We start from the raw sequence: 72,089 nt of genomic DNA on the forward strand, positions 1-72,089 counted from the left end.
CACTTTAGGTATTTTGGTGAATTCATTGAGCAGAAATATATTGAAACCATTTCAGTGAGCACTTTAAGGGCTGGTATGGTGTGGTTTGTTATCGACTTTAATGGGCATATTTATGTGGTTGCTGACTCGTAAGGAAGGACGGGTGTTTCAAGAGTGCCCCATAACATTGCTAGGCTAACAGCAGCATTCTCGACAGTGAAGCCCAGATCAGAGCGGTCTATGGCTCTGGTCCAGATACCATGGATGGCAAAACTGAGTCCTAAAGTTCTAAAATTGAACTTATGGATCTTTGACTATGACTATCTTTGACTGATTCGACAAATTGATCATGTTTGATGTGGTTATCACGGTTTAGGTGTTTTCTACTATGTTGTCCTACTAAACCAGTCCAGTGTGTAGGGGCCACTGCAGCATGTCATTATTAGACACAGTTATTTTGTATTGGTGTAGTTCATTTCTTGTCAATACAGCTGTGTCTGATAGCTGACTGGCATGAGGAGGTTTAATGCAATATGCAAAGTTAATGCACAGACATTTTTTTTTGTAGATTTCATTCAACTGTTTTTTTGTTCTTGTTATTTAAGGTCTTGCAACTATGAACACTCCAGTATTTTCATTATTGCTATGCCTAATGATCTATAAATGTGTCACACTGGATTGGATTAGGTTATTTTGTATGCAAAGACCTGCCCTAGGTTTAAAATTACTGTGCTTGTAAGATACAGTAGTTTGTTGTGGTTGAATAGAAACACATATCTTACAGATTCCTATTTCCCTGTCTTGTAGGTACTTGGAGTACAAAGCAGGATCTGCAACATCAATGATAGCGGTCAATCCCACACAGCCTCAATTATCATTGTTTGCTCCAAGCATCCACTTATTTTCCCCTCCAGGACCTTATAGTTGGATGCTCTCTCCCCCTGTCTATCGTTGAGAATCCACATTTTAGACACTTCCTGAATGTCCTGGATAGCAAATACACTCCTGTGTCTAGGACCACCTTGACAGAGAAGCTGATACATCACCTTGTCACCAAAGTGAAGGGTGACATAATCAAAGCCCTGGAAATCCAGCTAAATGTAGCAATAACAACAGACCTCTGGTGTGACTGGAGGCTTCGGTCTTTTCTGGGAGTTACCGCTCATGTTGCCTGCAAGAAGAAGGACTCTTACAGTTTACAATCATTTTTGCTTGACTGTAGACTGTAGGGTGAGAAGTTCGGCCATCCGGGAGGGGCTCAGAGTAGAGCCGCTGCTCCTCCACATCAAAAGGAGCCAGCTGAGGTGGTTCGGGCATCTGACAAGGATGCCTCCTGGGCGCCTCCTGGGTGAGGTGTTCCGGGCATGTCCCACCGGGAGGAGGCCCCGGGGCAGACCCAGGACACGCTGGAGAGATTATGTCTCTCGGCTGGCCTGGGAACACCTTGGTGTTCCCCCAGATAAGCTGGAGGAGGTGGCTGGGGAGAGGGAGGCCTGGGCATCTCTGCTTGGGCTGCTGGCCCCGCGACCCGGCCCCGGATAAAGTGGATGAAGATGGATGGACGGATGTAGGCGTTTCACAGGGAAGAACGAATCGCCTCAGCATTTGACAACATAGTGGAGGAGTATGGCATTGGCCATAAAATAAGCTACATTCTGACGGATAATGCATCCAATATGAAGCAGGCCTTTAAAGTCAGGATGCCAGAAGTAGAGCACCCTGAAGGTGACAGCAGTGATAACCTCGATGATGAAACAAAGCAGAAGATTCTGATCCATGGTCAACGGGTGAACGTCTTTCTTGCTTCGCCCACTCGCTGCAGCTCATAATCAATGATGGGATGATATAGGTAAAGGCAATAGCTAGAGCCATTGCCAAACCCAGTTAGTTTACAACCCTGCTGCACAGCAGTAGTAACCACAAAGACTTGTGTGAGTCACACTTTGGCTCCAATAAGTCCATCCCAGCAGCAAACAACACCCGCTGGAATAGCACCTACAGACAGTTAAAGGCTCTGATCACACTAGACCACAGGGCCATCCCTGAAATGTGCAGCGATACAGAGAATTTAGTGTTTTCAACCCGAGAGTGGGCTCAGCTGAAAGACCTTTGTGATTTGCTTGAGCCTTTTTCTGAGGCAACAGACCTTACAGAAGGTGATCATCAGGTGACTATTAGCACGGTGGTCCCCACTGTTCTGGACTTGAAGAATCATCTTATAAAGATGGTAGTGCAATGCCCCAGGTCGTAACTATAGTCAGGGCACTGAAAAGATCCTTAGAGAAACGGTTCTCTGGAATTTTCTGGCAGATTTGCACAGACAAAAAGGATCCAGAAGAGCCGTTTAGCCATCAGATCTACTTCCTTGCCACCGTGCTCGACCCCCAGTTAGGACTGACCTGGGTAGATTTAGATGTCCAAAATGGTGAAACCGGACCAGCACTGAGGAGGTTCAGAGATGACCTTAAAAAGTGATTAATAGGTGGCTGTATGATAATAATTATCTATTGTTATTGTTGTTGCACTTATTATCACAATTTTATAGCATTATTGTGTGTTTGTGTGCATCCTTTTCCAGACCTTTTGATCACAGATGGAGATGCACCTGCAGCACCAACAGAAGAATGGTAAGTATTTGTATAGCGCTTTACTTGGTCCTAAGGACCCCAAAAGCGCTTTACACTATACACAATCATCCACCCATTCACACACTGGTGATGGCAAGCTACATTGTAGCCACAGCCGCCCTGGGGCGCACTGACAGAGGCGAGGCTGCCGGACACTGGCCCCACCAGGCCCTCTGACCACCACCAGTAGGCCACGGGTGAAGTGTCTTGCCCAAGGACACAACGGCCAAGACTGTCGGAGCCGGGGCTCGAACCGGCAACCTTCCGATTACAAGACAAACGCCCAACTCCTGAGCCACGATCTTAGATAATTCTAAGACAGAATTATCGCCCCGTGACATGTTGGCCAGTCACAGGAGCACACTCAGTGAGACACTGAGATTACCCAAAGGCACCACTGAACCACACAGGAAATCACTCCTGCCTGTGGATATGTCACTGCACAATTCGTCCCTCTAATACACAGTACAAACTGCAGTAGTTGTACACAGTTAATATCTGCACATCCACTACAGAGAAATAACAAAGTTTTACAGTTTGATAAGAGAGCTGCCTCAATTTCAACCATACAGATTTAATTTGTGTTATATACTGGGATATTTATAACTGTGCTATTTGTATATATTATAGAGATTTTGTTATATTTTGTAACTTTGCAACAAGAAGACAGCCGCATGTAGCTATGATGATGTTTGCTAGTTCACCTTACATGCATTAATGTAATAACGTGGTTAGCCTACTCAACGTAAATTACACACGAACAACATGAAGCTACTCACGCAGAGAAGAACGGCTGCTGCTGCATCATCATCCTCATCATTTCTGCTACACTGGCAGGGCTAGGGGCCAGGACTCTCCTCTTCGGGTTCTTGGGGGATGTTGCTAACTCCGGGTCCGATAACAGGCACCACACCAGCAGTAGATGCGCTTGGTGTGAGGTCTCGCAGCAAGCTATCAAATACGGCGCATTTCTCGGCTTTTAAAAAAACGCTATGCGTCGCCAGGTGTTTCATCGGATTCGAGGTGTTACCTCCTTTGCACAATATCACAGTATCAGCTTAAAGCACTTGTTGCTGCTGAGTTTGCATCTTTTGCTGTGAAGTACAGCCAGACTTTGACCTCTAGCTCTGCTCTAAAAGAACGTACGTACCTGGACCCGCCTACTATCCTCGGAAACGTAAAATGATTGGCTAGAATCTAAAGTGTATCACAGCTCAGGAAAAAACAAAAGCACCGAAATAAAGCACCGAAATGTGCGCTGCTTTTCGGTCTGGTCACTACCGTTTATGACAGAACCGATACCGGTACCCATCCCTAGCGGTGACGCAGATCTGAAGGTTAGACCGTCCCATTTCACAGCCTCGCACTTCCGGCCTTCTCGGTCTTCGAAGGACCCGGCCCACGTAGACCGCGAATGCCGGGTCCTCTGAAGGATGAAGCCTACGTTTTGGGACACAGCTCATATTAGGACACATAGAAGCAATGGTCATGTGACTTCCTCATTTTCAGTCCTCTTTCTGGCAGGACTCTGTGAGTTTTTAAAAGGTTACAACATGAAACCATCTGGCAGGTTCAATAGGTCATGTGTTAACAGTTTATAGGCATTTGTTTTTGTTGTTCTTTCCACAGAAAAATGAATCCTTGTAGGATTATCTGTATGAGAAAGTGTGGCTTCATTCACTAAATGACCTGGTTATGATTTTTGACTAAACTGTCTCCCAGGTGAATCAAACAATAACAAAACTCACTTAAGGAACAAAGAAAAGACAAACTTGCATCACTGATTTTGATTTCCACCAGAGGAGTCGGGGTCTAGATTTAGTGCTTGAGCATGTTATGTTTAGTTGAAACTGTTGCACTGTTTTCAGTAGGAGGTTAACTCTTTTAAGATCTCATATTCACTAAATTAGAAAATTGTAATGGCCAGAGTTGGCAGTTACTGTACTTAGGTAGACTTTTCAGCTATCTATACATTACTCGAGTATTTGTTTAACACCCTTTTACTTTTACTTCCTAAATTATTAAACACATATCTGTAGTTTTACTACTTACATTTTCAAAACATTACCAAAAATATTACTTTTGGTTTAAGACATTTGAGGGGAGTTGTTTGTCGCCACTGTGTGCCTTCAAACATCAAACGATAGAAGTCAAAACAGTAACACATGAAAAACAATCCTACTGGCATATCACCAGGTTATTGCATACAAAGAGATGAAAAAGGCAAAAACATGTAATTTATGCAGAATTTATAGTGTCATGGTCAGCGGCACATTTACACTAAAGCACTGTTGGGCTGGCGTCATGGTCAGTTTTCAATTGTGTTTCGATAAGAAACAGTTGTGTTTGTGGTGTGATGTTCACGTAGTAACTGTTTGGTTGTGCTTGGAAAAAAAGAAATGATTTTATTGCCTAAAATAGCAGTGATGGCGTTTTGCAAACATCTACTTTGCCAGCTGATTGCGTGCCTTGGTACACCTGGCCTGTCGAGGAAATAGTTAGCATCTAAATGAATTACAGGAGGCTTGGGATAGTGTGTTGTAGTCAGATGTAGCCACATGATGTCATAAAGCGATGTAAAGTGGGCAGGATAGAGGACCCAAAACACAGACTGTCAAAAAAAACTAAAGTGTTACAAAAAACCAAACTAGGAAAAAGTGGAACTAAACAAACAGGCAGCGCACACAGCTGGGAAATGAGGGAGATCACGACAAAGAACTGAGGAAAATAAAGGGCTGAAATACACACAAGATCATCAGGACACAGCTGGGGAAAACAAGGCACAGGTGAGCAAAATCAACTAATGAGCAAGAGGGGAGCTAAACGGAACACGACACACACTGAGACACAGACCTGCAAAACCCAGGGATCAGAGGGACAGAGAGGGCGAGAGACATGATGGGCTGGGAGAGAACACACATGGCAGACAGGGGAGACGAGGGAAGCATGGACACAACTAAAGGAGACAAGACACGCAGCTGGCCAGCAAACACGGCATAACACATAAACTCAACGACATATAAATAAAGCAAAGAATCAAAAATCACAAAGTAAACTCAAAAGCTGGGTGAAAGACCCACAACCATGACACATGAGGCATGTCCACGTAACATAACTGCATTCATACACAAACAAATCACACACAATTTAATATAATATAAAGGAAAAAGGCCTCCACCTGTAAAACCAGTCCAGTTTTGGTGTTGCCTCGTTGTTGCCCCTCTATTGCACCTGCTGGTAATTCCATTATTATCAGAGCGGCTGAAACTGATGAACAAACCTCCAAGTATCCGAGAGGTTTAACTGACTTGATGCTGTACTTAAAACTATTCCTTTAATTGACCTGTGTATAAGGAGTGGGTTGCTTTGAACATCTTCAAAATGGCACTGTACTTCTATTTGAATCTACATTTTTGTTGTAGCCACAGGGTTCCACATGTTGCTCTTGTACATCTATCCATCTAGATCTACATTTCAAATCTACTGCATTTATAAAAGAAAGAGGAAGACAAGAATTATCATGTCATGAAATCAAATTAAATTGAACCTTTTCCAGTTATTTATTTCTTGCATTTAATCTCCATTTATGGGTGAGTTTTATTTTAGGCAGAATACTAGTCCTAGTAATAACAATAGTGATATTTTTTGTGACCCAGAAAAGATATGTTGCTGTTGTAACTGTCCCCGTTCAATTCAGTCTTATTTATACAGCACCAAATCACAGCAAAAGTCTCCTCCTGGCCTGTATGATTAATTCAACTGTCAGAAGTCCCTGGGTGTTACGTCTCCTGCATGTAATGTCTGCACACACCCTGGTCATGGCTCTTACGGCCCTGGTACATTATTTATTGGACAGCATATGTTCTAATATATGCCATTAAGGCACAGACTCTCAGCAGACACCTTGCCATATGTGTGCTGACACACAAGCACAACATCGTTTTTTGTTTTTTGTAACAGTCCATCTCTATTTCTGTCTTGTTTAATCAGCTCGGGAGATGTACACACAAAATGCCAATTAAAAAAAGAAACTGTTTATTTTAATTAAAAAGAAAGCAAAAGAGGAATTCAAACAGGCCATGGGCTGTGCAGGTCAGTACACTCAGCAGTGTAGATGAGTGCAGAAATGAAATGCAATGTTGTTTGCATACCCAAGCCAAAATCCAAGAAGGGCATCTCAGGGAGGAGAGGCACATGACAGACGAGCTCTGAGGTCTTTTATATATTATATGATATAATTATATTATATATTTCTAATATAAATATTTATATAAACAGGCTGGAAGGGAAACCACGTGGAGTGGGTCATCACAAATGTCTAATTGCACATCTCTGCTGATTCTTTTTTTCTATAGAAGAAAACACCTTGGCTCAGCCAACCTTAGGCTCCTTAAGGACATGGAGATTTTTTTAAAATTATGAGGCAGCCTCTGTGTCTTTTTTGGCAAGTTAGCAAATGTAATAAAAATAAATTTTATACCGTATTTTCCGCACTATAAGGCGCACTTAAAATCCTTTAATTTTCTCAAAAATCGTCAGTGCGCCTTATGTATGAATTCTGGTTGTGCTTACTGACCTCAACCAATTTTATGTCGTACACGGCGCTCAGAAATCTGTCAAAAATGTTTTAGTACGACTTTGGTGAGTTACGAAGCTGCACCGCTTGATGGATTGTCAGAGCATTATCCCTGAGAGTTAAAAACTGTCTAAATTCTTTCACCTGTAATAAAATGATCAGCGTTGCTGCTTTACCAGGTGTAACAATTAAGTTTAACATCCAGGCATCCATGAAAACAGGATTTATTAAATTTAACGGAGTTGGAAGTTAGCAGGAAGTTAGCTCGCTAGCTTCCACCTAAACATGGCATAGCATGTTCTGACAGAGATTTCTGAAACAAATTCAAACGTACAGCTCTGCTATCACTTCCAACATAAATAAAGACAGAAAACTTAACAGCAGTAAAGTTTGTAGGGTTACTGAAGTTGGGCTAGCTGGTATATAATGATGTGCTACGTGATCGCTAGCAATACAGCTATGTTAGCATAACATAAACACAGTGAAGCTGGAGGCAGGATGCTAATCCATCCACAATACAATACACATTAATATACTGCAACAACATATCTGACTGTTTTGTTTTGCTTATTGTGCTTTATTATCCGATGCGCCTTATGTACGAAAACTGAAACGTCATTGACCAAAAAAATACGGCAGTATAATTCTGCTATGGATCTGGTGCTCAGAGCTTGTCCTTGCATGATAGATTCTTCTCTTTGCTCCTCTTTCTTCTCAGGTTTCTTCTGCATGAGGTACTCACTAAGTCAGTCAGTTGTATCCATCCTTCTGTTTGTTGTATAGTCCTGCACAGCAGACTGTACAACTGACACTCTGACACTTACTAGTCCTCGGCCTCCTTCCATTTGCTTAGCGTACAATCTCAGGATGCTGTATTTGGCTTGAAGTCCTCCATCCTTCTTTGTCTTGATATCAGTGGCTGCTATCTCCTCCTTTGGCCAGCTGATTATCCCAGCAGCGTAACTGATCACTGATCAGGTAAAGGGGTAAATCAACACCTATGCCTTGATCACGCAGGGTATAGAGGTCGATTGCCAAAATCTTGTTCTTCCTATTCAGCTAACTCATCAGGACTTGCCTTACTCTCTGCAGGTGGCTGTAGCTCATGGTCCCATTTGCCTGTGGGATTCCCAGATACTAGATGTCTTTGATGACTGTAATGTTGCCTTCTGGTAGTACAATACACTCAGTTCTGATTACCTTCCCTCTCTTTGTTACCATCCGACTATACTTCCCCAGTCTGAATGAGATTCTGTTGTCGCTGTAGATTCTATTGGTGTGGATCAGTGAATCGATTCCTTGTTCACTCCTGGCATACAGCTTGATGTCACCCATATAGTGGAAGTAGCTGATGATCCACTGTGTAGTCGGTAACCGTAGCCAGTCTTGTCAATGATCTCACTGAGGGGATTCATGCCTGTGCAGAACAGTAGGAGGACCAGGCATTTCCTTGGTAGATACCGCACTTGATGGTGACTTTTGCTATTGGCTTGATCTTGGCCTCTAGTCTCTTTTTCCATGGAGAGTACTGCTCCTTGTGGCTGTTCATCTTGTAGCCAAGCATCTCCTGATCACTGCTGGTGTAGTGTAGCTCAACTGATTAGCCTCTGCGATGGTCGCAGAAGGAATTGTCTGTAATGCTGCATTCACATCTCCCAGGAACCCTTCAGAGAGTACTTCACATACTCATGTTAATTGGCCACGGAGGGTCCAGGTTTCCAACTTTGCCATGATTACATCTTTCAAGTCATTTCACTCAATGCTCCTTCAATTGTACTTGGGGCTTGGTACCCAATCTTGAGTTCCCTGTGATGATGTCTTCCCCCTGACCTAACGTCCTGGCTCCCCCTTGTTGTAGCATTTGTACTGTACCTCATCAATCTCCAGTTGTGATAGCAGTTGTTCTTCCAAATGTTGGAACACTGAGTTTCAGTTTCAATTTTATTTCTATAGCACATTTAAAAGACCAAGGTACATCAAAGTGCTTCACACAAGAACCAAATTTGCAGGGTTACAACAATAGAAAAAAAAAAAGAAAATACAGTTATTATTACTGGAAAGTTTCAGATAAGTGGCATGGCACAAGTTAAAATATAATTTGTTAAAAGGCTAGCTTAAACAGGTGGCTTTTTAAACGTGATTTGAAGGATTGAATGGGTTCCGATGCACGGACATCAATCGGCAGGCTATTCCAAAGTTTAGGTGCGGCAAATGCATGATCCCCCCTAGTCTTCCGTCGGGACATTGGTTGCACTAAGAGCCACTGAGTGCTCTCTTTGGGGGTGTATAGGTCAAGGAGCTACTACTTTTTTCACTGTCAGTCCGATGTTGGGTATCACATCCCACATTCTCTTCATGTAGCCACTTCCTGTGGGGTTACATGCGCAGTAGCATTCTAAAAGCGCCCCTGTTCTCATCCCTTGCCCACTTATGCCTTCTTATTCCAGTAGCCCACTTCTCATTAGTATGAGACAAGGTCCTGACATGGACCTTGTTAATCCTGGTGAGGCGGTATGGTTTCACTGATGTCTCTCTCGCTCATATCCGAGGTAGGTTTGGTTAGAATGGGGGATGCAACCTTGGGACCCTTACTGATAAAGAAGCCTTGATTGGGAGTCGAACCCCTGACCTTAAGTTCGGAGGTAGGGGAGGGGCCAGTTGTGTCAACAGAATTGATAGTAATACCAATGGACAGCTGTCTGTGCTTGTAGGGTCGGTTCACAGCGGCCCTTCAAGCTAACCTGTAGCCCAAATAAGTGACCAAAAATAACAACAATCAAAAATTCTATTTAACTAAATTCTATTTACTCATTGGCTCAAGTGGATCGGCCTACAGGGCAAATACCAGTATGCCAGATTACCAGCCCAACCCTGTTAATGTACCTTGTTTTTAATGTAATGATTTTAATGTTAATCTAAAGCCCTTTGAGTTGACTTAAATAAATCTGCCTTGCCTTGCAGTCGGATGGAGGACCGTACACTATCTGGGGTACCACTTGGGAGGTGGGCATGTGCGCCCCCAGATAAGCAGAATATGGTCGTGCCAGATTTCCTCTCCCACTCAAGGCAGGCCAGATGTTCCACGGCCTAAGTCGGTTGGTGGAGATATGTGGCGGTTGTGGGCTGTACCCTCAGGTGCAGGGGTGGTGCAGTGGGTTCAGGCAGAGGCCACATAATAGGGACAAAAGTGATGACAAATCTAAGGGCCCATGACTGACAGGTGCCCTAGAAAACAGTCAAACAATCAATTAGTCGGATTCTGTGATTTTATTTTTTAAATTACCCTGTCACCATAAATTAATACTTGCTTCACAAGGTACTTATACCTAACCCTTACTGTTTGGTTTGCACCAGGTGCAAATGTGGCGGTGTGAAAGAGGAAAACCAATAAAGGTAACTAAATTGTACTGACCACGCCACCTAGAAGTGGATCTAACCCCATGAAATATTACATTAACCAGTGCAAAGGTTTTAACAGCTACAAAGGCATGAAGGTTCATTATTAACAAAGCAGAGGTATGGCCAATCAAGTTAATAAAAAAAGTTTATTAAACAACTGCAAATCCTACAGAGCTGCAGAAACAAAACTGGCAAATTAAGTGGCAGGACTTGTAACACCAAACCTTTAATGTAGCTAAAGACCGGCCACCTGTGAAGGCAACCTGCAGGGAGGAGTGCCCAGGGGTGCCACCACCACTCACCTGTGATGTCTCACTGCAGTCCTCACAGCCACTCTCACTGCAGCTTAAAGGGAGCTTTATACTTGTTTCCCAGTCTTTACACTCACATGCATAAGAAAGAATCCCACCAAATCCCAACACCAAAATAGAACTCCAGTTAAAAGCACCATCAGGCACACCCAAGCTGGACACCAACAAAGTGAGGTGTAGCAGAGACGCGCACACAAATGGTACACAGCATGATTAAAATATAATATAAAGTTAACACAAAACACCACAAAACACAAAGAATAACCAAACAACACAAGTCAACAAGACAAGAAGACAGCCGCAGGGTAGGCCTGCAACAAAAGAGAGAAAAACAGTTATCTGGGGTTCACCCTACTATAAAGCAAATTGCAGACCTCCTGTGGGGATCCTACCACCCTTCAAGAGTCAGGGAGTAGGCCACAGCTGCTCCCTATAACCAGCCTCTGATGAGAGAGCTAGGGGAGGGGTGAATGTTCATGCTGTGTTCACAGACACCATGCAGGAACAGAACATCTCCTACAAAATCTAACCCACTACACAAGCACTGCTGGGGAGCTGGGGTGTGATTCTGCAGCACAGTGTTACAGAGGCATGCCAACCAAGCCACTCCTACAAAATCCAGAGCCTTTAAGAACACAAGTCAAGCCTAGTCCACCTGAGGGGCCTGGCCACCAAGGAGTTGTTTAAATACCTGAGTGACCTGAGTTCATCCCATTGTTTCCAGACTCTGCTTCCTCTACAGAACATGTGTCAGTGGGATTAAGGAGTATTCCTTCCACTGCCAGACTATATCCTCAGTTGAGAACAACAGCACCCAACCCACGATATATACCGTATGTGTAGATCGGGGCAGCTGCAGCTACTTGCAGCAGCCTCAGCAATGAAAGTGCAGAGCATGGCCCATTAGGATTCAATATACCCAGCCTCCTTCAGAATGGTGTCAAAACCCTGCAGGAGTTGGGAGCTGAAGATCTTCTGGACTGGAGCTTTTGAGTTGAGCTGAATCCGACTAATAAGACCGCCAGGACTGCCGCCCCTGACCATCACCTGACACACATTACACCCGACCTCTATGGCAGGCCTCTCCTGGCTGCTCCAGGCTAAGGCTCCTCGAGCTCCCTCCCTTGGTCTGGCTCCAGGGTGGGGCTCTATTCTGGGCAGAGTAGACTTTTTCCTTTGGGTTAGTTCCTAGGTTCGTAGGGGTTGGCTGAATGGCCTTTCGAGTATGACAAAATAGCCCCTGGAATCACTGGGACACACAAACCCCTCCACAATGATAAGGTGGCAATTTGTGTGTGTGTGTGTGTGTGTGTGTGGGGGGGGGGGGGGGGGGGGTATCATAATTTATTATTATTATTATTATTGTTATTATTATGATATATTGTTTTATCCAAATATGACCTGCAGTCTCAAGTAGTCCTTGTAAGACCTCACTTTCCAAACACCTCTTTAAATGCACACATATAAAGTTAAGACTCCACTGACGCTCAAACTTTACTCTTCTCCTGTTGAAACACCTGCTGGACTGTATGGGAGGTTTTGACATTTCCAGATGTGTGGTTAAAAAATTGATCTCTGTTTATCAAATGGATCCTCATATTGTACAAAGTGGACTTAGGAGATAAAACACTGCATTCCTCCAGTGATGCCACAGACTTTAATCCCTTCAGCGTCTGGATCCAAGCTGCTATTTCATGTTGTTGGGAGCAAAGGACGAGCTGTGTTTCCTTCTTTGGACTTAGTCTCCAGAGACAGTGTTTGCACATGATTGTATGTGTTGAGCATTTGTCTGCACATGTCTCAAGCTAATGGATAAGGAATTTACTGGCAGGCTCAGGCATGCTTTCTATGTCCAACAAGGTAGTTTGGTTTGGTTTGCTTTTACTATTTTATATTATCTTCACATGTTTTTGGTCATTAGCATCCACATAACTTGAAAACTTAAAAATAAGTTTTATTTGTTGTCGTCTATCATTCACCCAGGCCTCACCCCGAGTTTCTGATTTTTCAGACTCTTTATCTATTTTCGTGATCAGCTCTAGATGGATGGATGCTAAAAATGACAGCCTCAACATGGCATTTAATCTGTTATTAGACTCAATTGGTTTCTGTCAAAATGTAAAAGAACCCACCCACCACTTTAATCACACTCTAGATCTTGTTTTAACATATGGCATAGAAACTGAACATTTAACAGTGTTTCCTGAAAACCCTCTCCTGTCTGATCATTTCCTGATAACATTTACATTTACAATAATTGATTACACAGCAGTGGAGAGTAGACTTTATCACAGTAGATGTCTTTCTGAAAGCGCTGTAACTAAGTTTAAGAATATAATCCACCCACTGTTATCATCTTCAATGCCCTGTACCAACATAGAGCAGAGCAGCTATCTGAACGCTGCTCCAACAGAGGTCGATCATCTTGTTAATAATTTCACCTCCTCACTACGTACGACTCTGGATACTGTAGCTCCTGTGAAAACTAAGGTCTCTAATCAGAAGTACCTGACTCGATTAGAACATGCTGTAGGTATTACAGGTGCTGTGCTGCAGTGGTTTGTATCATATCTATCTAATAGACTCCAATTTGTGCATGTAAATGGAGAGTCCTCTTCACACACTGAGGTTAATTATGGAGTTCCACAGGGTTCAAAAGCTTACTCCAAGGTTCCTCACAGCGTTACTGGAGGCCAAGGTAATGCCATCCAGTAACACTGTGAGGAACCTTGGAGTCATGTTTGACCAGGACATGTCCTTCAACGCACATATTAAACAAATATGTAAGACTGCGTTCTTCCATTTGTGCAACATCTCTAAAGTTAGAAATATCCTGTCTCAGAGTGACGCTGAAAAACTAGTTCATGCATTTATTACTTCCAGGCTGGACGACTGTAATTCATTATTATCAGGAAGTCCTAAAAACTCGCTGAAAAGCCTTCAGCTGATCCAAAATGCTGCAGCAAGAGTCCTGACAGGGACTAGAAAGAGAGAGCAGATTTCTCCTGTTTTGGCTTCCTGTTAAATCCAGAATTCAAAATCCTGCTCCTCACATACAAGGTCTTAAATAATCAGGCCCCATCTTGTCTTAATGACCTTGTAGTACCATATCACCCTATTAGAGCACTTCGCTCTCGCTCTGCAGGCCTACTTGTTGTTCCTAGAGTATTTAAAAGTAGAATGGGAGGCAGAGCCTTCAGTTTTCAGGCCCCTCTTCTGTGGAACCAGCTTCCAGTTTGGATTCAGGAGACAGACACTATCTCTACTTTCAAGATTAGGCTTCAAACTTTCCTTTTTGCTAAAGCATATAGTTAGGGCTGGACCAGGTGACCCTGAATCCTCCCTTAGTTATGCTGCAATAGACGTAGGCTGCCGGGGATTCCCATGATGCACTGGGGGTTTCTTCTTAAGTCACTTTTTTCCCTCACTATGTATTTATATAGCACTCTGCATTTAATGGTTAATTATTAATCTCTGGCTCTCTTCCACAGCATGTCTTTATCCTGTCTTCCTTCTATTACCCCAAACTGGTTGCGGCTGATGGCCCCGCCCCTCCCTGAGCCTGGTCCTGTTGGAGGTTTCTTCCTGTTAAAATGAAGATTTTCCTTCCCACTGTCCCCAAAGCACTGGGTCATATGATTGTTGGGATTTTCTCTGGTTTCTTTGTATTATTGTACAGTACAATATAAAGCGCCTTGAGGCGACTGTTGTTGTGATTTGGGACAATATAAATAAAACTGAATTGAATCGTAATCTGAGCACTGATATGTATTATAGTGAAAATGAGGGCTAAAGATAACAATAACCAACTTTCTTAAATTTTGAAATATTTATAAATCTAATGTAGAATCTAATCTATGGACCTGAAAAACACATATGTGCCGATGCTGTTCATAGACTAGCTCCGCCTTCAACACCATCATACCATCCAGACTCGCCATGAAACTCCGTGACCTGAACATTGGCTCCTCCCTGTGCAGCTGGATCCTGAACGTCCTGACAGACATCACCTCATCCACACTTCCACTCAGCACAGGTGCCCCCCCAGGGATGTGTGCTCAGCCCCCTGCTGTACACCCTATTCACCCACGACTGTACAGCAACACACAGCTCTAACACCATCATCAAATTTGCAGATGACACCGCCATCATCGGCTGCATTTCTGATGGAGATGAGACGGCATACAGGGCAGAGGTGAAAGCCCTGACATCACGGTGCCGCGACAACAACCTGCTGCTCAACGTCAGCAAAACCAAGGAGCTCTGTGTGGATTACAGGAGGAGGCCACACCCCCATCCACTTCGAAGGAGCAGAGGTGGAGAGAGTCAGGCGCTTCAGATTCTTCTTCCTGCGGCGCCTGAGAAGATTCAGCATGAACCCCAGAATACTTACAAACTTCTATCAATGCACCATTGAAAGTATTCTGACTGGCTGCATCACCACCTGGTACGGCAGCTGTAACGCTCTGGACTGCAAAGCTCTGCAGAGGGAGTTGAGATCAGCGCATCACCAGGACTGAACTGGCAGCCATGCAGCATCTCTACAGACAGCGCCGCATGAGGAAGACGCAGCGGATCCTCTCTGATCCCAGCCACAGACTTTTCTCACTCCTGCCGTCCAGCAGGCGGTTCAGGAGCATCCAGACCTGCACTACCAGACACAGGGACAGTTTTTACCCACAAGCCATCAGACCTTTGAACTGCTGACATCCCATACACACCGCTACACACTCACTACAGTTACAGGACTCTGCACACTGTCACTTCAACAAATGCCACTTAAATGCTCGTTGCACAAACTTGTAAATACCAACTCGTCTTCAATTCTCTAATGTTTAATACTTTATTTCTCTCCTTTTCATTATTATTATTATTATTATTATTATTATTATTCTACAGCTAAATTCTGTTATTTTCCTCTTAATATAACTGCACACTCTCTACATGCTCATGTAAAGCTGAGGAGCACGGGCCAAAGAATTTAATTATGGATGAATGTGGATGCACGGTTTATCTGTACATGACAATAAAACATGAAACTAGGTGACCTGCTCTACCTCCTGATTACATCCTTTGTTACGTGGTGACACCAACAGGCTGAATACATGATTAGGAACACTGGCTCTGTGATTGGCTGCAAACCAGAAACTTGGAGGAAGTCAGTGAACACTGAAGTCACTTGTTCTTCATGGTGAGTAATCCTAACCACCCTCTACACCACTCACTCGCAGCACAGCACTTTGCCTAACTGACCGATTTGACACCAGTGTTAAAAGAATAGAGTCATGTGCTCTTTCATTTGATCTTATTTTATTACACATTTGTAATAGTCAGAAAATAGATATTATATTTATGGAAATGATGAAACTACAAGCAGCGTCTGTGTGTATCATCTAATCTGGGTGCCATTCTGTCTGAAGTCCAGCGAATGCACAGCAGTGGCCAAGGCTGCATACAGGTGGGAGCTGTTGAACCTCAGGCAGTACACCGGGCTGCTCACAGGGTCCGAGCTCAACTGGAAAAACTGCAGAAAAGACAAAACTCCAGATGTAAGGAACAGCATCGAGTGCCACGACATTTATAATCCATCACATCAGATCCTGGACATGTTGCTGTGTGGAGGTTTTTCTGTGGCCTGAGGATTGAGATGCATTTGTTAGATAATTCCTCAATCATCTGACAAAGAGGTCCTCCACATGACTGTGTAGAATTAATGGATCCTCACCACCACCTCCTCCAGCACATATTGGACACGCAGCTGAAAACTTTCTGTGCCACTGGCATCACATAGCGCTACACCTACATGAATTTGAACCTTTTTATTGTATAATATTTAGATTTATTGAACAAAAAACTCACTTTTCTTTAAACTTTGTTGGTTGCTGTAACATATAATTGCCCAACTTTTGGGATGAATAGTTTTGTGTTCTTTTAGGCGTGTCAGACGCTGTGTTTGGTATATTTCAGTTCAGTCCTGTTTCTGTCCTTACCTGCAGACATTCAGTCTGCCGTTTGTCCCAAAGACGTACAACACCGTAATATGAGGAACCGCTGGCTATCATGTGGTTTCCATCTGTCTGGATGCAGTACAGCGCGCTATCATGAGGCTCCTCCCACTCCATTGCACACTTCCTGTAAGAAAGGATGACTTAATGCATGCTGATATGAAAGAAAGATTATTATTATTAAATTTGTAAATATAATAATTTGTATGACTTGTAAATATATGTTTGTAAGCTGGATTTATAAAAGCATAATTGTAGTTTACTCTTCATGTCAGATTCTCTGCTTGTCCCAAAATATGGCAAAAACATGTCAAACCTTTCGACAAGCTTACTGAGGTGTTAGTGCCCACAGCGTTTAAATCATATGTACCATTTTTCAAAAATGATATACTGTTGGATTTCTTGTACTAAGCCAACTTCAAAGCACCCTATGATGAGCCAGCCAATAAAATTCAGTGATTATGCAGCAGACTAACACTTAGGACCATATCTTAACAACCTCACGTCAAAACTGTTGTTTGGGCTTTGTCCCAACTTGTTCGTTATCCAAAAACAATCATTTAACTACAATAACGTCGCAGTGAGCAAGCGTGACACGGTTCGAGTCATAGTCTTCCCTTCTTCATCTTTGCCAACATCTGACAACTTAGGATGAAGTTAAACAACACAGTCGAACATGGTGGGCGTCTAAAATTTATGGCACATCACAGTCCTTGTGGAACTAATTGTTTCTTTCCATTTCCATTAAATTCATGTGTTCAAGTGTATTTCTCAAGTTACACAGACATAGACCTGTTAGCACAGCTCATATATTTAATGCCAGGATATAATAAACATGAATTTGTGGTTATGGTGAATTTGTCAACATTAAATTCGTAATTTAATATCCTGAAATTAAGAATGCAAGTCGGGATAATGTCCTCACACGTGATGTAAACACAATTGGACACACAAGTGTGTCAAAGGTGTGTTCTTGGGTTGTTAAGCAGCAGAGTGATTCTTACATGCTGTGGGGATACGATTTTTCTGTCAATAGACATCAATCCTCCATTAGTGCAGCCTCATCAATAAGTGATGGAGCGACACCGGGACAGACATTGGTGTAAGGAAGTGTGCATGCACACACACAGAGCTAACCTCTACGGGGAGCTGACCTGCTAGACTCTGAAAGTGAGACACATAAACAATGGAAACCACAATCAGAAAGACTTTATTAACCCCAAAGGAAATGATTTGGTCACAATGGCTCCATCACCAGCTGCTAATATTATCTACAGGTACTACAGCCTGTTTCAGCTGAAGCATGGTTTTCAATAAACTGCATGCTCAAAATGACGTTTGGTCCCGTTTCTTCTTTTTTACATGTTGAAGCTCGAGTTGGAAACTTGTGAAGATTCAACCATGCAAAATATGATTTTTTGCAATTTTTCAAGCAGTCTTAAACTTTTGATCAGGACTGTATTAAGTTTTGTCACAGTCTGCCAGTCCTCACCGGTCGACCTGGCCGTTGTTTCCGTGTGTTGTGTTTTTGTCTCGCCTCCTCTCCCAGTCTCCTATTTTCCTGTTTGTGTGTTTCAATTCAATTCAATTTTATTTATATAGCGCCAAATCACAACACCAGTCGCCTCAAGGCGTGTTTCTGTGTGATGATGTGTGTGTGTTTCCAAAAGTCCGGTTTCACGTGTCATCTGACCTGGAAGTGTTCCTGTGCTGAAGTCGGCCACACCTGCTGCTCATCGTCCTTCGCAAGCTGCAGCTGATTGTCATCGTCAGCAGCCTCCCTACTTAATTGTGCGGCTGAGCTTCAGTCGACGCTGCATCGTTGAGTTTACTCGTCAGCACAGCGGTTGATAGCTTATGAAAACTTTGCGTGTGTTTGGATTGCCTAGTTGACAAATGTGTGTTTCTTCACCAGGAGTTGGGATCGGAGTTTGTCATGGAAGCGGGGCGAATGCTGAAGTGGGCACAAGTGGTACTGAGAACGCACCCTGAAATCACATGTAATGACTTTTTGGCTAAATTGTTGCTGTTTTTGACGAGGTTTCCCACCAAAAATGTGAATTACACGTGTAAACAGTGTCCTTCCAGGGTTTCATAGTGGAAAAGGGGCAGCTTTGGCTTGAAGTGGCCCAAGCCGAAGAATCAGAAATACAGTGGGATGCAAAAGTTTGGGCAACCTTGTTAATAGTCATTATTTTCCTGTATAAATTGTTGGTTGTTACAATAAAAATTGTCAGTTAAATATATCATATAGGAGACACACACAGTGATATTTGAGAAGTGAAATGAAGTTTATTGGATTTACAGAAAGTGTGCAATGATTATTTAAACAAAATCAGGCAGGTGCATAAATTTGGGCACCACAAAGAAATGAAATCAATATTTAGTAGATCCGCCTTCTGCAGAAATGACAGCCTCTAAACGCTACCTGTCGGTTCCAATGAGAGTCTGGATTGTGGTTGAAGGCATTTTGGATCCTTCCTCTACAAAACATCTCTCGTTCCTTCAGGTTTGATGGCTTCCGAGCATCAACAGCTCTCTTTAACTCACAGCACAGATGTTCAATAATATTCAGGTCTGGACTGAGATGAACGTTCCAGAACGTTGTACTTGTTCCTCTGCATGAAAGCTTTAGTGGATTTTCAGCAGTGTTTCGGGTCGTTGTCTTGTTGAAAGATCCAGCCCCGGCGCAGCTTCAGCTTTGTCACTGATTCTCCAGAGTCTGCTGATACTGAGTGGAATCCATGTGTCCCTCAACTTTGACAGGATTCCCAGTCCCTGCACTGGCCACACAGCCCCACAGCGTGATGGAACCACCACCATATATAACTGGAGGCAGCAGGTGTGTTTCTTGGACTGCTGTGTTCTTTTTCCTCCATGCATTACGCTCCTTGTTATGCCCAAATAACTCAATTTTAGTTTCATCAGTCCACAGCAGCTTATTCCAGAATGAAGCTGGCTTGTCCAAATGTGCTTTAGCGGCTCTGTTTGTGCTGTGGGCGGAGCAAAGGCTTCTGCATCACTCTCACATGCAGCAACTCCTTGTGTAAAGTGAACCGAAAGGTTGAACGACGCACAGCGACTCCATCTGCTGCAACATGATGTTGTAGGTCTTTGGTGCTGGTCTGTGGGTCGACTCTGACTGTTCTCACCGTCGCTTCTGTCTATCCGAGATTTTTTTCGGTCTGACACTTCAAGCCTTAACTTGAACTGAGCCTGTGGTCTTCCATTGTCTCAATATGTTCCTAACTGTGACAACAAACGGCTTTAATCTCTGAGACAGCTTTCTGTGTCCTTCCCACCATGATGGTGAACAATCTTTGTCTTCAGGTCATCTGAGAGTTGTTTTGAGACCCCCAATTCTTCAGATAAAATTAAAAGAGGAGGGAGACTTACAATTGACCCCCTTAAATACTCTTTCTCATTATTGGATTCACCTGTGTATGTAGGTCAGGGGTCACTGAGCTTACCGAGCCAATTTGAGTTCCAACAATTAGTTCTGAAGGTTTTGGAATCATTAAAATGACAACAGATTTATGCACCTGCCTGATTTTGTTTAAACAATTCTTGCACACTTCCTGTAAATCCAATGAACTTCATTTCACTTCTCAAATATCACTGTGTGTGTCTCCTGTATGATATATTTAACTGACATTTTTTATTGTAACAACCAACAATTTATACAGGAAAATAATGACTATCAACAAGGCTGCCCAAACTTTTGCATCCCACTGTAGTTGCAGATGTTGAGAGATTCACAAACTTTTACAGGCGGTTTATCAGGGACTTCGACACAGTGGTAACATCCCTCACACAACTTGACCACTGAAGTGTCGTTTCAGTGGTCTCCCTCTGCTCAACAGGCTTTCGACCAGATTAAGAAGCTGTTCTTCTCCACTTCTATCCTGGTTCAAGGGGACCTCAACAAACTCTTCATGGTGGAAGTGGACGCTTCTCACCCAGGTCAGAATCACACGTCAGTTTCTTCAGCATCTGTTTTGTTGGCCTTCTTTAGTGAGAGACACACATGAATATGTGACGACCTGCTTGGTTTGCGCACAAAACAAGGTGCCAAATACTCGTCCCGCTGGCCTGATTCGACCTCTGCCTACTCCAAAGAGGCCGTGGTCTCACATTGCCTTGGACTTTGTCACTGGCCTCCCGCCTTCATCAGGTAACACAACCATCCTTACCATAATTGACCGTTTTTCCAGGTTGGTGCACTTTGGGCTCCTCTCCGTGAGCCCAATTAAATATTTGTAACCTACAATTTGTAGGTTGGAAGAAAATTGTCTTTTTTAATCACGACACATCCTTATCACACTGAACTATGTTGAAAAGGTTGATGGAACCCACTGGAATAAATGAAGGCTGAAAAATAGATTTCAGCTTTGAGATACAGGTAGTGCTGCAAAGGTTCAGCACCCATTCTTAAAAATGTTAATAGGACAATAGAAAAGTAGACTGCACACAAATGGGGAAATTCCTCTTTAAAAAATACGATTTCTCAATGAAGTGTGGAGTTCTAGCGAGGCACAAACATCAACCTATGGAACCAGTTCTACGCTGCACTTGACAGACACGACCACGACTTGTGACCCCATACAGACAGAAGGCAGCACACACTAGGAAGATATCGGAGGCACTGTGAAGTATCCTGAAAGTTTATGATCTTCAGGTGAATAATTATAAAGATAAATTTGAGGTGATTGGAATTCTTGTCAAATGAGTAAAAAACAGGCTCTTTTTTTATTTTACATGTCTTGCTTGTCAAATTTCCTCACAGCAACTTTACTTATTGATACTGTGTCTATTCTAGGTTGCCCTTAAGTGGTTATGGGGACCATCAAGCATAGGCATGAACCCCCTCAATGAGATTATTGTCAAGACTGGCTACGGATACCGAATACGGGGATTCCCAGGTACTTGTAGATGTCTTCGATATCTGCAATGTTGCCTTCTGGTAGCTCGGTCCCCTCGGTTCTGACTACCTTCCCTTTCTTCGTTACAATCCGACTACACTTCTCCAATCCAATGGCATTCCTTGCTGTAGATCCTGGTGGTGTGGATCAGTGAATCGATGTCTCGTTCACTCCTGGCACACAGCTTGATGTCATCCACGTAGAGGAGGTGACTGAGGATTGTCCGTAATGCTGCATTCACATCTTCTAGGAGACCTTCAGAGGGGACTTCCTGTATTTTAAATGTCTTCATCCCAGCAATATTCATCCTGTTTGCAAAATCCACACCATCTGTCCTTCTGTGTCTCTCTCCTTAACACCATTCCTACCCAATACCTCCTCTTCACCTACTTGACTATTAACGTCTGCTCCATTCACCACTCACTCTCTACCACTTGAACCAACTTGAACCAGCTCACTGCAGTTTCTTTCTTTTCTGACATCCAACACTGACAACCTTCAACATCACAACTTTGACTTTCAGATTCAAATGAATGATCCTGTTTAACACTCCCTTCATCTACACAACACATGCTCTTCCAGGTCTGCTCAACCTGGTCTTGGGCACACACAATGTTACTTCTCTCCTCATATCAACCAGCTCCCTCCCTTACTAGTCATGGTCCATAAACCAATATGATGTAGGGGTGGCTGGAGCATAGGAGAAGAGGTAAAGCAGGTCATCTACTAATCGGAAGGTTGGTGGTTCAATCCTTGGCTGCTCCAGTCTGTATGCCAAATATTCTTGGGCAAGATAACTCCAAGTTATTCCCAAAGGCATCCATCGGAGTGTGAATGTATATGAATGTTAGATACAAACACCAATGCATAGGATGCTTCTATGAATGAGGCATGTTGTGCATGTGCTTTGAGTGCTCAGATAGAACAGAAAAGCCCTACATAAGAACCGTGGTACATAATATTAATATGGCCAAGTCTGGAGTCTGTAGGTCACTCCAAACCTCCCTGTTCACCCCGGCTTTGGACTGACATTAGGAGTGATAATAATGATTATAGTTATTGTAAATTTTCTTAAAACGACCAGACCTTCATTTGTTGGCACACATGGTCAGCATGATTTATGCAGACGTGTGAGTGTATGCACTGTTAGTAACTGAGGGTACTGATTCCACACTGGACCGTATAAGCACCATGGCATCATGTAAAATGTGTATTAGTTTTGTTCTTTTGTTTTATTTCTTGAGTGATCACAGTGCATTTTCTGCTGAACCTCTGACAAAGTGCAGCTTCAGCATGGTCACAGAAGTCTTTTAAGTCTTGTTAGGTTTGTGCATATGAATTATTGATATCTAAAGAGGGACCCCCTCCTGTGCCAGCCATTCTCCAAACCCAACTCCTTTCATAGTCCCTAGAGAGATCAGCCAATCAGATCAGATTTGTCTTACTTGACTGATCCCTGAGAAACAGAGACTGAAACTCCTTGTAACCCTTTTGATCCAAAATAATGTCGTTATATAGAGAATTGCTGGTTAGCTGCCTGCACTGGTCATAGAATAATGGTGTTCTGTCAGGACAAGCAAGGCAAGCAGTGTTTGCCTTTTAAAAGCTAAAAATTGATATAAAATGTTCCAAATTAAGTTATCTCTCTCTTTTCATCTAAGACAGCGCTGTCATAAAGCCCCTCGCATGTCAATGTGTGCATCCAGCTTTTACACTACTGCCATCTTGTGGCCACAGTCGTCTATTGTCGCTGAAACCTGCGCTTATTTCATCTCGTAGCAAAGTCTGGTCTGTCTCTGAGGGCATGTTCATCTCCCATTGACAATGACTGCAGCTGAGGAAGCTGAGAGGCCAGCAGCTTGTATCTCGTGATTTATGAGGACACACTCTGGACGAAGCGCTGTTCTGTGACTTTACACTGATCGGAGAGAATTGGTGTGAGGCGTGTTTGCCTTTCTGTAAGAGCATCCCCTGCTTCAAAGAAATTGTGCCAACTTCATGCAAGCATTCCAACTTTGATGGCAGTTTGTAATGCACATACTGCAAGAACCTGTTTTCTTCTGCTTATCCACTTCAAGGTTGTGGGAGGAGGGGGTGGGGTGGGGTGGAGCCTGCTGTCATAGAGGCAGAGTACATTCTGGACAGGTCGCCAGTGTATCTCAGGGCTAACACGTAGAGACTGACAACCATCACACTCACATCTACAGCATCATTCATGTCTTTGGAGTGTGGAAGGAGCCATGCAGACTCAGAGCCCAGGCAGACTCGGAGCCCAGGCAGACTCAGAGCCCTGGCAGACTCAGAGCCCTGGCAGACTCAGAGCCCTGGCAGACTCAGAGCCCTGGCAGACTCGGAGCCCTGGCAGACTCGGAGCCCTGGCAGACTCGGAGCAAAAAAAAACAACAGAAACAAAACACCAAGAAGAACAATTTGCAGCTGAATTAGGTTTCGTTTTGGTAACATGACTGGGTATAAAAAAGACCGTCTATATGAGCCAGCTTTTCTCAAAAGTAAAGATAGGCAGAGGTTTGTCAAATTTGTTTGTCAATTGCAAAAACTTTGAATATTTCATCATCTACAATATGCATGAATCAGGCTTACATTATGACCACCTGCCTGATATTGTGTTGAGCCCCCTTTTCCAGTCAAAACAGCATTGACCCATCGGGGATTGGACTCCACTAGACGTCAGTAGCAGTGCTGTAGTATCTTGCAAGATGTTAGCAATAATTCCTGTAAGTTGTGAGATGGGGCCTCCATGAATCAAAATAGTTTCCCCAGCATATCCCACAGATCGTTGAGGGGATTGAGATCTTGGGAATTTGAAGGCCAAGTCAACACCCAAACCTTATTGTACTCTTCAAACTGATCCTGAAACAGTTTTACGTTACGGCAAGATGAAATGTCCTGATGAAAGCCATAAAAGATAACTGTTTCAATGAAACTGTGTGCATCATCTGCACGACTGCTTGCTTGTACGAGTCAAGCAGGACCTAAGGTTTCCCAACAGAAGCCCAAAGCATCACTCTGCCTTAGCACAGTTGCTCTCTTCTCAAAGGGCATCCTGATTCCAGGTGATCCCCAGGAAAGTCTCACACACATGTACCCGGCCATCCACGTGACATAAAAGAAAATGTGATTCCTCAGACTACGTCATCTTCTTCCATTGCTGCAGTTTTGATGCTCACATGCCCATTGTTGGTGCTTTTGACGGTGAAGAGGGGTCAGCATGTGCACCCTGTAATCTGTAGTTATGCAGTCCATACACAACAAACTGTACTGCACTGTGTATTCTGACGCGTTCCATTCAAAACCAGCTTGAACTTTTTCTGCAATTTGAGCTTCAGGAGCTTGTCCGTTAGATCAGATGACAAGGGCCAATCTTTGGTCCCCATATGCATCAATATGCCTTGGTGGTCAATGCCTCGAAGAGATTCTGGCAAACCGTCAGACGTCTCAGGAGGGGAAAGCGGTGCTCTACCTGCACTGTGTATAGTGCTGGTGGAGCGCTGCTGACGTCGACTGAGAAAATTGTCAGGCGGTGGAAGGAATACTTCGAGGACCTCCTCAATCCCACTGACACGTCTTCCGAGGAGGAAGCAGAGTCTGGGGATGAGGGGAATGACCCGCCAATTTCCGGGGGCGAGGTCACTGAGGCAGTTAAACAACTCCTTGGTGGCAGAGCCCCTGGTGTTGATGAGGTCCGCCCCGAGTTCCTGAAGGCTCTGGACGTTGTAGGGCTGTCCTGGTTGACACGCCTCTGCAATGTTGCGTGGAGATCAGGGGCAGTACCTGTGGACTGGCAGACCGGGGTGGTGGTCCCCATCTTTAAGAAGGGGGACCGGAGGGTGTGTTCCAACTACAGGGGGGTCACACTCCTCAGCCTCCCTGGGAAAGTCTATGCCAGGGTGCTGGAAAGGAGAGTTCGTCCGCTAGTCGAACCTCGGATACAGGAGGAACAATGCGGTTTTTGTCCTGGTCGCGGAACACTGGACCAGCTCTTTATCCTCTCCAGGATACTTGAGGGTGCATGGGAGTTTGCCCAACCAGTCTACATGTGTTTTGTGGACTTGGAGAAGGCATTCGACCGTGTCCCTCGGGGTGTCCTGTGGGAGGTGTTGCGGGAATATGGGGTGTCTGGCCCATTGCTACGGGCCATTCGATCCCTATATAACCGTTGCAAGAGCTTGGTTCGCATTGCCGGCAATAAGTCGGACTCGTTCCCGGTGGGTGATGGGCTCCGCCTTTGTCTCCGGTTCTGTTCATAATTTTTATGGACAGGATTTCTAGGCGCAGCCAAGTGGCGGAGGGCTTTCGCTTTGGTGGCCTCAGAATCTCATCTCTGATTTTTGCAGATGATGTGGTTCTGTTGGCTTCATCGGGTGAGGGCCTCCAGCTCGCACTGGAACGGTTCACAGCAGAGTCTGAAGCAGCGGGAATGAGGATCAGCACCTCCAAATCTGAGGCCATGGTTCTCAGCCGGAAAAGGGTGGAGTGCCCACTCCGGGTCGGGGATGAGTTCCTGCCCCAAGTGGAGGAGTTCAAGTATCTCGGGGTCTTGTTCGCGAGTGATGGGAGAAGGGAGCCGGAGATCGACAGATGGATTGGGGCTGCAGCTGCAGTAATGCGGATGCTGCACCGGTCCGTCGTGGTGAAGAGGGAGCTGAGTGTAAAAGCGAAGCTCTCAATTTACCGGTCGATCTACGTCCCTACCCTCACCTATGGCCACGAGCTGTGGGTAGTGACCGAAAGAACGAGATCGCGGATACAAGCGGCAGAAATGAGCTTCCTCCGAAGGGTGGCTGGCCTTTCCCTTAGAGATAGGGTGAGAAGTTCGGCCATCCGGGAGGGGCTCAGAGTAGAGCAGCTGCTGCTCCACATCGAAAGGAGCCAGCTGAGGTGGTTCGGGCATCTGACAAGGATGCCCCCTGGGCGCCTCCTGGGTGAGGTGTTCCAGGCATGTCCCACCGGGAGGAGGCCCCGGGGCAGACCCAGGACACGCTGGAGAGATTATATTTCTCGGCTGGCCTGGGAACGCCTTGGTGTTCCCCCAGATAAGCTGGAGGAGGTGGCTGGGGAGAGGGAGGTCTGGGCCTCTTTGCTTAGGCTGCTGCCCCCGCGACCCGGCCCCGGATAAAGCGGATGAAGATGGATGGATGGATGGATGGGTCAATGACCCTGTTGCTGGTTCACTACTGTTTGTTCCTTGGACCAGTTCTGATAGATGCACACCACGGCAGGACAGAATTACTACACAAGAACGGCAGTTTTGGCTTTGACCCAGTCGAACTGGCATTTTTAACATTGTTGAAGCGCCATCAAAGATGAAGCTTTGCTAGCGGGACTCCGTGTTTGACTTGTGTCTCTGTGTCTCTAACTGGAATCAAACCAGTTCAACCAATTTATGATTCACTGAATTCAGTGTTTATTTACATTCATACAGCAACACAACTTTTAAGGAAACAAACTCCAGAGAAACACTGACTTTAAAACCAAACCTGGCAAGAGGAAAATGGTGGCATACCTTGGGCAGAGTCGAAGGTCCCACAGTCGAATAAAGGTATCATAACCACAGGTGAAGAGCTGGAACGGAGACTCAAACCTGATATCCAGCACACCGGCACCACGACGAAAGTCTGAGCCCAGAGTGCCTAAGGATATCGATCTAGTGAAGACAGGAGTGGTAAATGTATTTATTGAGTTTTTTTATTCCACATATGAAATTAAACAGAGTTTAAAAACTGAAAAAAAGAAACTGAAAGTTATTTTTTTGTGGTTTTGTGTTTTGTTCGCCAGCATGACATTGCTGAGTCATTCCTATGCTAATATGCACAGTAGGTTGAATAATTAGACAAATTAATGCTTAACTAGTGGTGCTCTAAGGGGCTATTGGAGAGCTTTATAATAATATGAATACAGTATAGGGCGATACACAACTGTTATTTAATACATGTTAGTCACAGTTTCAGTATTTACGAATAAAAGCTACGTCTCACTCAACATCTGTCATTGCTTTAATAAAGGCAAGAGCCAGAGTGTCAAGCCACAGTATTCTGCCAGCCCCAAGCATGGATGAGTGCAGAGGACTGCATCGGGAAAGGGAACCAACATAAAATCTTTGCCAGATTAAACATGAAGATCATCAACAAAACGTCCGTACTGGAATGGGCGTGGCCCAGGTTAACAACGACTGCCACCGGTGCTGTTGGCCAGGATGGTGCCGGTGGAAACGGTGCTACTGTTGGCTGAAGACGGAGGCGTTGAAAGAAGAGGAGGAGAACGCATGTTTTGAGGCCGTGAGAGAGAAAGAAGATTATGAGTGTATATGTGAGGGTAAAAATTTGAAACACAGGGGCATAAGAGGGAATTCAAACTATTCTACCATAGTGAAGATAGGAAGAGGAATAGAATATATGAAAAGTGTTGTGCAGATGAAGAGGATGTTGAGTTTGAAGCTGGGAATCAACGGACTAATACTGAATGTTGTCAATTTAATGTTAGAAGTGAAAGAGTTATTCTGGAGTAAGTTGGATGAAGTGGTAGAAAGCATGCCCAGATAAGAGGTGACGAGAATGGACTTCAGTGGAGGTGACGGGAAGAGAAGGGAGGAATAAAGCAGTAGAGGAACATGCCGTGGACTATCTTTAGACGCTGCAACCCAACATGTGGTGTCAGGGGAGAATGTTGCTAGGCAGTGTTAGATGGTTGGATGGAGGGTGACTAAAAGTCAAGAAAAAGAAGCAAGACCCAAAGATTACTTTGTGGAAGTTTAAGAAGAAAGAATGTTGGTACTTTCAGCTGCTCCCATATTTCCTGAGCAATCACTCAGGATCATGTCTGAATCATGTTTTGATTTAGCACAGCTTTAATAATAATAATAATAATAATAATAATGGATACTTTATTGATCCCCATGGGGAAATTACTTGTTTTTCTCTGCATTTGACCCATTCACTCTGTGAAGCAGTGGGCAGCCCACTAAGCAGGCGCCCGGGGAGCAGTGTGTAGGGACGGTACCTTGCTCAGGGGTACCTCAGGGTAGCCGTTAAGTGGATTCGAACCGCCGACCTTCCGATCATGGGGCGACCACTTTACCTACTGAGCTATCCCTGCCCCAAATGCCGAAAGCCCTTCCTGATTTAACCCTCCCCATTTATCCAGGCATGGGACCAGCACTGGGACTAACTGGTAAATGGACTGGTTCTTATATAGCACTTTTCTACACTACTGGAGTAAGCGCTTTATACGACTTACCTCTTTCACCCATTCATACAAGCACCTCTTTTCCTATGCCTATGTGCTTTTCTATCTAACATTCACACTGCAGTTAATGTATTGTAGATCAACCATGGATTCAGTATCTTGCCCAACAGCCAAGCTTCCAACCTACAGATAAGTAGATGACCAGCTTGTGACCACCTGAGGCTGGGTTAGTGGCTCTTACTCTTGAACTAATGGTCTTTTGTATTGGTGCAACGGATCACGGTTGATCCGTAATCCGAACCGATCCCACTCCACGGTTCGGCACGCACAAAGATTCAAAAAAGAAGGAAAAAAAGTATGCATGGTGAGTCTGTCAAGTGATAGTTATGGCCAGCGCTAGCGGTCCAAGTGCAGGAGCAGAGGAGTTTGCTGCCCAGTCCGACCGGGCTAAAGCTATTACAGAAGCTGTTGGGGTGTTTAGCTGCAGACGGGAGGCCGTATTCTGTTGTGCAAAACAAGGGGTTTAAACTACGATGAACGTGCTTCAGCCACGCTACGATATCTCGTTGCGCGTCCACTTTAGTGGCAAGATCGTTCCAAGCATGTCTGAGCAGCAAAGGATTTAAGTTGTGGCTGAACTGTCCCAGGCATCTTCTGTTGCCCCAGCTACAAATGGGTGGAGCTCCAGGGCAACGGAAAGCTTCGTGACCGTGACAGCTCATTATGTCGCAGCGGAGTGCGATATAATGAGCCTTGAGGCGACTGTTGTTGTGATTTGGTGCTGTGTAAATAAAACTGAATTGAATTGAGTGGTAGATACAAAGACTGTACTGCCCTATATTGAACCATAATTTTTTTTAATAATTGAGTCTTGAGTTGAATGTTTTTAACAGGCAAAAAATACTTCAATAAGTGAAGTAGTAAATGTTACATTTTTTTGTCTTTTTTCCTTTTTTGCTGATCGGAAGATTGATCCGATCCAAACCGTGAGAGTTTTGATCCGTTGCACCACGAGTCTTTTGCATGTAGAGTAAATGTGCTAACATCACAGCATGGAGCCAAATGACTGGGATTTTACTGTCAAGGTATCAAACAGAGTTTCACAGCAACCTCGTGTTCTCTGAGGTAACTTTAATGTTCTCTGTTTTGTGGTTAACAGAATCTGCGTTTGAAGACAGAAAGTTAAAAGCTCTGATAAAATATCAGAAGGTGAGTGTAACGCATTCTGCCACAAATCTTTGTAAGGGCAGACTACACGAGCAGGTGCTTAAGTTTCCATACCTGTGGGACTAAAAACACCTGGATTCAGAGATTAAGAGGTGTGGACTGATACCTTGTCCCTCCAGTGTCTCTCTGAGCGTGGGGGCAGCGAGACAGCTAAATTATCAGAATGAGCGACTGAAAAATAAAGTTTGTGTTTCCGAGCAGATGTAGTGTGTCCCTGCAGTCTACCTCGGTGCACCACGCTCTTATGATCACAGCTCCATTCCACTTGCTCCTCAGCTCTTGATTACTGAAGAATAACTTGCACTCAGCAGGACGGATTATTAGAGAATAACTGTCTCATTGTTGCCATTTAATACCCTCCATGACCGTGACTGTGTGCGACTCTCGCATGTTTGATACCTGTCTCGTAGCAACCATTTAAAGGAGACTGCCGGCCATAGCAACCGAGCAGCCCTACGCCTCAGCTAATGTCCCCCTCCCTAAACCTGGAGCTCTATCCATAGCCTTGGGATGGTAATCCCCTAGCCTTACCTCAGGGAACCTTTTTATTGGGCCAGGGCTTTCCCTACAGGGTGCCTTATTGGGTGAGAGCTTTCTCATTGCTCGGGTCTCATGACTAAGAGTTTGTGTCTCTGTGAGGTGGTTGTGAGGTAGTGACCCCTCATTTTCCCCTTACCACCAAAACCAAGGAGCTTAGCATATGCCACAAAAGGAAACTCATTTAAGCCAAAGGGATACAAGCCTGTCTATTCATAACTAAATAATGATGTCTCCATCACAGCACTACCACTAACTAAAAAGAGATCAACAATTCATAACCCCAGCTATTGAAATCCTGTTGACACGATGTTATTCCTAAAAACGAGCTAATAAAACACAAAGCATCCAAATGTGAGAGGAAAAGAAAAACAACTTTCATCAAAGAGCTGATATTTGTGCAGCGATCTTAAAGGCAGTAACAGCACCATGAAATGAACTGAAGCACAGCAAGAAACAGCAGGAAATCTCAAACTGGCAGGCCACTGGCTTTTACTGGTGTGTGTTCACAGAACAGAGGCAGAACCATGCAATCTGTCAAAATCTGCTCTCATGTGACCAGCAGAATCTTCTGTTATTACTTACCAAGATCTCAATAACCTAAACTGTTATACAGATGCCACCAAAGAAACCGAGACATATCCACACACATCCCTGAAAAAGAAAAGACAGATGTGCGCTAAACTTATCGCACCAACCACGGCTTCTGCTCAGCCGTCTCCGATTTGTGTAACGTTTATAATGATTGCTGTGAAATGTAACTTCATATATCAAATACTTTTCAAGATCATTAAAAGAGGTCGGTCAACCCACTTATAGGCTGGAGGATTTAACATGAACAGAATATTAAAGACAAAAGCTTGAACTTTGTCACCATTAAATGATTCAGAATCGGTCATTTGCCACAGATACGTCCACAATAGTGTCGGTAAGTTAAAACATGAAACAAAACCCTGCAAAGTCCCAAACAAGCAAACTGCAAAATCACTAAATAGTGGTGATTTCTGAAATTCACAATGCTGTAAAATAAAGCACGTAGAAAACTTTCTAACATGAAATTAGCCACAAAAATCAGGAAAGAGCCATTTTCATTCAGCGTTCATGTTGAACTGAAAGTCTGTCCTGAGTGGAAGGAAATTCTGGAGTTTCCAGATCATACGCTAATGATAACCGAGGAAATCATTTTGTTAAATAAGTGAATATTTTTTATTTTCTAGACCTACTATTTTGAGACCTATTGACCCGGAAGACTTAAAATATACTGAGAGGCAAAACGTGCATATAGTTAACAGAACTTTCTACTGATATTTTTGTTTTTGTGATACTTTTGTTTGCTCGATCCAGCATTAAAGTTGAATGAAAATCACATTTTGTTCATTTTGTTACTAACAAATTCTAGTTGTAAAGTATTCGGGCTAGTTTTGAATTATTGTGAAATCCGGTTGTTCAGTCTGATGTCACTAGTCGTGTCTGGGCCTAAACTCCGCTGCAGGTCCATATATCAAACGATCACTGTGGCATTACTGAGAGTTGAAAAACTGTCTAAAGTCTTTCATCTTTAATAAAATGATCAGCGTTCTGCTCTACCAGGTGTAACAACTGAGTTTAACATCCAGGCATCCATGAAAACGGAATTTATGACATTTAACGGAGTTAGAAGTTAGCAGGGAGTTAGCTCGCTAGCTTCTATCTAAATACAATATAGCATGTCCTGACTGCGGGGTTTTGGAAACAAATTCAAACGTACAGCTCTGTTATCACTTCCAACATAAATGAAGACCAAAAACTAAACAGCAGTGACGTTTGTAGGGTTACTGAAGTTGGGCTAGCTGGTATATAATGATGTGCTAGCGACCGCTAGCGACACAGCTATGTTAGCATAATATAAACGAGCTAACTTTTTTTCCACTCGATAAAAGTTACCGTGAGTGTTCTCGGTGGTCAGGAACAAATGTAATCGCATGGCAGGATGCTGTAAAAGGACCAAACTTCAGCCAGGAGAACAACTGAGATAATCCATCCACAATACGAGGTTAGTCATTCATATACTGCTGCATGGGCTGGGCTGTAGTTACATCCTAAGGTTTTAAAAACTGAGCTTAAATAAATGATTAGTGGTAATAAAAGCCGAGGGAGGTCAACAGTGATCACTGACTGTTTTAGGAGCTTTTTGAGATAGAAGAAAATATAAAACATTAAACATGTTAACAACACAAAAGCCATATTAAACACAGACTACTTTAGACCCGGAAGTAGGATTCGTCACGTCATCACTGAACAACCGGATATATTTATATACAGTTCAGAAACTGGCACTACTTGTCTTTTTTATATTGGTGTGCTCCCTAATATGCGAGTTTATGAGACAGCTTGAATACATTTGTTATTTCTTCATGTTTTACGCAGCGTGCACTCACTCTGCGCGTCCAGATTACAGACTCTGGTTTATTTTGATGGTTTGACAGACCAGTGAAAATATCAGGTTTTTTGACGTATCCATGTTCAAACATTGACCGAAAAGTGATTTTCTATATGAAAATTTCACAGCACTAAATATGTTCAAACTTTGCAGTTTTATCAGACTTGGTTGATCAGGACATGAAACTGGCTGATGCTAAAGATTCACACGTAAATGCAACTTTGTTGGAAAAATAATCCATTTCTTCAGATGAAGCGATCCGAGCTGCACTTGGGAAGTTATTTTATGAGATGGGCAGCCTGGTGCCCTGGCTGGGTGTGGGGTGGGTATGTGGGGGGGGGGGGGGGGGGGGGGGGGGGGGGCTACAGGCTTAGTATTTGTTATGAAGAGACTTCTGGCTGCGTGACACACAGCGTCTGTCTTGATTTAAGCCTGTCTGGCCTTATTGTAGGAGTCAGGTTGGCTTTAGTGGGCCACACACAAGCAAGCAGTGAAAGGACTTACTAATGAATTGACAATGTTGAAAAAAACACTAAGAAAGGCTGATTATCCTTCAGTATGTGGCAGCTGTAGAATAGTAGTGTGTGTATATTTGTGTGTTTTGGTGACAGGAGGGGTTGAAGGCTCCAAAACTGGATCCTGGGGATGTGCTGGGAAACAGGCCTCCTGTCAAAAGCAATCACACAGGTAGAGAAAAGGAGCCACGCTGAGGTTTTTAGCCACTAAAACAAACAGAGGGGAGCCGTGCATCCACCCAATTTACCCACACCTCTGCGCTCGCTGCTCCACAACTGCACGTCTCCTGGCAGAGTCAGCGGAGGTGGGTGTTGGGACCACATCAATGTCACATACACATGTGCGTCTGCCATTTGTATAACAGAGCTTCTGCTCCGATTCAGTCATTTCACCGCGCTCCTTTCAGATTCAGGAATGTGAGGAATCCCAGCCCGACCGTTTGATTGTTAAAAGGAGCGCCTCCTTTGGGAAGGAGCCGAGGGTAACGTTGGGTGTTGGGAGCGATGGTCGGGGTGGTTTTTCTTTGATGTGTTTTTCCCCTTCTCTGTGTTTAACCATGAGTGAAGACAGTGTGAAATGTTGGGTTGCCCCTTGTGTGGGATGCACCTCTATATGGGTGATCATAAGACTTCTTTGTCCCTCTGAGATGAGAAAAAAGACAAAATCGACTTGAAGAGGGTGAGAAAGAAAAACGGTTAAACCCAAAGCAAAGCCAAAGGAAGCTTCCTTGTGGAAGCTTGTGGTTTGTTCTTCTCTAAACTGGCTGCAGCAGCTGATGTTCGGTTTGGTGTGATGGCTTTTGTTCTGATATGTACAGAGTTTGATGCTGGAGAGTGTTTGATGCACTGAAAGTATTCACAAAATTCCAGGTAAAGTGTATTTGCACATTATTTCCTCAGAAATGAGGAATTAAAAAATGCCTGCATACCCGTGTTTAGCTGTAAAATAAAGAAATTTACATGAGATAAATAAATAACACAGAAACCGTCTTGATGCCTGCAAAATCATCCAGGTGAGCAAATCCCAAAAAGTTGTTTCTGTTTATCTGGATGTAGTTTACAGTCAGTCCAGATGAACAGAGACTGAGATCGCTCGGCTAACCTTTATCCAAAATTTGAATAAAAGGACTTAACATCCAGTCGTTTATGGCTAAAGTGATAAAGAGTGTTAAAACAGTTTATTTATATGTGATTTTACTAACAGTTAATCATGCTTTATATTGCATTTCTATTTTTTGTGCCGTGTTGGAACCTCCAAGGATTTTACGGTTTCCTGTTGGAGTATAACTTCAAACGATTTGGCTCCTTTCTATTGGCTTACACCGACATGGATTAGTTATTATTATAGAACTATAGAAAAACTGAAAATATATAATAAAAAATATAGATAATAAATGATGTGGTTTTGCCTCTTACATCTCATGTATGCGCGGATTAAACGTGTAACCTGGTATTTAAAAGTAAAAAGGTGTCAGAAAAATAAATACTCGAGTACCTGAAAAATCCTACTTAAGTACAGTAACAAAGTATTTCCCTGTAGTGTGATCCTGATGCTGGCAAGGTCACCGAGCGTGTAGAGCACTGCCACTTCTGACACTCGTGTCTTCTTCGCACGGTCGAGTTCACTGATAATATTTGTTCAGAAAATGTTGCTGTCAGTGTTTCTCAGCTGCTCTCCCTCTCAAAGGCTGCAGAAGGTTGTCAGGTGTGAGGAGTGAACGTCCATCCACGTGGACTAAGCTCTGAAGGCTGGATGCTCTGTTCTTCACTACTTAGACTTCCATCCTCTGCGCTTGGTCCGGCCTGATGTCAGCTCCTTCTGTCATATTTGAAATTTTTTCTAAGGTCCAAACATTTTGGGAAACAGGGCTGCTGCCATAACATTTCAATATCATTCAAATATATAAATGCTGTTCAAGGGCCATCTCTCTTTAAATAATCAAATTCATTTCATGTCAGGGTAGTGTTTCCTGTTCAGCCGGGAGAAAAACCCAACAGCACAACAACAGCCTCCGGTCGTCGTGCGCCGTCAGTCTGTTCTCACTGGCTCAATGACAGGAGCTTCAGGTCCTCACTTTGGACTGACAAAGACTTGCTCCATGGAGTTTTCAAGCTGATGCAGATTTGTTAGTAAGATGGAAAATCAACAAAAGTCGAAATAGGCAGAGATCCGGTGAATTAAGACTGTTGAGGAGTTTTGATTCCAGCTCATCACACATGCTGAATCTTTGCTTCGAGTCTCACAATAACATAAAACATGCTCATTGTTCTCGTTTCAGGACTGTGTAACCTTTCACAGGAACACATGACGATTTAGAAGACTGAACTTGTGCGTGTTGTATATTGTGTTGTACAGAAACACCGTACACAGCTCATCGCGTTGCACTTCTGTCATGTGGATTACAGCCAAAGCTGCCGCTGCTCATTATCAAAAAGTTTCTAGCTGAGCTAATAATTATTGAAACATTTACATGACAAAAAACAAAGCAGGGTGTATGGAAGCATGTGTTGTGTGACTAACAATACTTTAACGATATGTTGCTCAACACAACGTTGTTATAGCGAGGAGCTTCCTGACTCACCGTTCAACATCCCAGATGCAGAGAGGGGAGAAGTTCTCGCAGCATGCAGTGCCTGTGACGAAGGAGCTGCACACAGAGAGGCAGAACATGTCCTTAAACAAGGTGAACAAACATGTACTGACACAAGAAAACAAGGTAGGAATCTACCCAAAATGATTGATTTAATTTTTACTTTTCATTTTTATCAGCTGGCTTATTGTCCTATATGGAAAAATATATTAAAAACAATTGCAGTGGATGAAAATGACCCTTATGTCCACATATGTAAAAGGAAGCGGTCATTCCAACGTTTCCTGTTTAACCAGCGTACTTTCCAAAATGCACAGAAGACATTTTATAAATGATGCTGAGATCTGGAAATCTTATTATTTCAAATCATTATTCTTTTTTAGATTTGCTTCCCTGTGGCTTCATCTGAACATCCAGATGAACAGACACAGTTTGAAACAGTGGATCCAGCACGAATCAGAAAGGGACAAGTATGAGGAGCCGGCAGGATTTAGCTGCTGGGCTCAAGATGCTCTAAAAGTGCATAAAGAGATTATCCCAGAACGCCTGCATCACATATTGCAAAGTAGCAAAAGATACACAAAAACTCCCTTTTAAAAACATTTGAAGTGTTTACTTTGAGTGAAATTAAAAGTGATTTAATACAGTTTGACAGTTTGTGCTAGCTCTGCTGTCTCAGAGTCAGAAGACTGTCTATAGTCTCCTTTCTCTGTGGGAGCACATGTGAGTGCACAGCATAGAAAGTGTTTCTGAAAAAGACAGTTTTGCACTGCTAAAGGAACAAAACTGTGAGCGCAGGTTCGAGACTGCTGTCTGTACAGAGCACCAGCGGCAGCACCTTAGAGGATTCATCGAGGCCCACTTTGCACTTGATTTCTTGACCTCATTTAGCAATTGTTATAAAAATGTTCTCTCATCACATAAAAGGTTCATTTTGAATAAGAATGTTTGTCTCTGGGGCCAGCGTAGCACAGCTGCATGCATACAGTACGTGTAGACAGCACATGCAGGGTTTGTCTGACCAGAATGGAGAGAAATGGGGAGTCTGGTAGGAAAATGTTCATTATCACAAATAACCAGATTCTCTTCTGGTCTTACATTCAGCACATGTTGTTTCCCAGCAGAATAAAAGACAAGAAAAGACCGCTCGAGCCTTTGACTCAAGAGGCAGGTTGGAATTAGCAGCCTCGGTATGCACAGTGAATGTCACGCATGTGGGGAGGTTAGGGAGAGGAAAAGGTGAGGGGAGGAGCACTGTGGGAGAAGGCTGACTAGGAGGGCTGAACTGGATGTGGAGACTCAGAGCTTAGTGCCCTCCTACAGGGTTGACAGACAGGGGGAGGACCCGCCTTTTACATGCAGAGGTAGCTACTGACAGATGCTTATGTCAAAATAATGAGGACTCAAGTCTGTACTGCAGTAGGTGGAGATGTTATTTGGAAAACATCACACTGCATCATTTCCACAGACTTGTCAGTTACACTTGTCATGCTTTCAACCTCCCATTCAGGCACAGCTTACAGGTACGAGATTAGACAGATTCTGGCTCCACGGAGTCATGCTAACGCTGGCTAAGTCTGTGCATTTGTGAATTTGCAGCCTACGTAGAAATAAAAAGTCTCCTTCCAGCATCAGAGTTCAGATTTCTGTTCCAAGCTGACAGAAGTTGAATCTGCTCTCTTTTTGTGTATTACTGATGAAACTCACTGCATGGCATTGTTTGTTATAATTCAGAGTAAATTCCCAAGATTATTAATGTCCTAGTTTTTAATCTGTGGTAAGATAGGAAGCTCACTGCTAACTTTGAACTTCAGTGTCATCAAATTACATAAAAGCAGAACCAACTAAAACTTCAAAGCAAGATTTTGAGCAAGTGATGACGTAGCACGGTACATGGGGAGAACTTTATCTCAAACTAGCTTTTAATAGAAGATATTTCTAGATTGAATGTATTAGATCAGGGGTGTCCAACTCCAGGCCTCGAGGGCCGCTGTCCTGCAGGTTTTAGATCTCACCCTGGGTCAGCACACCTGAATCGCACGATTAGTTCATCAGCTGTGTTGGATCAAGGACACATCTAAAGCCTGCAGGACAGGCGCCCTCGAGGCCTGGAGTTGCCCACACCTGTATTAAAGAATTGAGGGGAAACAAGAGAAAACTGAGGCGGGAACAGAAAGACACAAAGCGGGACTGGAACCCAACCAGCACCATAACCATCATCTTGTTCTTTATTACATTTTTTTTTATATGGCATATTGTTCATGCCGTATTTCTATAAAGAGTCAAGTCCATAATCTTGACAAACATTTGTAGAACAAAACCTACAAGGTTCTGTGAGATGTCGAGGATGCAGCTGTACTCCAGCCTACATGTTCCTCCTCAGGACCAGACTCTCTTATGTTGAAAGGGCCACATGCTCTGTCTGACCTTCTTCCCCTCTCCTCTGCTTGACACAGCTCAAGTTGAATCAGCATATACTTTTAGCTCCACAGACAAACAAGCTGCTTGTGAACAGTAATGGCACTGTGGTGGAATCACATGCACTGGCTTGACTGAGCATTTATCATCCTGGAGGCTGTGCTGCCAAACCTAACAGGACTTGGCCTTACAAAGCGTACCAAGCAGAGCTGCGACTGAGCCATGCTGTTGGCGTGTATGTACTTTGAACTGGAGCAACGAAGAACGTGCATGTTTGCAGGAAAACACACGCTCAGTAATGCGGGCAGCTGTCAGCCCCGTCACATAGCACAGACCTTTGGCAGGTTCCCAGTAATTAGTGTTGGGTAAACTCATTTATGACCCAGATGGGTCTGGGACCAGTAGGCACAGTGGGTGACCTCTGACCTTCCTGACACAGGATACAATAGGGTTATAGTCACACTTGCTATCTGGACCCTATTACTCTCCATTACTCACATTACTCACCCCTGACTTGGCTGTATCACAGCAAGAGGAGAGGAGGGGGACACCACCTACACAAAGAATGACTCCTTCTTATTTCTTCTGCTTCCTAAGCCAACTGAATCACCAACCAGATCTGATCTGGAGTCAGAACAATGGACTGATATTATAGCTGTTAAGGTCAAAGCCTCTATCGTGCCTAATTTTACCTAAACACATGCAAACAAACACGCAGCCACATCTCTGACCAGACTCCTTCTCTTCTGCTCAGTCAGTGGCTCCCAATCACATCACCTCTCATTAGCAACACCCTGGCCAACCTCAACAGCTGGCTGTATCATCTGAAGGCCCATGTGTGTTCAGTGGGAACCAGTCATATCAGCAGGTCAAAAAGAAACAACAATTTTTCATCTCTCCAAACACACATTCATACACACTGATACAAAAACACAGGCAGCACCAGACACAGACACTTAAAATGGTCTCATCAGTGACAGGATCATGATTGATCCCTGATGGAATCGTGACCGACGGTCGACCGTAAGGATATCCCCCACCTGCGACGTGGATGATGCAACCACGAGTGGTAACACCGCTAAGCGGCATTTAGGAAAACCAGTGGTAATGTAAAATGTAACCACCAGGGGGAGCAGTACTTGTATTTCATTGCACTGCTAACGTTCTTATATAAAACGCAAAATCGAAATGTAAACACACTCGGATTGTGCAACAATATATGTGTGTGTGTGTATTTCTGCCACGAATATGTGGCGCTCTGTTGATCTCTGATGATTAATCAGGTCAGTGAAACGCTGCTGTACAAGTCTCATTTGGCACTGTGCTTAAAACTACTGATGCTTCTCACCATTTCCACTGTCCAAATAAATTAGCAGCCATAGCGGTGATGATGACAGTCTTGCTCAGGTTTTCTGCTGCTAATCTTAGTATGTCACCTTTGCTGTTTAATTTATGCATGTATGTTACTAAAACTGGTGTTAATACACCTGCAAACTTTGCTACATCGTGTTGAATTTATACTTAAAAATGTGCAGAAGTAATTTGTACTTGATGACATAATCTGAGGCAGCACGGTGACGCGGTGGTTAGCACTGTTGCCTCACAGCAAGAAGGTTGCTTTCTATGTGCAGCGCACGAGCTGCATTCATGTGAACTCCGACGTCACAACATCGGCCTTTTTTTATCTTGGGGTAACTGTGAGAGCATGTCCTCTGCTGCTTTCAACAGGAACAACACAAGCTGAATATCATGTAGGAAAACCTTAAATTCATGGAGTTCACATAGTAGTTTTCTACTGTCCCAATTTTGTGAAAGCACCAAGAGGTAGCTTCATTTTTTATCACATTTTCAAAGACCGAGCCCATAAAACGCAGCCCAAACAGCTGATCAGAGTCACATCTATCCAGTTCACACGGTTGGAACGAACTTTATTGGAAAAATGATGAGTGATGATAGGGTGTGTTTAAACCATCTTCTTGAGATGTTGTCTTCGGAGCTTGTGTCTGACATCCCCTACTATGTGGACTGGCTGGCAGAACATTTGACATGGGTGTTTTTCACATACGCATCTGCTGCTCAACCCACAAATGCATTTTCCTTACAAATGTGGGCAAATGAGGGAAAAAGTCTCTATCCAGTTCATTACATGCAATCACAATCATGGAGGAGACTGCTGCCATGATAGATGTCCACAGAATTCATAGTGTTTTAAGTTTAGTGTCAAGTTTCTGCAGTCTGTGATTATTTATAATGTATTTCTGCCCACAGTGCCAAAACTACTCCAAAACAGTGTGTTGACTGTGGTTGATTAGCAAGCCCTGATTGACCTGAATTCTAGAGCGGGTGTAGTTAAGAGGAAGGCCAGTATGTAAATATCGTTGAAGACAAAATGATTAGCCATCCCATTATTGTTATGATGTTTATTTTCTACACATACCGTATTTCCCGGACTACAAAGCGCACCTGAATATTAGCCGCACAAGCTAAAATCAGGGGAAAATCCTGTTTTGTACATACATTAGCCGCACCTGACTAAAAGCCGCAGGTGTTTCAATGTTGACTTATCATATGTAAGAGAATATGCACAAAGGGAATTGTCAGGAAAGAGATGGCTGTTTGGAGACATAACTTTTATTAATATTTTGAAAAACAAGTTATGGGTACATATTTGCACATGCGCTGTGCTTCATAAATGAGTAACTAATGTAGTACATAACAATAACCTACAGCACACCAGAAAAATAGATCCGGACTACCTTTTAGGCTCAGGTGCAGTGACACGGCTTTAACAAGAAGAAAAGTCAGTCATTCACCATCTTTCTCTTCTTCCTGCGCACTAAAACCACCAAAGTCCTCTCCTCCAGTGTCGGAGACGAACAGGCTCAGGGTGGCTTTGTCATCCACTCTCAGCTCCTTTCTTTCGTTGTCACTTTCAAAACCAAAGAAATCCTCGTTGTCAGTGTCGGAGTCGAACACCCTCTGAAGGGCCGTGGCGGTGTCCTCCTCTCCATCATGCAGCAGTCCAGCCCTTCAAATCCGTTGGTGATCGTGGATGTTTGCACACTTTTCCACGCTGTCAGAATCCACCGGTGGAGTTGGGCATAACTTGCTTTTCGCAAGTTTATCGCCGCTCGTCATCCACGCCTCCCGCTGAACGCGTAGCGCTACTTTGAAGTTTGTTTTTCGCGCTACTTGTACGGCACTATGTTGCCTGGCGGACGGACATGTGACCAACATACCAATCTTGAACCCCGATCCTTCCGCCAGGCAACGTAGTGCCGTACAACAGCGGAACAAAAAACAAATCGTCTTACGATATCACAAAAATCATGGACAATCCATAGAAAAGCCGCACCTGACTAAAAGCCGCAGGGTTCAAAGCTGGTGCAAAAAGTAGCGGCTTATAGTCCGACAATTACGGTACTAGTTTTCTTTAGAATTAACAAATTATTTTTATTTGGACACGATAACAGAACTATTTCAGAAAAAACAAAAATGACCAGGGAGGATATTATTGGCCCCTGAAAAACTGAGCTTTTAATTGAGCCAGAGCACAGCCCATGCCAAAAATGAAAGAAATTTGTTTAGAGCATTTCCAAGTGTCTGGAGTGAGGCGTCTCATCTAGAAATGTAAAGTGAGCCAAACAGCACAGAACAAGCCTGGCAGAGGTAGAGAAAGCAAAAGATTTTAAAGACTATGGAAAAACAACAAGTGAGAGAATGACTGCCAGGACACGAGTGAAGGACTGAACCTGGTCTGTAGTCTCAATGAGGACAATCACTAGAACCCTGCACAAGAGTTCAACAGGAACTCCTCTTCTGTGGAAGACAGACAGAAGGATGTTAAGGACAACCTGGAGAAAGAGTATGGACACTGGACCTTTGGTAGAAACTAGAACGTGTGCGCCACAGAGATGCTGCCTACATATGGAGAGAAAGGAGGGAGTGTACAACCCAAAGAACACTGTGTGTGGCTGTATTATGCAGGGGGGGGGGGGGGGGGGGGGGTGCATCTAGAGCTGGGAATCTCATCAAGGTGGAAGAACGAAGCATATGTGAGATTTTAAAGGAAAACCTGAAGGAAGAGTGGGTGGTAATATGAAAGAGTATGAAAATGCTTAAATAATGAAAACTAATTGCATTTGAACTTTCTGAATTACATAAGGTTTTCATGATGACCTACCTTTTTGGAGATGCATCAGCATTTGATAAAGGCTTCTCTAAGATGCTAAAAATCGCGACGGGGGTTTCAATGTGTGAAACAAATAAGCGACAAATAAGATTCTTGCCTTTCATAGTAGCCGTCTTGACTTTTGTTCGAGTTACGGTAGGCAAGTCTTCTATAAAGAGGATTATAATAGAAACAAAAGTAAGTCAGCATTCACTCAGCCTCTCAGACCAATTACACATGAATGCAAGAAAGCAGCCCTCTTCACCACCCTGGGAAGCTGGGCTCCAGCATTTCAGCTCCAGCCTGTCACCAAGCTTCCAGCTCTCACCCCCACCCCCTGTCAGAAATAGGGCTGTTAATTTGTTGCGCTTGACCCCGGGCTTTGTGACCGACGTGTATCTAGTTTGTAAAAAGTGCTTTTATGTGGTTTCTAAATATGTCTGGGCTCAAAGGGTTATGATGCTTTTATATTGCCAGGGAGGGAAACAATGCTCAAAGGGTGCAAGTGCTGACCCCCAAACCCCCTATGCACACTCCCTCTCTTTCTTTCACTCCCAGGGTTCTCTCCCTCGCCCCCTACCCCTTTACACAACGACATGCATGGACAAACATTTGCCTGCCTACAAGCATGCACTTTTTTCTCTCACAAATAGACACTCTTATGCATGGGGACACACACACGCGCATGCCTGGACCCTGTTGTCCCATCACCACCCCCTGTGGCCCTTTTGGCTTCTGTTTGTGTCTCATGTCTGTGGGGTCAGCAGGACATTCCTCAGCTGGGGCTGCTCAGCCGGGTGGAATAGACCAGGACCTAACGCGATGTCCCACACTGGACATCAGCGTGGAAGAACTCTGCTGTATACAAACTGCGTTGGCAACAAATTTGCAACAGCAAATAGGATTAGGAGAAAAGATCATTGTGATAGATTTTCTTAAACATAACAAGGAATATTATATCACTTTGTCTTTCATTTCGGTGATCTGAGGTTATTATATTTCTCATTATTATTAAGCTTATATCTAACACAGACTTGTTGAACCACCAAAGAAATTACAGAGATCTGTACTTCTAACTACCACATGCTAAAATATCTCGACATTCTGGATAACTGACTTGCAGATTGTTGTGTAAGAAAATATGATTAAAAACAAAAATGAACTAATTATCATAGCTTTATGATCTCTACGATTCTTAGATTTTCAAAGCTGCCAAACTAAGAATAATAATAACACAAACGGGCAGCTTGGTAGTGTGGTGGTTAGCACTGTTGCCTCACACCAAGACACAAAGACTCTGTGTTTGCATGTTCTCCCCGTGGTTGCGTGGCTTCTCTCCGGATACTCCGGCTTCATCAAGGTTGGGTTAAATGTGAATCTAAACTGCCCAGGTGTCAATGTGAGAGCAAATGTCTCTGTATTTGCCCAACGTCAGGCTGGGCAGTTATCCATCAGGTATCCTGCCTGCCTATCTGATCTCTAGGATTCTTAGATTTTCAAAGCTGCAAATGTAATAATAATAATAATGATGCTGAATTAAAAAAAAAACCCTAATGATAACAAACAACAAAACTGTGGACAGACAATCCCAAAGTGGGATTGGCCATAATACACAGCACTATATTTAGCTTCAAACCCCTCATACCAACTATCAACCGCTGGTGGACGGCTGACGAAGGCCACAGGACCTGGGCACCTTGTAATTATTGAGTAAACCATAAACTCCTGGGTATACCAAATAATTCTAGAGACAAATGTGAGCCCACCTGTCTAACAACTAAATCATGGCCAAAACTGGGTGATGCAACAGGACAATGATCCCAAGCACGGCAGCAAATCTACAACCGAATATCTAAAAAACAAACAAATCAAGATGTTGCAATGTTTAAACATAACTGAACTCTGCTTAAATTACTCTGTAACAAGATGAGAGATTGTACACTTAAGATCATTTTGCATATATAACAAGTAACTGCCAGACCATAACGCAAATATCATGTAATCCAAAAAGTCAAACATTACAAAGTACCATAGGTACCTAGCTGGGTGCAAAGATGCTACATTGTCCTTCCCTCCTGTAGGCCCACCACCCGCAGGAGGAGCTGTAGAGGTCGGGTACATTGTGCATCAAGCAGCAGTCAAGCATGGGGGCCATGTCGGTCCAATCCCAGGCTATTGAGGCTGACTACTGGGACATGGAATTTCACCTCTCTGGTGTGGAAGGAGCCCGAGCTTGTGTGTAATGTTGACAGATCCCGACTAGATATAGTTGGGCTCACCTCAATACACAGGTCGGGCTCTGGAACCAGTCTCCTGAAGAGGGGCTGGACTTTCTTCCAGTTTGGAGCTGTCCTCAATAAGAGGCAGTGAAGAGGGGTGGGTATTCTTGTATCCCTTGGTTTGCTACCTGTACATGTGGAGGCTTTGCCACTGGACAAAGGGTTGTTTCCCTGCGTCTTCGGGGAATGGGTCCTGACAATATGACTGCCTTTTGAGAGTCACTGGATGGGGTGCTTCAGGGTCCTCCATCTGATGACTCCATTGTCCTATTGGGAGACTTCAATTCACATGAGCAATGCATCAAGTGACAGAGAGTGCAGTTCTGCTATTGGACTTCTGTGCAAATAACAGTTTGTCTATAACAAACACCACTTTTTAACATAAAGATGTGCAAATGGCACCAGGACACCCTAGGTCATAGGTCAGTGGTCGATTTTGAAAACATATCAATGGATCTGTGATCATATGTTCTAAACACTCGGTTAAAAAGAGAAGCCCAGCTATCAACTGATCACTACCTCATGGTAGGTTGGATCAGGTGGTGGAGGAGGATGCTGGACGACCTGGCACATCTAAATGTATTGGGAGGGTGTGCTGGGAATGCCTGACAGAGGCCCTGATCCATGAGATGTTCAACTCCCATCTCTGGCAGAACTTTGACAGCATTTGGAGGGAGACTGGGGACATTAAGTTCTAATGGACCATGTTCCGCACCTCCATTTCTAAGGCTGCAGCAAGGAGCTATGGCTACAGTGTGGTTGGTGCCTGATATGGTGGTAGTCCTCGAGAAAGGTAGTGGACAGGTGAAAGGTGCCATGAGGCTGAAGTCCTGGTTAGCCTATGGGACTTTAAAAGCAGCTGAAGAATAGCAGCAGGCCAAGTGGAATGCAGCTCAGGTGGTAGCTGAAGCAAAAACTCAGTTGTGGGAGGAGTTTGGTGAGGCAATGGAAAAAGACTTTCAGTATGCCTCAAAGTGATTCTGGCAAATTGTCAGGCGACTTGGGGACGAGGTAGTACTCTACTCAGATGTTGGATAGTGGGGGTGGACCTCCTTAATCCTACTGACACATCTTCTGGAGAGGAAGCAGAGTCTGGGAACGAGGGGATGACTCTCCCATCACAAGGGGAGAGGTCAGTGAGGCAATTAAACAACTCCTTGGTGGCCGGAACCCTAGGGTGGATGTTCACTCCGAGTTCCTAAAGGTCCTGGATTTTATAGGGCTATAATGGTTGACACGCCTCTACAACACCACATGGAGATCTAGGGCGGAACCTCTAGACTGGCACACTGTGGTGGCGGTCCCAGAGGGAGGCCCAGAGGATGTGTTTTGACTACAGGGGGATTACACTCCTAAGCCTCCCGGGTAAGGCCTATTGAAGGGTACTGGAGAGGACAGTTTGTCTGTCTTTAGTCGAACCTTGGAAGCAAGAGCAACAATGTGGTTGTGGTTTTTGTGCCCCAGCTCTTTATCCTTACAATGATATTTGAGGGTGCATGGGAGTTTACCCAACCAGTCTACATGTGGTTGTTTTTGAAGAAAGCATTCAACTGCGTTCCTCAGACTATCCTGTGGGGAATTGCTTTGGGAGTATAGGATGTCTGACCCATTCCTACCAGCCATTCAATCCCTGTATAACCGTTACAGGAGCATGATTGGTGGCGATATTTCGGACTCTTTTCGGTAAATGCTGGACTCAGGGGTGCCCCTTATCACCGATGCGGCTCATAGTTTTTATGGACAAAATTTCTAGCTCTACTCAGGTGGTGGAAGGCTTTTTGTAGACGATGTGTTTCTGTTGGTTTTATTAGAGGGTTGCAGTGGAATGTGAAGAGCACCTTCAAGTCACCTCCAAGTCATGGTCCTAAGCCAAGAAAAGAGTGAACTGCCTACTCTGGGTCAGGGACAGGTTACTGCCCCCCAGGGGAGTAGTTTAAGACTCTCAGGGTCTTGTTCATGTGAGTGAGGGGTGAAGGGAGCAGATGGATTGGGACCACACCTGCAATGATGCTCTTGCTTTACCAGTCCCTTCCTGTTACCTATGGTCACAAGCTCTGGATAGTGACTGAAATTATAAGATTGTGGATACAAGTGGCAGAAATTAGCTTTCTCCAAAGGGTGGCAGGCCTCTCCCTTAGATATAGGGTGAGGAGTTGAGCAATCCGACAGGTGCTCATAGTAGAACCAGATAAGCTAGAAGAAGTGGCTGGGCGTTCTTACTTAGGCTGCTTCTCCCGCGACCGAACCCCAGATAAAGGGAAGAAAATGATTGAGATATGGATATTACTGAATGTATTTTCTAATTTTTATTAATTGTATTTGATCAACTTTTATTCTTCTTATAGGCCATTTCAATTTTTATTTCCTCGTTATCAGCTTGTCAGTCATCTGTCAAAAAGTTTGATAATCTGCATGAATGTTGCTATAAAAATGAAAGTTTGATTGATACTATAGTGCATATATTCACCCAAAATATGCCCCTCCTGATGGAAACAGACATGGACTGCCATTTATATAGTGTTTTTCCAAAATCCTTCTTGCTTTGAGACAACAGTGCTAACCACTGGACTTCCACAAAAGAAAAATCTATAGACAAAACAACGATCCTTAATAACCATCAACACACTGTTTGCAGTTACAGATATACTCTGTCTACCTATTTCAATTATGCATCGCTCTAGTAATTATTAAGTATCAATTGCTTGGAAACTGTTTACAAAGTTGCCAGTTTAAGTGTAGCTCTAAAACACTACTTGCTGTAAACTCAAGACAGGAGAACACCTGTACGAGTGCAGCAGGCTTTCACGTGCCAAGTGTGTTTTTGATGGGAATACTTGTGTGTTTGTTTCTCAGAGTGTATGTTTATCCATGGTAAGTGTGGGGGATCTGCAAGGTGTGTCGCTCTTAGGTGGAATGTCTGCTTGTAATATGTGTCTGAATGAAACTATCTGTGTGCGTCAGGAATGCAAGGTGCGTGCATGTGTGTGTGTGTGCATGCGCGTCTGTAATGAGGGGGTTTGGAACGAGCTGTGATTATTCTCGCCTCCTGCGGTGTAGGTTCTCTGGCTCTGTGGGCCCCAGAAAAAGCGCTCTGTATTTAGTGTGTGGGAACGCACATTCTGCCCCCTTATCGCTGTATTGTTGCAGCTTCGATCTTTTCTTCTCTTTTTTTAACTAATTGAATTCTTGACTCCTGAGCCACAGGAACGGCTCAGAAGAGACCAAAGAGAAAGACTTGAATTTCGAGCTTTTTCTTGTAGTTGAGTAAGGCAGAGCAGTGGGAGTGAAATTGGAGTGTCTGAGGTTGGGTGGCAGTGGTGGGCAGTAGTTAGAGAGGGCCAGTTCAGGATGGCTAGGTGGCTGCTGTGGCTTAACCCTGTACTTACTGGAGGTCAAAGGTCCTCCTTCCCTGGTGGTGGTGAGAAGTGTTGAAGAGATGGTTTACCCAACAATCATGTTCCTCTTTTTGAAACGTTCAAAGGCGCTTTTGGTCTCTGCAACATCTTTGTAGTTGTGCTTGAGGAATCCTACACAAAACAACTCAAACCCCCCCACCCGCCTGTTCTCACTTCTCTTCAGGGTAGCTGCTTTCTTCATTAGGTTCTGCCAACCCCCTCTTCTCTACATTAGTGATCAGTGTGGCATACCCTCCATGCCAAACCCCACCACATAGCCGTAAAGATTTAGTGTAAAGACATTTCTGGCTCTCTGCTTCTTGGTGGGAATTTTAAAGTTACTTTTTTTTTCTTTATATAGACATAGCAAGACTGCACACGCACACAAATGTGTAAGTGTCAGGGCCAATGAGCACTTAGAGATCATCCAAATAATTCATTATTTTACAAGTATCTCTGTCTGATCTATGAAGGGTTAGGGGTAATTTATACAACCAAAATAACCCGTTCTTGGTGCCAAATACTGATGACAACCTTTAGATGTTTTGTAGGATCCATGCCTGTACTGGAGCTGGAGCAGGAGTGAAAGCGTGTCATGCAGGAGTGGTCATAATGCTTGTTAAATGTTAAAACTACTTTAAATTTAAAAAATGTTTTATAATAACAAACAATTCTGATCCAAAACTGTAAAATGAAACATTTTCAGTTTATTAACTTATGCTGTGCTGAAATTAATTTAAATACATTTAACTGACTGTGTGAAGTGACTTCAATGAAACATTAGTAGAAATAAGTGTATTCACATTAATCACAGCTGTGCACCTAAACAGAAAGAACTGCATTAACACCAGTGTTTACCTGCTATTTCAGCTCAAGTTCAGCTCAGGTTCTGTTGACTGTAATTCATTTAAAGTCATTAATCAGAATTTTGATCATTACAAAGAGGTAACATGGATTCTTTATATATCTATTTTTATGTGCAGGGCTAATAAAAATGTAAACAAAAACAAAACATGTCATATTAATCAGCATCACTTTGGTTGAGACCAGTTACTGCAGGAAATACCTGGTCATCTATTCACCTACTAACTAACTGAAATGCCACTGCCTAGCCCCATACACACATACAGCAGTGAGAGAGAGAGCTACAATAGAAGTTGTTTATCAGTGCGTATCAGAATGGGAGAGTGACTCTGAGCACAGAATGGTTGATGGTCCCAGACGAGCATTTCAGAAACTGCACATATACTGAGATTTGGCTACATAACCATTTCTGGATTTAAAAATGGTAGAAAATAAATAAATTAAAATACATATACAGGCTAAATGATGATCTTCTAAATTTGTGAAAGATCATTTCCTCTCCAGCTTACGAGTTATCTGCTTTAAGGTGCACGTTTGAGAGTTATACCAGGCAGTCAAGTACTTCTGACGAAGCAGGAAAATTATTAACAAGATAATCGACCTCTGTTGGAGCAGCGTTCAGATAGCTGCTCTGCTCTATGTTGGTACAGGGCATTGAAGATGATAACAGTGGGTGGATTATATTCTTAAACTTAGTTACAGCGCTTTCAGAAAGACATCTACTGTGATAAAGTCTACTCTCCACCGCTGTGTAATCAATTATTGTAAATGTAAATGTTATCAGGAAATGATCAGACAGGAGAGGGTTTTCAGGAAACACTGTTAAATGTTCAGTTTCTATGCCATATGTTAAAACAAGATCTAGAGTGTGATTAAAGTGGTGGGTGGGTTCTTTTACATTTTGACAGAAACCAATTGAGTCTAATAACAGATTAAATGCCATGTTGAGGCTGTCATTTTTAGCATCTACATGGATGTGGAGATCACCCGCTTCAGGACATGAAGTAATCCAGTGACAGCTGTATTTGCGTAGAGAAGTGAATCTTTCCATCACACACGATACGGCGTCACTGATTTCAAAGCAAGCAATAAGATTAGGATCCAGTTTGGCATTCAGTATGTTGCCTAAGAACATGCCAAATCCTAGCCATGTAGAAATGTTGGCCAATCAGAAGTCTAGAAGCCTGGGAGGAAAAAAGTACTTCTGAAAAGTTTGTGTGTTTTTCTGGGAAGGCGGATCATTTTGTGTTACTTTTCAAGTGCCTTCATCATTTCAAATGTTAATTACCAAAAACAGTATTTTGGTTGGTGTCGACAACAAAATGCATACAGCACACATACATTTACTTTAAAAGAATAAATGTATTAAAAACCGATGACGACGTTGGTGTCGGGAGTGTGAGAGCGTCTGTGTTGAATGTAGAAGCCATGTCCACAGTTCTGACAGCTGTAGACAGTTTTTTGGACTACAAGCCACATTTATTGATACATTATTATTCTATACACTTTAAGCACCTCATCAATTACTTACTTTACTATGGAAGGAAGCTTGAAAACCTGCATGAATAGGTACTGGGAGATAATGGAGACTACACGACAAAGCTGACCAGTACACCATCATGCTGCCCACCCTGGGAGACACTTTCCTGATGAGTTCATGGTTTCAGTGATCATTTTCATAGTCTTTTATTAACTATGGCCTCAGCTACAGTCAAATAAATGGGAAATGTTCTTGAGAAATAGTCTACTCTGAAGGTCTGTCTCACTTTTCCTTTCACTGCTTTTTCACACATTCTCAGTTCGGTTCTTGCATCGGAGCATTTCCAGAGAAAAACGGTCAGAGGACATTTTTTCCTTCTGTAAGCTGTAATTGAATTATTCCATATATGAACCAGTGCTGTGTCTACAACTAAAGAACCTATTTTAAACTGTGTTTGTACACAGATGTTAATAGCAAAACAACATTTGGTTTCTTTAGCTGAATCTATGAAAAACAGATAATTCAGTTTAAGGGGCACAAAAGTGCATTTCTGCACCGACCACAGACATGACAAATTCTGGGCATTTCCTGACGTGGTTTACAGCGTGTCTTTAAAAAAATTGAGGAAACTTAAAACTTTGAGGACAAAGAACAAGTGGCACGCCTTATAAACCATGTCCGGCAGATGAAGCGTCTCTGTGGACGGACAATCACCTGCCTCTCAGACCAGCAGGTGATGAAGTGGATACTGTTACAAACGTCTGCATCTGTCTGTGCAGTCAGCAGAGCTGTGAGTGTGTGTAAGTCTGTGTTATTAGGTTTCTGAGCCAAAACATGGTTGAGAAATCAAAGGCACTTCTAAAGCGCCGCCACAAAGAATCTGCTTCTGCTGTTTCACGCACAGTCTGTGACCAGCCAACGTCTGAAAATCAGCAGAAATCTGCCAGCTGCTTTATTACAAACTAGGTTAACATCCATATTTGTTCACACTTATCCTTTTTTATTGGTATTTATTTTACTTTATTAGCTTTTATTTAACACATTTAACCTTTTTTCGTGGAATCCTTTTTGTATCGCCCAGATTTCCTACAACAAAATTAAGATGAGCTGCAGTCAAAGGTTTTTAGTCTGGTGATTCCTGTTATTCGCTGTGTGGCACCGTGCTACTGAGCCACTGCACACGGCTGGAATGAAACTAAAACCACTGAACCGTGATGATGTTCCTGCGCCACATGTAGGTATAACATGGCACTGACACCTGCATGACTCATGGTTCCTCACTGTTTACTTATCATTAGTTTCTTTCTTTCATGTCTTTCTTTTAGCACCACTGTGGGTCAGTGTTCCAGTTATGTGCTCTTGTAAAAATTATGACTGAACAATGGCAACAAAGAGTTAAAGTTAGTTGCCAATGCTGCATTCACACATTCAACTTATTAACGTCACTTTTATGCATAAACGATGCAGGAAAGCTGCTCCTCTTTAACAAGGGCTGAAAAACTGGGTTCTTAGAGCTGCAACAGCCCCCAGGTCCTGGTGAGGTGCCAGCACGTCCAGCAGCTACTATGAAAAAGTGCTTTAAATAACGATAAGAGAAAACACAAGTGAGTGGGTGACTCTTACCTCAGTGTGGGATTAATAGCCACGGACCACACTCTGTCACACATGGGAATTGTATCTCTGGGAGCGGTGGAAGTCAAACTCCAAATCTAAAGAAAAAAACCTTATTAGAACATCTATGTATTACATGACAAATTAAATTACATGACATTATTATTGTAATACCAATAACTGAACACATGATGATTTAGATATAGAGTGAAATGTAGCATTTGTTTAGTTAAAATATGAGTAAATGTTTCGTTAACTTCAGTCTTATAAACATGGAGCGGACAGCCTCTGTGTACAGGTCAGGATGCTCTGTGTTTCATGTGAGCAGTGGGGGCGGGGACACAGCAAGGACAGGACGGATATCAGAAAAGTCAGAGAATTAACTTTTGTCTACCTTCATGTGTTCGGTACGCAAACAGGGAGCGTGTTACTTTATAATGGGACATAAATCTGGTGAAGTTCTTCTGTAATGCTTATCAATGATTATTCTACTAGATCCACAATTTCATGAGCTGTGCACCACAATCATCCAGATTAAAACAAAGATTACAAGTATTTCATTTTGAATATACAGCATATGAAAGCTTTCCTGTTGAATTCAACTATATTAAAAAGCTTTTTTGCAGATTTCCATCCAGCTGTATCCACTGTGTTTGAACATGCTTGCCAGTGATTTCACTGTTACGTGTAAAAACTACAGTTATGTCCTTAAATATTTGGACAACTTTTTCCTCATTTCGTCCTGTACATCATCACAATGAATTTTAAATAAAACCTCAGATGTAGCTGAAGTGCAGAGTTTCAGCTTTGACTCAGTGGGTTGAACAAAAAGATTACATAAAAATGTGATGAACTAAAGCATGTTTAACACCGTCCCTTCATGTCAGCAGCTCATAAATAATTGGACAAATTAAATACGTGAAGATGAAATGTTCGTCTCTAATACTCGGTATAAATCCCTTTGCTGGACTGACAGCGTGAAGTCACCAGGTGCTGGTTTGCTCCTGTTTAATGCTCTGCCAGGTCTTTACTGCAGCTGCTGTCCATTATACAACTATATATAACCAAATATGTTTCAGTAAACAGATAAAAGACTTGTGTCAGTGTCCAAATATGTATGGAGCTAACTGTAACCAGCTCGGTGTATGATTGGGCAGGTTCCTGAGTTTCAGGAAGTTGTGCAAAGAGCTCCGCCGTTTAAGAAACTGCAAAGAAGCAGGTATTTATCTAAGCTATATAACGTCAGGAAAGCATCACAACTTGATGCTTAAAAATAAAAACAGACTCGGTGCTTTTCAGCTGGCCTAAGGCCGTCTGCCAGTCTGTCCATCGTCCATTTCTATTCCTCTGATGCAGCTCAGGAGCTGTGAAGACGTGAGGCACATCCTGGACATGCTGCCAGTCTACTGCAGGGCTAATACAAATAACAACCATTCAATCTCACATCTGCACTGCACTAGTTAACCTAGCAAGCCAATGTAGGCACAGGGAGAACATGCAAGCTGTACACAGAAAGGCCTCAGACTGGATCAGAACCCACGACTGCTGCTGTGCCACCCCCGGTGATTTGGCTGAATAGTGAAGGGACTGTTTGACTTGTGATTGGCTCACAGTTCAAAAGTGATTTGCAAATCATTGATATGACATTTTACACAGCATCTTAGAAGTAGGACTGTAAACACTCTGCTACTGTGCATCACATAATGAACCCGAAGCGTAGAGTCGTTCTGACCCGGGCTGTCCGGTCTCTGGAGCCGCTGATGATGAGTCCGTCTTTAGCATCCACACAGTTCACCTCCTGGTTATGACCTGAGAACTCCACTGGCACATCACTTCTCCTGCTGTGGACGACGATCTTCCCGTCACTGACACCGATAAAGAAGAGCATTAGACTTTCTTTACATTTCAGCCGTCCAAAGTAAATCTGTACTCACATAAACAGAAGCTCTGAAGTTGTTTGATCGGCTGGAACCCACAAATCACAAGTCTTGACCTCTCTCATGCTGACAGGAGCACAGTAAATGTCTTTACATCAGTGTAAACCAGCGCTTCGTTCAACCAGCCAGATGTATGGAAGCGTGACAGTAAGTCTGAGCCACGGTCTCAAGCTCTCTTTGCTCACTCATCACATCACATTTCACATGTATTCAAATTTAGCAACTGTAAAACCTTTTGAATCCGAGCTGGATGTACTCGTGTTTTTGGGTCTAGATTATTGCCCATAAAGGAGTTGCAGAGTGCGTTTTGAATGTGGACCCTTCTGAGACACTGTTTAAAGCTTATATAGACCCCGTGTAAGGAAATCAGGATCAAATACGCCAAAATAAGGCTAAGCATTAAGGCTGTATCGGATGCTGAGGTGTGCAGACGTGTCAATCTCTACAGACCTCCAAACTTCACGTTTCCTTCAGATTAGCTCAAGAACAACCAACAGTTTTCCTTCAGCTACCTTCCACCGCTGATCAGGAGAGAATCTGTGAGAACGAAGCGACAGACGTCACCCTTGTGGCCCGAGTAGACTTCAAACGGACTACGCTGGAGTCTCCCCGAGTCTTTGTGGATATGGTACACCTTTATGTCAGCAGCCTGAGACAGAAAAAGAGTGTCCCCGTCCAGCTGTAACCATGGTAACAGTCTGACAATGAGATACAAATAAAATGTGAGCGATTTCAACGTCACACCTGAACGTCTTTAAAGTATGCAGATAATGAGGTAAACTGGCTCTTTATCAGGCAGAGATATGATGAACAGTTCTTCTGTGAAACCGATCACAAGTTTAATCTTTGACGGCGCTGAAATCCAAACTCTCGTTGTACATCTGGACATGTGTGCATGATGTGAACTGAAATAAGGTGCAACAGGGGACTTACTTAGTTTTCCATCTCAGAGGAATTCTTCTTCTGCAGATCCCGCTGTACCAGTTTTGAGCAATCTTCACTCTGTCCTTCAGGCGTATGAGAGGATATCTGCAGGGACAGCAGCAACCGAGATGACTACACTTTGATCTGTGTGGGTTTGAATGCTGGTGGCATTATCCATGAAAACAATGCACATCTGACCCTTTCATCAATCTATACATTTTCAGATGACACGTGAACATTTTTATGAAATAAAATGTTTTGTCACAGAAAAACTGTGACGTGCAAACTGTTGTTCAGAACTTCTCAAACATCTGTCAAAGACTATGGTTACAATTTCAATTCAGTTTTATTTATATAGCACCAAATCACAGCAACAGTCACCTAAAGGCTCTTAATATTAAAATAAAGACGCTACAATAATACTGCATCAATAATCTTAGGAGCTGTTTACTGAACTTACATATAACCCCACAATACATTTGAATCAGCTTGTTGAGAGGGTCACCTGACCCTACGGCTTCAGCGAGGAATTCGATTATAAACGCTCTGTAGCGCGCCGCTGTGTTAAACGATGTCAACACCAGCGTTTCACCCACATGTGCCACTAAAAACAGACCTGCAACAGAATGAATACAAAGTCTGACAGCCCACTGACGACACCACAGCAGCAGTGATGATGACCCTGGCACAGAGTCTGCTGACACACCGTGAAGAGGCGGAGCCGTTACCGGCACGCTGAGCTCAGCGAGCGTGAAAGAAACACCAGCGCTGTTCCTGTAACCACCACAAAACCTTTACTGGGACGACGTTAGCAGGAGTCCATCAAAGCACCTGATCAACAAGCTGTGACGGGTGCAGCTGCTCCACCCTCAGCCTGCACATGTTCCATTATACTATGCAGACAAACTGTTGACTTGGTCTGATTGTTGTTGTTGTTGTTGTTGATGCATGTTTACATCCAGCTTAATGAAGGCTGACGCCAGCAGGACATGATACCTGCAAACGTGGGTGAGTCTAAAGGGACGTGGGGGGACCAGACCACATTATTTCAATTCTTTTGTAACATTTCTCAGATTAAAAGTGATATAAAATATTGCATTAATAAAAATGCATTCCTAATTAAAAACACAAAAACGTACGTGGGCCATTAAACCCTGAGCTGAGGGGTGTCAGCTTGGACCCTGAATTGTTATTATTATTAAATAATGTCCACACCATGATAAAGGTTCTGCTTCCAGCAGCACAAACATCTGCCTCGTATTAACGAGAGAGCCTGCCAAGAATACAGAGGGAAGACTTTTTGACTGTACTGGAGATGATTCATGTTTTCTTTTAAAAATGTAGTTTTAATCTGGCACTTACAGTCAAAGGGTTTCGTCTAGTATGCAGTTACATTTAAAAGCACCGACATTTCTACAATTGAAAGCAGTGAGCATTCACTTTAAAAGACCTGATTTTTCTCTTTTGAATATTTGTTATTGCTCATGAATAAAACTAAAGTATTTCGATTCGTTGATAGATTACAAATAGAGAGCTGCAGCCTTAGTTTACACAAATGATTTTTTCTTTCAGCTTCCTACTGCGACTCTGTCTCTATGCAAACGGTTTTGGTGATATTTTACTGCAAAGAAAATTCAGCACGGTCAGGTCTAGTTAATGTTAGCCTGAACAATTGGAGATCACTATGACGACAGTGGTTTTCATCTTAGTTGTTCATGCAGGCTGTCCTCTTTAAGAACTGTGCTTGCTCACATACAGGTGAGGGAAGAAAGTGCATCTAAAGTTCAAAAACAATGAAAGGAAGACGTCAGATCTCAATGGGAACTCAAATCATCCTGCATATGGGCTGGACAGTGTGTTAGGACTGAAAGGATGCAGCATCGTTAGTTAGAAATGAAAATCATACGGGGCTGAATACATAGACCTGCAAAAACAAAGTGAAAAAACGATGAAGCCAGTCCAAATTTCATTGCAGCAACTCAAGATGTGCTCTGTGCTCCCGCGTGAGGCAAGTGTAGGGAGCAATCAACAGACTGATCCAGGAACTGCCCGGTGAACCCAGGACCCAGTGTGCATCAATGGGTCCACACTGACAGACTTCTTTGGGTCGTTCTCTATAAAAGCTAGCATCTTTTGAAAAACGCAGAGCAGCTCTCTGTCACCAAACATTTACGTTTAACTCTCTTCTCCGTTATGATACTTGACCTTGTCATATAATTGGCTAATTCGATATTTGCATAAATGGCTGGTATATGCATTTTACTGCTCGGCGTACTCTCAGTGATGCACTTTATTTTGAAAAGCCAGACAATCAGAGGTCTGAAACTGCAGTTTTCTAACTGACTGGAACGATGTAAAAGCTGAACATGATAAGGGTGAAAAACACACAAAATAACTGACAGACAAGATGAGGACAACACCACGAGTCCTACTCTGGTTCCTGACTTTACAGTGCTCGCACCTTAAACTAAATACTAGGATCAGGACCTGAGGTCAGGTGTGGAACCTTTGGTTCAAGCACTGCACTGCTGACTGAGAAGCAGTATCAGGGCAGCTGTCTCAGTGTTCGTGGTCACAGATGTGGAACACTTACTCCCTCATAGCAACACGTGTACGTTTAAGCCAAAGCAGGTGATGCTGCAGCCTGAATTTCACATCGCATTTTATGAAAAGCTACTTAGTCGCGTTTATCGCTGTCATTCAATCAAAAGTGCTGAAAGTGATTTAAAGTGCATCACTTTTATTTAAAGTAAAAGGAAGTCTGTTCACTGGTTTCTGTAAAATGATGCACTGGGACCACAGCGTTTACGGTTACACACAACAACATGCCACGGCCACAGGTGTGGAGTCAGCTGCTGTCAGCGTGAGACGGTGCGGCAGCAGCACGGGCCAATGGACGCTGCATGTTAGGCTAACGCTAAGCTAGAAACACCCAGCAGCTTGCTCAGAAGTGTGCGACTGTTTTCTTACATGTCCTTCCCCTCCCGAGTAATGCCCGTGTTTAAAAGAGCTTTAGCAATCTTCTTCCAAACAGCGTCCCGGTTTACAAAGCGGTAAAAGCTTCTACAAACTTGAGAGAGGCGACTGAGAGATCTGTAGTCCAAATAAGATAAGATGTAATAGAGTAGATCCTCTGGCAGCTGAGACAGCAGCATGGCGAGCCCTCGGGCACCGCTGCGCCGCTCTCGAAGCCTCTATGTCCGGTTCTGCGTGTTTACTTTGTGTATTACGCACAGCGGTAAAGTTTCATCGCTCACAGAGCAGGGGCAGAGATGAGACAGGAAGCCATTCTTGCAGTGAACCACCGCCTGATGACGACACGCAACGTGTCTGTACGTCATGACGTCACGTGTTGCTTTCCCGTTTTAGGCTCGACACGTTGTTGGCCTCCACTGCAAAAGTCAGATTTCTAATGACATCACGTTGTTCTTGAAAGAGAAAAAAAGAGGTTAAAAAGCAGCAAAACAGCGCATGCGTGTGTGCACAGACAGTGTTTATTTGGGAGTTCAATGAAGGGCTTCAGTTAAAAGAAAATTACATTCGAGTGTTGTTCTACAATATTTGAAGTAAAAAACAAAATTACATTTTCGGAAATATGTATATTTTTATAAAAAATATTTAAGTTTGAGACCCCTGCTCCTTTAGCTCCTCTGCATTAACCTTGGTTTGTCCTTGTCTGAGTCACCTACCAGCCCGCCCTCCTCGACTCTGTTCTCTGTTGGACTCAGTAAATGAACCTGCTGGATACATTTCCTGCTCAAACACCTGCTCAAAAACTCTCTCGGCAACCTCCTCCTAGGAGTAACTCACTCCAGCTCGCAAGTAAGCCACGTTTTTGCCCAGCCTTTCATACTTTTCACTGCATCAATGGAATATTTCCCCCAGTTAACTCTGTGTCAATCACAGAGCTAGGAGAAAACGATACACACTAATAACCAAATTAAGAATAGCTAATTGGGGACGGGAATCGAGAACTGGTACCCAGTGGTTCAATTTCTTGGAATTTTTAGTCTGTTTGCTTATTGGTTCCACAGTCAGCTGATTTCAGTTTGTGTATTGGAGAATAGTGGTGCAGGCTCCAGCACTGAAACTGTGCTCAGAGTTGGATCACATCCCACATCGCTTAAGAAAAAATATTTAATATTAATATTATGAATAATATTAACAAGATACTTCAAGTCTGTGTGTGGCTTATTGACAGACAGCTGTTCCCCATTAAACTGAACGGATTTGATCTGTGAATGTGCACATTGTGCCACTGTCTAAATACTTACACAGCTGATAATCCAACTACAAGCTGAATAAGTTTACTTTGAGTTTTTGTAACTTCTAACTACGTGTTCTTGTTTCTGCCTACTTGTTTTTGCTAAAAACCTAAATTAAAAACAAGCAAATGTGTTACTTTTCCTTTTCAGGATCAGCTTTTGTCCAGAAAATTTCTTGCTAAAACCAACAGTTAATTTATTTCAAACAAATCATCTTTATCTTCTAACAAATATTTACAAATTTACAATTTCAATAAATTTACAATTTGCAAAAAAATTCCATTTCCATAAAGCTACAGTTGTCAAACTATACAACTATACATCCTGGCAGGAGGTCAGTTATTCTGTCTGCAAGTCCTCTGGTTCACATGTATCAGTGGAAGTAAACTCCACGTTACCCACTGATGCGCTCGCTGCTGTACGGGTGTTACATGGTAAAAAGTTTAATGTTTAAAATACAACACCTTAAGAATGGGGTGAATGATGCTTGTGTAAATGCGTTTTGAGAACTCGTTTTTTATCATAACAGCAGACATGTGTGAGCTTCAGTCATCTTCACTGTTCATCTGCAGTTACATTAAAACACTCCTCTGTGGGAGAGTTTTGGATGGAAGCTTTAGAAACTTTGTAGTTACTTTTTTATTTCACTATGTTCAGTTTCTCACGCAGGTGAATTCAGGTCCATAAATTAGAGGCCGATACTTCTAAAGTATATGATACATAACTTCAGAGCAACACAAGGTTTGGTTTGAATGTCTTTACTGCTGTTCTCTCCTGGCCTGCAGACCCTGGGACAGTTTCGCCACTAAAACTGTCAAGGCTGTGTTATGGTCACATGACTACCAAAGCTTCATTGACCTTAGCTGTTTAGCATCAGTAGCATCAGTTTGTGCTCATTCACATTATTTTACAAGTTGCTCTTTGATCAGCTGAACTGTTTGTAATTAAAACATGCATCATAAAAATGTGTGTTCAAAGCTTTGCACTCTAAAGGATGAACCAAACACTACGCTGCCAAAAGATCATTTACGGCTGGCTTTCCAGCTGAACTATCATGGCTAAAAAAGAGAAGAGGTTGGGAGGAGGGATACATGGAGTGGAAAGGATGTATGGGGTTTGCAGTGGGGGTGTTTGAAGGGTGAGGGGGAGTCCTTTTCTTTTGATCTTTGATAGCAAAAGGGCGGAAAAGAGCGAGGGAGCTTTGCCAAAGCTGGCAAACACATTTAGCTGGTAATTGTTCAGATTATACTGACAATCTGTGTTAGAAATGCACAGACAAACAAAGGTTTACAGCTCCAGTTGGAAAAGTCAACAGGTCCTGTGTAAAGCCTGTACATAAGCAATAAAACTGCTGAGCTAGAGCGTTACTGTGATCAGCTGAGTGCGTTTCAGTTATCCACACTGGTCTAACTAACTTTTAGCAATCTAAAGCCATTTAAAACCTGCCATTTCTGAAGGAAATCCACCTTATTGCGTTTGTGCTCATTGCATAATACATATACATTACAGTATGAAACTAATCAGACTTCTTGAGTTGTCTGTAGTCACCTAATTACAGGAAATCAACATCTCACAGATGCATTTTTCAAATGAACTCATTTTTAAATTTGGACCATTACACGTTGTAATATTGTAAAACAGTTTACTCAGCAAATAGAGAGAAATCTCAGGAAACTGAGAGTGGCCTTTGGGACCGACAGCGTATCCTTGTTGAAAATAGGCTGACATGTTTAGGAAGTCTCCAGGGTGTCACTAACAGAGTCCTGAGAACTTTTTCAACGTATCTGTTTTTTATTTTTCAAATCCATTTTCCTGATTCTGTATTGGTTCACAGTTCAGACAGAGGCCTGTTTAAATATATTTATGTTACTCTGATTTGCTAAGCCATTAAAAATCAAGCTGCAGGAGGACGGGAACACACAGGTCGCCAGTGTCACAGGGCACAGAAAGACAGAAAACCCGGGCATGGTGGTTAGCACTGTGCCTCACAGAGTATGTAGCCAGCATCTGGCCAGGGCCTTTCTGTGTCAGGTATGCACACTCTCTCCACATCTGGGTGAGTACTCAAGTACTCCAGCTTCCTCCTAAAGACATGCAGTTCCTGTGGATTTTCACAATAAATAAGGGTGTCAAAAAAGAACTAGTTAAATGTTTTAAACAGAATAAAAATAGGATTTATTGCCCTACCACATTTCCAGTATCTCTAAATAGCCTTTTTAGTTGAAATTAGACTTGCAAGTTGCAACATTCTAGCCCAGAGAAAAAGGGCTGTTTCCTCACTGGGATAATCCTCGTCTTATTGAGTGTACTGGCTTGTGGCATTTGAGGCTGCTTAGAAGGACAGGATGACGTTGCATGATCACCCCTGCTATTTTACAGCCTACATAGGGGAGATCGAGGCAGGGGTTAAACTGGTGCTCACACAAATTAAGAAAGTAGCTCTGTTTGTTTATTTAGGGTCATGGATGATGATCCATCCATCCATCCATTTTCTTCCACTTATCCAGTGCTGGATGGCGGGGGCAGCAGCCTAACTAGAGAAGACCAGACCTCCCTCTCCCCAGCCACCTCCTTCAGCCTGTTTAGGGGAACACCAAATGTTCCCAGGCCAGCAGAGAGATATAATCTCTCCAGCGTGTCCTGGGTCTGCCCCGGGGACTCCTCCCGGTCCGACATGCCTGGAACACCTCAGCCAGGAGGCGCCCGGGAGGCATCCAAGTCAGATGCCCGAGCCACCTCAGCTGGCTCCTTTCGCTGTGGAGGAGCAGCGACTCTACTCCCATCACTCGCCAACAAGACCCCGAGATACTCAAACTCCTCCACTCCAGGGCAGGAATTCCTCCCTGACCCGGAGTGGGCACTCCACCCTTTTCTGGTGGAGGACCATGGCCTCAGATTTGGAGGTGCTGATTTTCATTCCTGCTGCTTCACACTCGGCTGCGAACTGCTCCAGTGTGAGCTGGAGGCCATCGCCCGATGAAGCCAACAGAACCACATCATCTGCAACAAGCATGATGGGTGATGATGTCTCCATAAATCTTACCTGACGATATTACCCTATTTTTATGCATTAGTACTGCTTCACATTCAGTTTTCAATTCAGTTCAATTTTCTTTACATAGCACCAAATCACAACAATCAGATAACTCCCATAGGGCAACTATTTGGTGACAGTGGGAAGGAAAAACTCCCTTTTAACAGGACAAAACCTGCACCAGAACCAGGCTCAGAGAGGGGCGGGGCCATCTGCTGTGACCGGGTGGAGGTGAGGGGAGGATAAAAAGGATAAAAGACACACTGTGGAAGAGAGCCAGAGGTTATAACTAATGATTAAATGCTGAGTGGTGCATAAACACAGTGAGTGAATAAGGAACATAGTAGACTGCTGCAGCATAACTAAGGGAGGACTCAGGGTCACCTGGTCCTGCTCTGACTATAGCTTTGTAGGAAAAGGTCCGTTTTAAGCCCAGTGTTAAAAGTAGAGAGAGTGTCTGTCTCCTACTCTACTCTTAAATATCACGGGAACCACAAGTAAACCAGCAGAGAGCGAAGTACTTGACTTTATAAGTACTTGAAGACGTGACAGGTCATTGACACTGAATATATTGTTTTTTGCAAACTTAACTTTGATGGGGTGGTTAAAATATACATGTGGGGTTTTTTAGCGGGGAGATCTAGTAATCTCTGTTAATATTTTTCCTGACTTTTCTCACCTGAAGTAGGTGTTTTAGTGAACAGGATACAGAAAAACATAAAGTGAGTGGGAAAGACAAAGAGCAGCAAAGAGCCTGGGGTCAGAGTCAAAGCTGGGCCAGTGCACCTGTCCTTTGGTAACGGGGTCACCTGCTCAGCCCTGCAGACCCCAGGCAAACTTACAACTTTTATATTAAAGAGGATCGCGTCCTCTTTCAAGCAGGCCACACCACCAGAGGAAACATCTGATTTGAAACATGAAATTAATTCACGTGGATTTTTAACCATTTAAGAAATCAGCTGATTCATAGAAATGAACTGGCAGTTTTTGTATTTCTATATATTTTATTTTATCTCATTTTATTCCTGTCAGCCTGCCTCAGGGCAGCTGTGGCTACACCTGTAGCTGCCTCCACCAGTGTGTGAGTGTGAGAGTGGATGAACAGTGGAATTATAAAGCGCTGTATAAATGCAATCCATTATTATTATTATTATTATTATTATTTCATTTTTTGCTAGTGACAGGACAACAGTTTTTTTTAAGTATTTTTTTTGTCAACAGGTGAAGTGACAAAGTAAACAAGATGTTATTGATATCTGAGGGCAGCCCTTTACTTTTCCCTCTTAGCTGTCACCAATCTCATAATATTCTCAGGCATTAAATGGAAACTGGACTGGACAAATCATATTTACCCACATTCTTACATATCAGTGCACAATTTAGAGTAACCAATAACCTAACATATAGTACATCTTTCGGAGGAAGCTGAAGTGCACAACCTGTTTTTCCCAGATGGTCTTACCTTCAGGGCGATCTCTTTATTACGCATTGTTGCTCCTCGTCTTCTGTCCTCCTGCTTACCCTCCAACAGTAACTGTCTTCTTGAAAACAAAGTAGTGCTCAACTTGTAATTACAAACCAGTGTTTTGAATGTGTGTGTTGGTTAGTTGATGGAGTTCACAAAAAACCTGCTTCCTGCTTCATCCTCAGATGCCACACATTCCCGGCCCTTCGTTCGTGCAACTCCGGAAGATATGGAGACGCAGCCTGCTCCAGCTGTCAGCCCGGGCCCCACAGAAGTGACGGGATTATGTTCTGTAAAGATTATAGTTACTTGGGAAAAGCGGGACATTTCATTGCAGCCTAACTGGTGTGGCCAAAAGAACCTGCTGCCTGCCAGGAACGATGCAGATACTGGTCAGTGGCTCATCACAAGCAGTGTTTCTTGGCTCACTCTCTGCGCTGTCATCTGTTGTTGTCATGATTCTTTTCTCCTGCAAACTCGGGTCGATTTGGGGGCGGAGCAGAATCTCCTCAGCACACAACTAAACATTCCTGCACAGACACACCCCATTCCCATCGCAGCCTCAGCTCTGAACAGACACATCCTCGTTACAATTACCTATCAGACTGTGCCAGCCATTAACAGTATGTGACTTCATATCTCCTCAGCTCCACTTGGTTACATGTGGCTCAATTCAGTTCAATTTTATTTATGTAGCGCCAAATCACAGCAACAGTTCCCTCAAGGGAGTTAAGTTAAAGACTCCACAATAGACATAAAAAACCATAGATCAAACATTAATTGGGCTTGTTAACATGTAATTTTCTGTTATATTGCAAGAGTACTGTTGCCCGCGGTGAGCTGTTGTTATTGTGTGTGAGTGGTAAAACATGTAAAGCGCTTGGAGTGAGACTACGACGTCGTGTCTTTTGAGTTTACATTGGTAGCAGAGGATGGTTTCCAATTATAAAGTACCACCAAAGCTTGATGAAGCCAGGCCATACGAGTGCTGGAAGAATGAAGTTAATATCTGGAGACGAGTTACGGAGCTGGATAAAAGAAGCCGGCACTCGCGGTGTCGCTGGGGCTCGAGCGGAGAGCCAGAGAAACGGCCATGGAGATCCCAGCGGGAGATCTGAACAAAGATGGCGGTATGGAAACACTACTGGACGCGGTGTTTCAGAGCGAAGAGAAAGACCGTATGACGCTTACTCGTGTTTTGACTCCATTGCAAAGGACCACAGCGTGTCCATGGCAGACTACATTATAGCCTTTGAACAGTGCTATAACCGGATGAAAAAGTACAACATGACGCTGCCCGACGCTGTTTTAGCATTTAAGCTTCTAGATGCAGCTTGTTTGATGAGAAAAGTCGACAGCTTGCACTGACAGCGTGCACGGACTTAACGTTTGCGTCTATGAAGTCTGCACTGAAACGGGTTTTCGGAGGGAAAGTAGCCGGCGTTTTCAACGGATTTCAACTGAATCAAGATGCAGTTTTCCTTACAGAGCAAAAAGGTCCTAAATGCAAACGAAACAACGGTACTTCATCGCGGAGTGGACAGCGACAACCACTACATCACTATTTTTGTTGAATAGATTTTTTTGTACCTCAACTGGGTTCCAGAGGCAGTTTATAACTTTAGTGAGGATCGGGAGATTAATCAATTACGCTGCATTAATGACGTCTGCGGTCAGGTGCTCTCATGTTCGCTCTGTTTACGTAGCTTTGTTAGCTCGGTAATTTAGACCAGCGGTCCCCAACCCCCGGGCCATGCACCTGTACCGGTCTGTGAGTTGTTTAGTACCGTGCCGCGAGTGTTGAGGTTCAGGTGTGAAATTTATGGTTTACAGGGTTTTTTTTCTTCATTTTATTGTTAATATTTATTGTTTTTATCGTTACCTTGGTTTCCCTGTGTCTTTTCCCGTATGTTATGAATACATTTTATTTATTTATTTTTGGTGCCGGTACTCATTTTATTTTGTTGTATTTATCCGCGACACCTTAAAGGCCGGTCCATAAAAATATTGTCGGACATAAACCGGTCCGTGGCACACGATTAAGGCAAAACTCGGGCCACTCCTCTACTCTGAGCCCCTCCCGGATGGCCGAACTTCTCACCCTATCGCTAAGGGAGAGGCCAGCCACCCTTCGGAGGAAGCTCATTTCTGCCGCTTGTATCCGCGATCTCGTTCTTTCGGTCACTACCCACAGCTCGTGGCCATAGGTGAGGGTAGGGACGTAGATCGACCGGTAAATGGAGAGCTTCGCTTTTACACTCAGCTCTCTCTTCACCACGATGGACCGGTGCAGCGTCCGCATTACTGCAGCTGCAGCCCCAATCCGTCTGTCGATCTCCAGCTCCCTTCTCCCATCACTCGCGAACAAGACCCCGAGATACTTGAACTCCTCCACTTGGGGCAGGAACTCATCCCCGACCCGGAGTGGGCACTCCACCCTTTTCCGGCTGAGAACCATGGCCTCAGATTTGGAGGTGCTGATTCTCATTCCCGCTGCTTCACACTCGGCTGCGAACCGTTCCAGTACGAGCTGGAGGCCCTCACCCGATGAAGCCAACAGAACCACATCATCCACAAAAAGCAGAAATGAGATTCTGAGGCCACTGAAGTGAAAGCACTCCGGTGACAAAGGCCAGCCCTGGCGGAGCCCATCACCCACCAGGAACGAGTCCGATTTATTGCCGGCAATGCGAACCAAGCTCTTGCAAGGGTTGTATAGCGATTCACGGAGAGGACAAACAATGAGTAGTTATTCTACAAGAGATAGTCCGTGACTGTGACATTTGTCAGAGATATTGCAAAACCAAGCCGAGACCTGCTGTTGGTCTACCCCTGGCTTCTGAGTATAATGAGACAGTAGCGATGAATCTACATGAGCTGGAGCCCGACGTGTGGTACCTTCACATCATCGACCACTTCACACGCTTCAGTGCCGGCAGCATCGTAAAGACAAAGAAAGCTGCAGAGATCATCAACTTCTTCATTCACACCTGGATAAGTTTTCATGGTGCCCCCAGGCAGCTCTACACGGATAACGGCGGAGAGTTCGACAACACAGAGATTCTGGACATGGCTGAAAACCTCAACATTGAGGTAAAGACAACGGCGGGGTATAGTCCCTGGAGCAACGGACTACTGGAGAGACATAACATGACACTTACAGAAATCCTCCTGAAGGGAAAAAAGGAACGAGGATGTGACTGGCACACTGCGCTAGACTGGGCCCTTATGGCCAAAACAGTATGCTTAATATACATGGTTATAGTCCACATCAACTTGTGTTTGGCCAAAACCCCAACCTTCTTTCTGTGTTGATGGATAAGCCACCTGCCTTAGAGGGCTGAACATATATCAGCATTACATGCTTCCAGGAAAGCATTTACTGAGGGAGAGTGTTCAGAGAGGATCAGGAGAGCACTACACAAGCAACTTAGGCCTAATTTTAAAACTTAGTAGCAGCCGCCATTGTTGGCAGCTTAAATTTGGCTGGGCCGCGCTATGAATTCTGGGATATGGTGGGCCATGAAGGACACACCCGACCCATCCTTCAAATTCGGGAAAATGAAGGACGCATTTGAAGGAGTCGACGAATTGGGACAGCCTTCGTCGCCTGGTAATCGGCCTTCAAATGCGGCCTCCAGAGGATGCAGCCGACATTTTGGGACACAGTGGAAGTGAATCAGGCCTTTATGGTCAAATAGCTGCAGAGAAACCAGGCCTAAGGAAAAGCAACAAGCAGAACAGATTTGTTTGGGCCAAGAAACACAAGGAACGGACATTAGACCAGTGGACATCTGTGCTTTGGTCTGACGAGTCCAAGTCTGAGATCTTTGGTTCCACCTGCTCGGTCTTTGTGTGACACAGAAAACTTTAACAATGGTCTCTACATGTACGGTTCCCACCGTGAAGCATGGAGGAGGAGGTTTGATGGTGTGGGCGGGCTTTGCTGGTGACACTGTTGGGGATTTAGTTAAAACTGAAGACAGACCTGACCAGCATGGCTACCACAGCATCCTGCATCCCAATGCTCCAAACGTGACTTGGAAAAAATGCACCACTTCTATTTTATTGGTGACTATGTGATGTCATTTGAACACAGTGCTAATTACGAAAAAAAAGTATCTTTTCTTATTTAACACAACTTTCTAAATCACACATTTCTTGTATGACAAGAATAGCATTTAAAGTGTTTCAACATATTTATCTGTTTTGTTACGTTTGGCCGGAGGTGCTGTGATGTGTGCCTCTTGCAACAGAGGGCGCTGCAGCATCCCCAGCACCCATATTTCCCATGGCCTTGCAAAGGTGTCATGGGAGACAGTAAACTTTCTGACATGTATCGATGTACCATCCTGGAGGAGTTGGACTACCTGTGAAACCTCTGTAGAGTATGGCTTTATGCAGCTAGTGGTGACCTGACCATTGCCAAGTAAAATCAGTGGAAAAAAACAAACCGTCAGAAAAGATGAGGAGGAAAAAACTGTCAGTGGCCTTCCTGTTTGGGGGTTGTGTCATTGTTGCCCCTCCACTGTAACTGTTGTTAATGTCATTAACATCAAAACACCTGAAACTGATTAACAACCTCCAGTTACTTACTAGCTAAAGTCTCAAGTTTAATATGTCAGATCTTTACAAGATCTTTTGTCGTATGTCTCTCTGCTTTGCTTTTGCAGTGGACAGACTTGACTGGGGGAAAGAAGGGGAGAAAGAAAGAGGGAAAGAGAAACAGCTGAGAAGAGGGACGGGGGAGAAGGGCAAAAGACAAAAACCAACAGAACGGGCAGAGAAAAAAAAATGCATATATCAGTCACCTGGATCACCTGCTGAGAAAGAAAAAAGAAAGCAAGCAGAAGAGAACAAGAGTAATAGAATAAACAACATCACAATGATATATGGGAATATGACAGTAAATACTAAATGTTAAACATTATTGTGCAGCACATAAGATCAACAGAACACAGTGTGCTTTGAGGTAGGAGCCAAAAAGGGTGTAGTTTGTGGGTGTGATCACCCGTGTGTACACCTGTGAGCATGGACGCGCTTGTTTTTTGTTTTTTTAAAAGGTTCCTTCATGTAATAATCTGCTAGAGGGTGTGGGGGGGCCACAGCCCCGTCCTCCAGGGTATGAAGCAGGTATGGAGGAGATCAAAACTCCAGACATCCAGAGGCCCCCAGAACACAAGAGACCAAGGAAGACCAACAGAGGGGCAGCTGCGCCACTGTCCCGGAAAGAGCTGAGGAGAGTCCCAGATGAGGGCTCACTCAGCAGCCGCGGAGCAGAAGCCAGGGGGAGTTGCAGTGACGCGCCCGTGAGCTCCGCCGGCAGCCAGCTGCGCCTGAGTGACCGAGCCCCAGGCCGAGAGGCCGGGGGCACCCCACCTCCGAAGTGGCCCGAGCGAGCCCCAGGCTCCAGGCCCCGATAAGCGGCCGCCAAGGAGTGAGCCGGTGTGTACCTGGACGCCCATACCCGGACACAAAGAACCACCAACACACCGATGTCTGAGGGAGTCCGCCACTGGCAGGGGAAGTGGTGGTGGGCGGAGATAGGCCTCCAAACCTTGGAGGGCCTGAGATGTCCCCAGAGAGGTGGCGCCTGACACCCAACCTGACATATAGACACAGACATACAGGCACACACAGATACAAACATCCATTCCCACCCTCATGCTCTCATATGCACTTACTCCACACTCAACCAACGTGGAGACATACATAAAGAGACGCTGTACACACGATCACACTCCCCAAGCGTACTCTACAAACCGGGTCTAGGTGCCCCCGCTCCTGGAGGGGGGAACTGCACCCAGATGTGGTTCTTAATCTTTTGCTCCGTGAAAACATCATTATTGAGCTCTTCAGCCAAATACTGAGCCTCTGAAAATAATTTGAATAGAATCGTCAGTAATCCCTGCACAACAGTTTTGTTAAAGCTGTTGAATAAAAGCTGAAAATCTGCATGACTTAATATTACAATCTAACAAATCAATTACTTTGCGCGTGTGTGTGTGTGTGTGTGTGTGTGTGTGTGTGTTTGAGGGTGCAGGTGGGGCCCATTTTGAATATTTTTCATTACTTCTGTTTGTTATCAAGATTCTAAAATGTGCACTTCAACTGGTGGCAGCTCTGATCTTTACTCAAACCTTACGTTATTTATTTCTATTTATTGACTTTTTTGTCAAGTACTGATGGATACTTTTGTTGTGAGAAGACATTTTTTCATTGAAACTGTGCAAATCTGGAAAATACCACCCTATTTCAACTGAAATAAAGAGTTGTTTTTGTGGTTGCAATGCTGCTGCAGGGATAAAGACACGTACTAGAGATGCACAAATTAAGCTCACTAATTTATTCAAAACAGATTAAAAGGATGCTTAAGCATTAACGTGTTTGCAGGGACAGTCTGGCGGCACTACATGACCTTCATATACTTGCTACTTAATGCAGAAAGGTGTAGGAAGGATGGCTCCGCCCTAGAAGGCTGAGGTGTAAATGAGCCCAACCATTTCACCTAAGAGTAATTAACAAAGACGTGGAAGACAGAGAGAAACAAAACCTCTCCACAGTTCTGCCAAACCATAACAGTATAATGTGGGGAGGCTAAGTGATATCCAGGGTGGGTGGGGGAGATGGGTGAAGAGAAACTGAATCTTTTTGGTTCTAGTTATTGAAAGTGAGCTGTCGTGGCTTACTCCTTCAACTCAACCAGGGCCATAAGTTTCCCAGTCCCCAAAAAACCTCCTCAAGCTCTTTCTCCTGTAAGATGTCTGGAAATGAATAAGAAAAGGAAATGAAATACACCTACAGACCAGCAGAATGAGCCAAACTGTGATGTTTACCCAACATGAGCAGCAATGTTACCCTCGCTACAGTAGAGTGTGTTACTTGGGTATGACTTATCGGTCTATTATTTGACTTATCTACGTGTTTTGCTTAAGGAAAATAAAATTGAATAAACATAGACAGGACGACTATGGGGATGTACAGAGCTTCTGTCATTTTGTATTCTAATAAGTGGAGGAAAGCACTGTGCAACATGCAAGCAGGTACAAAACAGAGGAGTTCTGCTTCCTGTGAAGGCAAATTGGTGTTATCCTCATCAACCAGTGAACTCTAATGCCATACGTACGGAGACATTGGAAGACACCACTCGCACACACTCTGCAATCGGTCAGCTTCATTACTCATTACAGTGTGTGGCTGTAGGGGGATGAGGCCAGTCAGCAACATGTCTGACTTTCCGAAGTTTCACAAATGGATCCCAAGCAAGCACGTACCAAACACGAGCTTCGGTATTCTAATGTGCATTTATTACACGTTTTAAATAAATAAATCATCCGTAAAATTATTTTACACATCCTCAAATAAAAATATATTTATATATGTATAAAAACAGACATTCAGCGAGCAACGAGAAGACAAAGGGTTAGGGGATGTGTCCGTGGATTACACTTACACTTCAATGCATTTTGTACACATCGAGACAAAACAGTCAGAACACAAGCCTGTGAATATCAAGTATAGCTGCCATGTTGTTCCATTCAATGCTAGTGAATGTCTGTTTGGTTGAACTGTGTGAGCGAGATAATGAGCAATCCCAGTCAGGACGCAGCGCCCAGCAAAAAGTGTGGACTGCAGTGTTACCAACAAATAATTCTGATTATAGTCCTTGTTGCCTCCTGTACACTACGAGACAGTTTGTGTGTCTGAATATAGCGTTCCCTGGCAGTGAGGTCAATCAGGGTCCTTCAAGTCTCCTTGAGCAGCAGGCAAGAGTCCAAGAAGTGACTCCACTGATAAAAACAACGAACAATAATCAACACAGGGCACTCTACTAAAACGATATCCTCAAAAAGTCAAACACTGAGTCATGAGGATTAAAAACAAACTTTTCTTTTCCTTTACTTTTTTACACAAGTCAGTACTAAAAATCCGGAG

General features: G+C 43.6%; 2 protein-coding genes across 4 annotated transcripts in view; both read right to left on the bottom strand.

Moving 5' to 3' along the window:
• Positions 1 to 16,183: 16,183 nt before the first annotated feature.
• Positions 16,184 to 58,746, bottom strand: fbxw4 (F-box and WD repeat domain containing 4). 2 transcript variants are annotated; one of them, XM_080868367.1, is made up of 9 exons: positions 58,625 to 58,746; positions 55,400 to 55,495; positions 54,979 to 55,164; positions 54,262 to 54,394; positions 52,542 to 52,627; positions 36,303 to 36,368; positions 27,344 to 27,484; positions 16,883 to 17,024; positions 16,184 to 16,416 (listed from the first exon to the last, which is right to left on the bottom strand). In XM_080868367.1, exons 1-9 carry the CDS (start codon positions 58,729 to 58,731, stop codon positions 16,282 to 16,284), a joined length of 1,092 nt encoding a protein of 363 aa, XP_080724493.1. In that variant the 5' UTR covers positions 58,732 to 58,746; the 3' UTR covers positions 16,184 to 16,281. The 2 variants fall into 2 exon arrangements, with proteins under 2 accessions (XP_080724493.1, XP_080724492.1); XM_080868366.1 differs by having other exon boundaries at positions 58,361 to 58,717.
• A 12,668-nt stretch (positions 58,747 to 71,414) lies between these two features.
• fgf8a (fibroblast growth factor 8a) overlaps positions 71,415 to 72,089 on the bottom strand; it is a 10,237-nt gene continuing 9,562 nt past the window's right edge. The window contains exon 5 of one of the 2 annotated variants that reach the window (XM_080868440.1): positions 71,415 to 72,089. This exon is cut by the window's right edge and continues 447 nt beyond it. The gene's annotated coding sequence lies outside the window, so the exon portion shown is untranslated. The other variant, XM_080868439.1, reaches the window with a different exon arrangement.

Source organism: Rhamphochromis sp. 'chilingali' (genome assembly GCF_963969265.1).
Source record: "Rhamphochromis sp. 'chilingali' genome assembly, chromosome: 20".
Taxonomy (NCBI): Eukaryota; Metazoa; Chordata; class Actinopteri; order Cichliformes; family Cichlidae; genus Rhamphochromis; species Rhamphochromis sp. 'chilingali'.

Coding starts and splice junctions, on each gene's coding strand:
- fbxw4 (XM_080868366.1), bottom strand. CDS start 58,545: ATGCTGCTGTCTCAGCTGCCAGAGGATCTACTCTATTACATCTTATCT. Junction 55,165..55,399: donor CCTCTGAGATGGAAAACTAA/GTAAGTCCCCTG, acceptor TCTCATTGTCAG/ACTGTTACCATGGTTACAGC. Junction 54,395..54,978: donor CTCCTGATCAGCGGTGGAAG/GTAGCTGAAGGA, acceptor TATCGGTGTCAG/TGACGGGAAGATCGTCGTCC.